Here is a 72,089-nt window from a genome sequence, read left to right as displayed (position 1 = left end):
AGTAGAAACATCATAGTGTAGTACTGAAAAGTGATGCCCTAAAAAAAATTACTCATAACTTGAAAATGTAATGTGAAAGATATGTACCTATGTATCAATGTCTGGCTGTGGCTATGTGCTCATATTTCTAATTCACTTCACAACTTCATAAAACTTGCTAAAATATGTAACAGTCAGTCAACTCCAAAAATTGTGGGCTAAGGGATCATTGAGAATACTAAACACAAAGTAGACCTAGCTCGAATTTAATATTTGGTCTAGGAATTAATTCGTGCGGGTAGACAAGAGATGGCGCAACGAACGGAGCGTCCCACAGTTCCGTGTATCCACACATGTGTTGCAAACCCCTGTCATCGCGTATCGTTCGTAGTATAGGGCAGTGGATTAAAGCGTCAACAACACCAGTTTGTAGTTAAGTGAACATGGCGCAATTTGTGCCTGATAAAGTGTTTTTGCGGGGTGTCCTGCTGCATTACTTTAACATGCAGAAAAGTGCGACTGAAAGTCATCGTATTTTGGTGGAAGTATATGGTGACCATGCTCTAGCTGAGCGAACGTGTCAGAAGTGGTTTGCACGGTTTAGAAGTGGTGATTTCGGCTTGGCAGACCAAGAGCGAGCTGGACAGCCAAAAAAATTTCAAGACGAAGAATTGACAGCATTGCTCGAGCAGGATTCGTGTCAAACGCAGGAACAACTTGCAGCAGCATTAGGCGTTGATCAAACAACAGTCTCCAAATGCTTGAAAGCCATGGGAATGATTCAAAAGATGTCACATTGGGTTCCACATGAATTGAAAGACAGAGACGTTGAAAGACGAAAAACCATTTGCGAATTGCTGCCTCAACGACAGAGCAGAAAGGGGTTTCTGCATCGAATTATTACGGGTGATGAGAAGTGGATCCATTACGAGAACCCTATACGAAAAAAGGCCTGGGTGAAACCAGGTGAACCAGGTCCATCACAACCAAAACGAGATATTCACTGTGCAAAGGTTATGCTGTGCATATGGTGGGATATGAAAGGTGTGGTGTACTATGAGCTGCTGCAACCGGGTGAAACTATGAATGGAGAACGTTATCGACGACAATTAATGCGTTTGAAGCAAGCTCTGGCCAGAACACAACCAGAATGGGAGAACAGACATGATAAACTTATTGTTCAACATGATAACGCTCGCCCACATGTCGCAAAACCGGTCAAAACCTATTTAGAAAATGTCGGATGGGAAGTTTTACCCCACCCGCCGTATTCACCAGACGTTGCTCCTTCGGACTACTACTTGTTCGATTGCATGAACAACGATTTGATTGGACAGCGGTTTACTTCTTCAGAAGATATCGAAACATGGGTCTCTGACTGGATCGCTTCCAAGGATGAGGACTTCTTTCGCCACGGAATCCGTACATTGCCTGACAGATGGGCGAAAGTGGTGGCTAGCGATGGACAATATTTTTCTTAAGGTATTTATGTATTTTGTGTTTGTACTACAGCTTCAATGTGTGCGTACCAACCGCACGAATTAATTCCTAGACCAAATATAATTTCATTTACAAGAGCGTATATTCCTTAATTCATAAAGGACCAATTTAAAAGTATAAAATTATAAAAATTATTATTGGATAACAAAAATTATAAAAATTATTATTGGGCCGGTTCGTGGAGTTGTTCCACAGTGAAAGTTTCATCTCAGTCCGCCCCTGGACATACTCTGCAATATACTAGATTAACAGTGCTGCGAACCGAATATAAAGTTTTATTTGTTCAAATGGCATAACGTCAGGTTATTACAAATTTCAAACCTATATATTAAACGAAAATATACAATATAATACTTATTGTCCAGTGTTGCAAACTAAGGACTTAACAATATCATAAATTTCCGAAGTTTGTGCCCCTCTACAATAATAGTAACACAAACGAGAAGGATGGAGCAATTAATATTCAAAGTACCTTAATATCAAATACTATAATCTTTATATGGTGGATTTCGGAGTGAAACAATAATGTAACGACTTTGATCGTGATGATTGCGTCCAATTTATGCCGAAAGAAATACTCAATTTTTCACTATAACTTCTTGTAATAGTTTTCAGGTAAACCTCTCAATGTAGTATAACTATGTAAAATTTTGGTTGTTGTAATTGGCCTTTAGGAGACAAAACAGATGTTACAACTTCGAGAAGATGAATACTAAGCAGCAAGACTTGTGTTTGAGAAGATGAATACTAAGCAGCAATACTTTTGTTCTACATGCAATGGCAGTGACCACACAGCTCTAGACCTACCGATGTGTGGCTACTGCGGTGTACCACACAAGTTTTAATAGAATCGAACGATGCAAATAAATGTAATAAATAAAGAGTTTCTATCATTACCTGCCAACTTAACTCTGATTCGTGGATTAAGTACTGCTGCGACCTCGTTGGGCAAGCTGAACGAGTCAGGTGATATAAGATACATGCGCTTTTATTATGTGTAGTGAGAAGAATTATATTCTTTAATGAAAATTAGAGCTAATTCGATAGTACATTACTTCCAGAAGGGTCATTAATCCGATTAATTTAAATGCGGATGATTTGGTTTATAAGAATTTAGCGTCCCTTTCAGCAGCTAGGCTATGTGAGACGTGGACCTATGGTTTAACGTGGGATCCGAGCCACATCAGATCTAACCAGGAATGGAACCTGGAACTCCGGTGCCAAATAGTTGTCGGATAAAAACATTATTACAGTTTTTCCTCGAGTAGTAAAGCTGATTTAAATCATAATTTGTTTAACATCAATTCTAAGTGTGGTCACTCAAAAAGATTGGAATACTTCAAGTGAAATGAACTGATAAAATATCACGCTGTTTTCACATAGCCTGCCAAATGGAAAGAAAATAGACAGTGGCAATGTTCTTGGAACGGAAATATAGCTGAAGAAAAAGAGACAAAAGTTAAAATTAAAATAGGAACTTTCAAACCTATGTATCATTTTACAGTGAGAAAAATAGAAAATGTCAAAGAAAAGATGAAACGAAATAGTTTGGTTTTGACATCAATTTGTAAAGTTAGGTTGAACAGTCGTGGAAAATTTCTATTCGAAGGCTACAGGAGAATTGATTCATATAATAAGGCTGTCGTAAAAGTGTAAGAGTAATTTGGTGTAAGGACTTGAAAGAGGAAGGGCCAATAAAAAGTTTGACTTTAGGAAAAAGGTAGGAATGTAGCATTATACAGACATACGCTTCAACTAAAGAAGTGTAAAAAGTTATGAGGATATGTTAGAAGTCAAAGCCAAAGAGAAAAATTGTGTTTGTGTAATCGTAATGGGAGTGTGGGAGAACGACAGAAGTAGAAAGCACGTATAACTTGGGTGAACAAACCAGAGAGGGTTAGAATTAAGATATTTGCAGATAGCAGACAGTTGTAATTGTTAGCACTTACTGCAGCTATCACAAAATGAAAACCGGGAACATACATTTCCTTGTTATTGTAGAAGACGAAATGATTAAGTATATTGATTGTTTGTTTTAAGACAGACGCATACAGGAAGCAGGGACGCTAGCCATTTGGCCACAGATGAGCACTATTAGGTATATACTGTTTACGGCAGTTTATCTCTCCATCTCTATCTTGTTGCGGAATCTGAACCTAAAACGAACATATTGGAAACCTTGATGTAAAGTTATAAATAAATGAAAATAACAGTTAACAATACAAAAATAATCGAACAGAGCGGTATCAGCTGTAGAATAGGAGGAAAGAAGGCAGATGTCAGTATCTATGCATTATTATTACTGAAGTGCAAACGTAACTTAAGGAAGAGTAGGAATGTCAGAAGCAGCTTTTAAGAGATAGAAAAGTACATTTTGTTGGTGTTTGAATAAAGGATGAAGAAAAGAGTTCTTGAATTCTAAGCGGAATATTGTATTTTTTTAAATTTAACAATCACCAGATACAGCTCAGAGGAAATTTTACTGGATATATAACAACAATAACAATGGAAATGATTTTAAGAAGGATCCGGCCAGTGCCTGCTTAGTAGGTACCATCCCAGCATTTGAATGGTAGGACTGAGGAAAACCCTGGAAAACCCAAGTCAGGATGGTCAGCAGCGGGAATCGAACTGATAATCTCCCGAATGCTAAGCCAACGCTCTACCACTTGAGCTAAAGACAGTGCTGGCAGTAGGGTAACCTGTGCATTCACATATTTCTAAGGGAAATGTTAACTGCTATGATTCCGTTTCGAACAGCAACAGCAGTGTTTCCCCAATGTTTCTTACCCACTTCGAAGAATGATACATGGCAGGAATATAAGTGATGTAAAACATTTGAAGAAACTCGAAATATGGATATAAAGAAGAATAACAGACTTTATTACGTTGAACGGAAAACCAACCAGGAGTTGCTTGGAGTAGTAGGAAGAAGAGATCAATACAAGCGTTGTAAGGGATAGGGTAAAAACAGAAAATTTTGAAATACAAAAACTTATCCTTTTTCTTCTTGGATACAGTTGCGTATCTACAGTTAACATTTAACAGGTTTATTCCGTATTTTCCACTAATTCCAGATCTCAATAGTGGTTGGTGAAATTTTTGCCAAAATTGAACTAATTCCAAAATCTCAACTTTGATAGTTAACAATTCGTAACCAAAAGGTTTACACAGTAAAATTAAACAAGTCACAGTCTACCTTATGCAAAGTTTGGTCTAGATCAAATGAGTTCTGTAGATCATGTACGAGATATACCTATTATTGAGATCGATTTTTTTTAAAGAGAGAAACTAGAAGGGTTACAATTAGCGCGTATTGTCTGTCAAGGAAATAAATGCATGTTTTCTGCGGGATAGTATCTTGTCCCTTGCTGCTATGAAAATAAAATACTACACATTACCCCATATCATTTCACCAGTAGCTTCCTGTTTGCTGATCAGTTAAAACAGTATTCCTGGGCATCGTGGCGAAAAATGTATTTGCTTTTTCGTGCATTGTACGAAAAACACAAAGAGTCAACGTAATAAAAACGAAAATAGGAAAAAAATACAATGCGATGTAAAGTGCTTAGACTCTTTCGCCAAATCACTCAATGTAGCGCTTTCCTTGCAAGTAAGTCTTGATGGTGTAATCGTGGTAACACGGTGGGCTCAAGTTCACGGGATCCTCAGACAGATTCCCTCTGAAGACGTACGTTATTTTTTCTTTACAAAAATAAAAGTTGTTTTGAAATTATCCAGTCATCCGAGAAAAGGAAATTCTATAGAAACACAATATCTCACTTTTGTATTCACATTATCGCTAAGAAATATGATCATTTCCTGCAGTTCAAACCGTAGACAATAAGTTAGTAAATAATGTTTTTCGGTCTTTTATAAACAATGTCCAGTATGTTGTCGTCAGCAGAACTCTACACTGTAGACCTTAAAGTCACAAGTTTCTGAGGAAAACAGTGTCCATTTATTATTATTATTATTATTATTATTATTATTATTATTATTATTATTATTATTATTATTATTATTATTATTATTATTATTATTATTATTATTATTATTATTACTAGAATGACAAAAGAAGGAAAGAAAAGGACACATAGTCGAAGCTATTGTGTAATCGTTGTTTTGCGTCGTGGTTCGGATTAATTTCTCAGTCTCATACTGCGCCCTTTTCTTCTCTTATTTTCCAGCTACTTTACGACGTATACGATCACTTGCCCATGCCTACAGTTTCGTTATGCGGTAGCTGGAAACGCAATAAACGAAAAATGTAGACAACGTAAATAAATTTGTTAGGCTACAAGTACAATAGGATTTGATATTAACTATACAAATGATAAAATTACTTTTCGATAAAAGAAATATAATGTTACTATAAAAGCACAAATATTACATACGTTTGCATTTGCAATATATTCACCATGACCAATCTAACACTGTTTTTACGCTAGTGGCTTGATTTTAATAATAGACGACGAGGTGGCATTAAAGGTTAATTAACTCACGTGTTTCTTCGGCTAGCCTGTCGATGTCGCTTCTCCGCTGTCCTGTGTTCGATGATGTGTACTGGTTTTGGCGTTAAGGTCCCAAAATTAATTTACTGCTTCTTCAGTGATAGTTCCCCATAGGATCTACAAATGTAGGTTTTGCTCCAGGAGTTCGTTACCGCTGTATTGTCAAATAAGTGCACTTATAGAAAAATCACTATGAAAAATATGAACTGTCACTTTGTATATAGAAAACTAGGCAGCCTGAATGCTGCTTTTAGGTAAATGTAATTCGGGCGAGCGAACGTCAACACGTTCCTCTTGAACTGGTCCACGGCGACTGCCCCTTTGTCCAGTCAACTATTGTGTATATGTTCTCCGCGCTAGAGCACCCAGATGATGACGTATGCTACCAAGTTCGCACTCTTTGGCTAAAGAAGTGCGGGCATTTTAACTAGTCAAATCAGCGTTAAGCAATGACAAGGAGTATAGTATTTCTGCGACTTTCCCGTTACTTTCGGGACTGAGAGCGTTCACAAAGGAAATCACTGTCTCTGCAACGGATGCCCATATATGGTTACGAAATCTGACGGAAGTCTACTAACACAGATGAACAAGCATTCCAAAGCGATGACAACGAGTTTCTAGAACATTTGGGTTTATTCGAGGGTTGGTTAATAAAGTTCAGAATAAATCTATTTTCTCAATGTTTCTTTTAAATTGCAAAAAATGAGCTGTAGGACGGTGACAATTGATAGGAACAGAAGAGATATACTTTATATCAGATTCTTTTTAGGCTTACACATGAACGTAATAATATTATTACATTTATGTATTGACAGATAGAATTATTATTTTACGGAAACAAGAAATGGAATATAAATATTTGTTACCGGCGCATATGATTTTAGAGAGAGGGAAGGAAAAGCGGAATCCATACCGCAGCTCCCTCTATAAAATCCGTTGCACCGATACGTCTCAAGTCTGAAACATCGTTATTTAGATAGATAGCGTACTAGTTCCTCTAATATCTGTTTAATCGCCTTTGATATCTCTCATAGTTTTCGAGCTAAGCAGCCTCAAAGTTATAATTGTCTCCATTTCGGCATCCTGTAACTTTGAAACAACGCGTTTTTCGCTTTATGTTCATATGGACTTGCTTTTTATTATTTAGGTGTGAGGATTTCACAAGTGAATTTTTGCTACATCATAAATGAACACCTTGTATTCGCATAGAATTGTATTTTGAATTTTGAATTTCGCATAGAAATATCTCTGACAATTTGTTCAAAATTGTCCAGATTGTAGTCTAATATGTATACTACAACACCACAAAGTTGTAGTACAGAACTTGTTACGAACGGAGGGATATATTTCCCTCCCTTTCACAATTTTTGTATCAAACGTGTTATGAAACACAGTGACACTGTTCCCAAAACTTCACACACTTTCAGCACAAACAATTAGTCAATAAATTCTTTTTCCTATTTCAATTATGCACTTCCACATGTCTGTGACAGCAATCCTGAAACAAAGGAATGAAAATAACTTGTATCAATGTAGTCAATATAAATTTAGAAACATTCATACTGAGTAAGAATAATAATGACCTGTTTTGAGTACTGTCCGGAAACGTAATCTATATTATAAAATTGAAAGTGACTATGTGTGTGACTCTTAATCTCTTGAACCGCCCTATCGACCTCGATCAAATTTCCAACGTAGATGAAGTTCTGGCCTGGAAGTGTTTCTAACTATTTACTTTGACAGTAGAGCTTAGGGAAGGGGGAGGAGGGGGACAGAAAAAATAAATGAATCTTAATAACTCTTGAACCACCAGACCGATCTTGATCTAATTTTCAACATATATAAGGTTTGGGTCTGGGAGGCTTTCCTCATTTCACTTTTACAGTACACCGAAGGGGAGGGGGAGATATATGTGAAAAAAGTAAAAATAAAAGTGACCGTCTTTGTGACTTCATCACGCTTAAACCACTCAACCGATCTTTACCAAATTTTCAACATAGATGAAGTTCAGACCTGAGGTGTTTTTTTATCATATCACTTTAACTGTAGAGCTTAGGATAGGGGCCAGATATATAAAAATAAATAAAACTTAATAACTCTTGAACCACCGAACCGATCTCGATCAAACTTTCAAAATAGATAAAGTTCTGAAGTGGGATGTTTTCGTCATTTCACTTTTACGGTGCAACCTAGGGGAGGGGGAGGGAGGAGATATATAAAAATCAATTTATATAAGACTGAAAGGGACTATTTTTGTAACTTAATAACTCTTGAACTATACGACCGATCTCAATCAAATTTTCCACATACATGAGGTTCGGATCTGAAAACATATTTGAAATTTCATTTTAACGGTAGATCCTAGGGGAGGGGGAAATGAGGGAGACGTATAAATAAATCTAATAAAACCTAATAACTTTTGAACCACCCAACCAATCTTGATCAAATTTTCAAAATGTATTAGGGACGGGTCTTGGGAGTTTTTTATCGTTTCACTTTGACGAGCCGACTTAGCGGAGGGGGAGGGGGAGATATATGTAAAAAAAATATATATAATAAAAATGACTGCCTTTGTGACTTCATCGCTCTTGAACCACCCGATCGATCTGAATCAAATTTTCAACATACATGAGTTTAGAGGCTGGGATTGCTTTAGGCTATTCAGTTTGACGATGCAACGTAGGGGAGGGGGGAAAGAAATTTCAAAATGATAAAAAAATGACCAATATTAGTGTTTAATCCATAGTTTTCGGGGTCGATGAGTGAAACAATGACACTTCTGATGCTGTTTTGAATCCAAGTTCAGCCCTGATATTTGGGGACGGTACAACGTAGGAGAGGGGGATAAATATTTTAAAATGATCGAAAATGACTAATATTAGTGTCGAAACCATAGTTTTAGGAGTAGCTGAGAATAACAGTGAAAATTATGATGCCGTCTGTCGCAGCAAGGAGGAGGGGGAGGGGGAGCTATATATGATAATGATCGAAAATGACCAATATTAGTGTCTAATCCATAGTGTTCGGGATCATTCAGATGAACAGTGACATTTCCGATCCGGTTTAAATCTAAAATCAACCCGCCACTTGGGGGAGGGGAAGAAATAGATATATAAAAATGATCAAAAATGGCCATTATCAGTGTCGAATTTATAGTTTTCTGGATCCCTTAGATGAACAGTGGTACTTTCGATCCCGTTTATATCCAAATTCAACCCCACAACTTGAGGGAGGGAGAGGAAGAGATGTTTAAAAAATCATCGAAAATAACCGATATTAGTGCTGAATCCACATTTTTTGAGGTCGCTGAGATGAACGGTGACACTTTCGATGCCATGGCCCACAACATGGGTGTGGGGAAAATATACATATGTAGGCTTATATATATATAGATGGTCAAAAATGGTAGATACTACTGTTGAATCTAGAGTTCTTGTAGTCGACGAAATGAACAGTGACACTTCTGATGCTGTTTAAGTCATTTTCAGCCCTGACACTTGGGGGATGAGGAGGGATGACATACATTAAAATGATCCAAAATGAGCAATATTAGTGTGCATTTAAATTATTTATTTCAACCCAGCGAAGCGGGTAATATATGCTAGTACCTCTCCAAATAACTCGAAAGGTGAATAATTGTGTAAATTCAAATGAATACATCAAGAAACAAATGAAATTGAATATAAATTCCTTTGATGCTGCAGGTAAATAACTACAGGCAAGTGGTTATCAATCTGAATCCAGATATTCACATGGTGAATATCGTGCAATGTTTCGTTTATTTTGAATATTGAATCGGATCCCATTGAGTGCCCAAAATGCAACTTTGTGGTATTTTAGTACACATATGAGACTACAATCTGGACAATTTTGAACAAATTCGCAGGGACACTTCTATGTGAAATTCAAAATTCAAATTCAAATTTGAATTTTTAAAGTGTTATTTTTTGTTTTATAGTTTTTTTAGTACAGTGTAACTTGTAGAGCAGTCTTTGAGCTTTCCAATGGTATTTGGTTCATATCTCTAGTGCACATATTAACCATTTTATGACAATTTTTAATAATCACTGTAACTGAAAAAATGCCCCTTTTGGACATTTTTGAACACCCTGTATGGGGACACTTTCAGGAGGAGAGAGGTAATATTTGGGATTTTTTATCCCCCAATGTAATAAAGCTGTGCACCAATTTTTACAAAAATCTCAGATGGTCAAGTCTGATGACTTGGTGATTTGACATGGAATGTCCCTCCTCCTTCATGTCTTTATCATTGCCCCCTTAGTATTAATTTGTCCTCTCCCTGCCTAAGATGTTGTTTCCTTCACTCCAAACCATTATTATTGACTAGGAGCAGGAATGCCCGCAGATTTTTTTCCCAAGGTGGAAGGACACAAAAGATCGACACACAAGAGAAGTCGCGAATATACGTACCTTGGTGCACATAAATTCTCATGTAAAATAATTATTATTGACGCACATTGCATAGCATTATTAACTACACTAAATATATTAAATACTGTAATGAATGAATATGCAAATCTAAAATGTTTGACATCTATTTCGAAGAACCGAACCCGAAATTGCCCTCTCTTGCTTCCTGTTGCGGGCTCCATGACTAGGAATATTGTAGGACTTATAGCAGTAAATATTACGTTATAAAGCTCACTAAAGGTAATATATATTGCACTGGCGTCTCTGTCATGTAAAATTGGGGGGGGGGGCATCTAAGAAAGTGATTTAAATGGTACTACCTAGCCCAACCTGTTTATTATCTTCGATTGCATTTGTTACCTTTCTGCTTACTTTCACTTACTACCTGAGATATATTAAGAGCTCTCGTTATAATCGTTTCACAGCCTGAATATTATATTTCGAATAAATATAATAATTATTATTTATATATTATTATTCTTCCGCTAGTAAATAAATTAAATTAGAATAAAATATTGAATATTTTGTACTTCAAAATATTGGGGGAACGCGTTCCCCCGTCAGAGACGCCCGTGGTATATTGAGTGAAATTATATACACAAATGAAATGTTTTTTCCTTAAATTTTCCTTTCTTTTTGAAAAATAATCAAAACAGAATCTTCGAAAATTTACATCACTAATCACGACTAAAATGGAAAAGAAAATGATTACGACATGGTTTGAAACGAGATTCTACTCTGATAAACAAAAAAGAAGTCATTTTGCAAGGGAAATGATGAGAAAAATACTATACTTAATAAACGGTGTTAAACCATACAGTTTAGTACTGTTGTGCATGAATGCTTTCAATTTACACGAAGTGATCTTCAGTGATACCAGAATACAACAATTAATATCTGGATTATTTACTGTTACTGACATCTCTCGGTGGAAACCAAGCAATCACAATTGATGTAGTTCTAGAACTGTGCCACAGATAGCAGCATCAGTCGGCCTCAGTCAGTACTTGTAAAAGTCTTCGAATTAACTTTTTCACACAGAACCAAGGACCGAAGTCGGTGTTCAGACATCACTGGCGGATCCAAGGGGGTGGGGGGAAGAGGCCCCCCAAAAGGTCTGTTTTTTCTTCCAGCATTTATCATCGGAAAATACAAATATGTGTGACAAGCCTAGCAGAGTTTAATCAAAATGTGTGGTACTTAATAGCACTTAATACAGACATATTTGAAGTGTAAATACTTCTGTCCCTAGTTCCTTGAGGCAGTCACCATAAGTCTCAAAGGAGCGAGAATATGATTCATTCGTTGGACGAACATCTGTAGGAAGGAGGGTAAGACGGCTCACTCTTTGATCTAAAAAGGTATATTTTAAAATTGTGTCGTAGAAACAGGATATAGAAATGGAATTCACGTCCCGAAACTCCAAATATAACCTTGAATAAAGAGAAATATAAAATTTTTAGCGCTCCTTACTGAAGAGCTTTTTGAATCTGAGACTTTTCGGTTGGTTGACTGATTGATATGTTGCGTCGATTGTTAAATGCGATGCTTTACAGAACGAGAACTAGAGTTTAAAGTTGGATTTGAACCACTGTAGTGTGTTCGATGCTCAGTCACCGGGAATCAAACCACAGAACCTCATGCATCAAGGATATGTTCGCTAGCTACTAGATCAACAGAGAGAGCCGTGACTTTTGGAGTTCAATACGGCAACACTGGGAAGGGACCAGGGATTCATTGTGACTTTTAATGGCATTTCATGTTTTCTTGGGAAATAACAAAAGTGTGAGTGAATACTGATCGCACAGGCCAAACCACTCAAGCTAGAAACTTGGAATTCGGACAGTAGATAAGTTTCGTGACGTAGCGTATCACTAAGGAAGGATTTCTTGGAAATTCGAAGAAGGGAAGGACTGACCATCTCTCCGAATCCCTTAAGGATGGAGACTTGAAATTTGGTATTTGGATTTCTCATTTTAAAAGATACATGGAAAGAAAAGGGATAATAATGTTTAAATGTTTAAATGTTTATTAGGGACAAACAGGTACAGCCACAAAGTGCCCCCAAGAAAGATTATACAAATATAGGGCGCTTACATTTAAACATAACATAAAAATGAAACATAAAAAAATGCAATGGGTATTACAGATGAACATACAATAAAAATCATAATGAAAAAACAAACGTAATTATCATCTCAAGTACATCTCAAACAAAGTACACCTAGTCATGAGACTAAAATAATAACATATTGGTATGAGTATACAAGAGGGAAAAAAGTATATAACATATTGAAAAGGAACATACATATAGTCATAAAGTTACAAATGAAAATACATGAAAATCAAAAAAGAATATAAGCGCAATTTTCAAATCAATTGACACCTTAATTAAAGTACACTCATTCAAAAGACAGAAATGAAAATAATAAAATAAGTATACCAAAGAATACAAAATAAGCATATGGCATGTAAAACTCACAACCAAGATAAAAAAAAAGAAAAAGGAAAAGTGTAGTATCCAAAAAAGGAAACAAGGATAAAAGAGAAAAAGATGATAAGAAAAGAGAAAGTTAAAAAGACAGAACAAGAAAACCACCTAAAAACCTAAAAACAAAAAAAAATATCAAATAATAATAATAATAATAATAATAATAATAATAATAATAATAATAATAATAATAATAATAATAATAATAATAATTATTATTATTATTATTATTATTATTATTATTATTATTATTATTATTATTATTATTATTATTATTATTATTATTATTTGGTCTAGGAATTAATTCGTGCGGTTTTTAATAAAAATTGAAGCTTTATTTCAAAAACAAAGTAAATGAATACGTTAACAAAAATATTGTCCATCGCTAGCCACTACTTTCTCCCATCTTTCAGGCAATTTACGGATTCCGTGTAGAAAGAATTCCTCATCTTTTGACGCAATCTAATCAAAGATCCATTTTTCGATATTTTCTGAAGAAGTGAACCAGGGGCGTCATTTCAGACTTCGCTTGGGGGGGGGGCAAGAACACCACCGACATAAGACTTTCACGTTTTGTACTAGTATATTAGTAGGCAATCTATTAAAGTATATGTATTCCTCAAACTCTTGGGGGGGGCAATTGCCCCCTCCTGCCCCCCCTAAATGACGCCCCTGAAGTGAACCGCTGTCCAATCAAATCGTTATTCATGCAATCGATCAAGTAGTAGTCAGACGGAGCAGTGTCTGGTGAATATCGCGGGTGGAGTAACACTTTCCATCCGACATTTTCCAAATAGGTTTTGACCGGTTTTGCGACATGTGGTCGAGCGTTATCATCTTGATAAATAAGGTTATTATGCCTGTTATTCCATTCTGGTCGTTTTCAGGCCAGAGCTTGCTTCAAACGCATTAATTGTTGTCGATAGCGGTGTCCATTAATAGTTTCACCAAGTTTCAGAAGTTCATAGTACACCACACGTTTCAAATCCCACCATATATACAGCATAACCTTTGCACAATGAATATCTCGTTTCGGTTGTGAAGGACCTGGTTCACCTTGCTTCACCCAGGCCTTTTTTCGTTTAGGATTCTCGTAATGAATCCACTTCTCATCACCAGTTACAATTCGATGCAAAAATCCCTTCCTTTTCTGTCTTTGAAGCAGCAATTCGCAAACGGTTTTTCTTTTTTCAACGTCTTTCTTTTCAATTCATGTGAAACCCAATAAGACATCTTTTGAATCATTCCTATGGCTTTGAGACGTTTGGAAACTGTTGTTTGCTCAACTCCAAATGCTTCTGCAAGTTCGTCCTGCGTTTGACACGTATCCTGATCAAGCAATGCTCTCAATTCTTCATCTTCAAATTCTTTTGGCTGTCCAAATTGCTTTTGGTCTTCCAAGCTGAAATCACCACCTTTAAACCGTGCAAACTACTTCTGACACGTTCGCTCAGCTAGAGCATGGTCACCAAACACTTCCACTAAAATATGATGACTTGCGGTAGCACTTTTCTTCATGTTAAAGCAATGAAGAATAACTCCCCGCAAAAACACTTTATCAGGCACAAAATGCGCCATTTTCAGTTGAAGAAAAAATGTTGTTGTTTCCGCTTCAAGCAACTGACATATACTAAACAAGATGCTCAATGACAGTAGTTTTCAACGCATGTTTGGATCAACGAAACTATGGGACAATAAGCTAGTTACGCCATCTTTTGTAAAACCGCACGAATTAATTCCTAGACCAAATATTATTATAAGATGCCAATATCTCGGGATTCCTTACGGTTAGGGATATGAAAATTGGTAGTTTAATCTTTCATTTAAAGTAATTAAACATGTATTTGAGCGTTTTTTGTCACTTAACATAGAAGGGAAGGAAAAGAGGTTGGGGGTGGTTCACTAAAATGCCTTTCGAGGTGTTTGAATTTCATGACGGAGTTTTAGCTCAGTCCAATTCTATATGAAAGGCACAGAAAGAAAAACGCGAAATATTGTACCACAATAGCACGTAGGATCATTTGCTATATCATGCGAGACCGTATGCAGAGCAAATTGGGGGTCTGGGGCGAAGCCCTACCTAGGCGAAGGTTAGTATAATATAATTTTATTGTTGTTGTAAGCATAGCTATAATAGGCTGCTGAAGTCGTCTGCTGTGAATTTTACTGGGTGCAACCATATTGGTTACAAACAAACTATTGCTAAGGTGGTTGCTAAGGCAGTTTCAATGGCGTTGTATGTGACAGCTGTGAGTCTTGTGAAAGTCGAACTTAAAATTAAAAAAAAAAAAAAAAAGCCTACATGTTCACGAATAGCAGTGAATATATTTACTTTATACGTATAGGAAGGCTATATTTATCATAATATGAAATAAAATTACTCTTACATTTTAATTCCTTCAATCACCAATAACTTGATGGACAACAAGTGAGTGAGAATCCCAAGCATATACATGAGCGCCCCTTAATAATAATTTTAGCTTGAGTTTAATTAAAATTATTGAAAATTGTTATGCTATATACTTCTGTCATATTGTTTGTTTAGCTTCAGTGAAAATGTTTAATATGAAAGAGAGTTGTTTATAAAATAGTGATCAGATATTCGGAACAAAGGAGTACAGCGCTAGAATAACCAATGCATTTTAAAGCACACAATTACAAATACATAATCTCAGAAACTTAGCATCTTCGTGGAAATAATTTCCTAATTTATTCTTCACTCTTTTCTTAGCGGGTGTCCATTCTTTGCTTGGCACTGGTAAAGTTGAAATTCGTCACCAGAAATAATAATTTAAATATAAAAGGTAATTAATTTAATAATTTAAAAGGTATTAAATAATTTAAAAGGTATAACTCTCTAACTATCCTATATAATGTTCTAATGTTATCTGAATTATTTTCTTTGCGTCTACTACAAAAGACGTACAGATTTGTAACATGCCAGCATATACATGTATTAAAATTCATAAAGAGAACACGTACCAACTTACGCTGCGTGGTCACTTCACGTAACACTACATCTATGATGATTAAGAGCAGCTTGAAGCTCAAGTGCATGTAAGCTTGCATCTGTAGGGAGCAGGCGGATCAGTGAAGCTGGGTATGCGTGAAAGAAAGACAGGTACGGAAAGCGTACACTAGTCAGGGCTAGTAATCACTACAAGTGGATTTGCATTTCAATTTCTTAGTAACCATGGCACATTTTTAACGCTGTTTCTATGTTCTCCCTGGGAGACCCGGGTTCGATTCCTGGCGGGAGCTCATGTGGTTCGGATTCCACGTTAATCAGTCGGTCCACGTCTCACACAACCTCGCTGCTGAAAGGGACGCTAAACTGAAATTCAACTCAACTCTATGTTCTCCCTCTACATAAATAATTTTTTTGCACAGAAGTATTTTCGTAGATTAGACAAATTTTACACATAAATTTTCAAATAATGATCCCGTATTTTTCATGCGTACTTAGCGTAGATCAATAGGATGGAGCAATTATATTTTATGTCAAATGGGATTAGACAAATTAACAAATCCAGTTTAAACTTTACTACATTGCCTATACTATACTCTTACCAAAATTCATATGCGGTAAGGTACGGTTAGGTAAAGTTGTGATTATTTAAAGGCGGTTGTCTTACATATATGTGTAATGCCGATTTACCAATTTTAAAATCATCCATTGCCTGCAAATCTCAATTGCATCAAGAGTTTCAAATTTTTACACATATATGTAATCACAAAGGTAAAATTGTTATCGAACTTACGCTGGTGAGGATCGAAAAGAGCGGAGGCAGGCGAGTATCACACTCCATGCTGGTTGTTCGAAGATTATAGTATGCCTTTAAAACGTGTGATTCAATTATAAGTTTACTAATAAACGATTTTACAGTGTTCTGAGTATTAATATATATTAAACAGGGAAATTAGCCTAAAAATGTCACAAACAAACAAACAAACAAAAAATGTGTATTTTAATTTCTTTCTGGCAGAATATGCAAGGAGAGAAAGTGTTCTTCAAAAAGATTGAGATATACAGGTATCTGTTCGCCCAATAAGTAATTAATCATTAAATTACTTGTTGTACAGTGTGGCTTTGTTTTTGTTTCTCTTTAATATGTTATATAGTACAATATTTCTAATTGCATTCTTGGGAAAACAAACAAACAAACAAACAAAAAAGAAAGAAAAGAAATGCATATACCTCTTAAACTGTTATAGTTATATCCGAAAACGAAACAAATAATTTTCATAGGTTACAGATCGTTGCAGATCGACTAAGCGGCCCTCAATTACTATATACGCACCGAGACAAACGTAGATTACGATCGTGTCATCGACAAATTTGCCAGAAACAAGAAATGACGTAGATTTTGCTGTAATTTTTACAGAGATGGACCGCAAGGTGACTAAGGCCGTTGTGTGGTTTCCGCCCGTCGTGGTTCTTGCCCGTAATTATTTTCAACTCATGAGTATTCCCCAAAAGTCGAGTCTGAGTCTAAAGTTTAACTCCTTGGGTGTATCTGTATCTTAAACAAAATCAAGATGAAAGGACCCGAAAAAGTTTTGAAATTGCTTTTTTCAAAACTTTAACTGAAACAAAAGGGCTTACCTACAAGCGTAAAAAATGTGTACCAGTACATAGGCTATATTATATTTTTAATAAACAGTTATATATTATACATATGATATTTGTTCGTTTAATGTCCCACGGTTGTGCCAGAAGGACAAAAGGGGATGTGGACCTACTGATGATAGTGATATCCGAAGCACTATTTTCGTTCAACTGTACCCCACCGGGAATCGAACTCCGGATCACGCGCACCGAAGGCACGTGTGTTAGGCATTAGACCAAACGGGGTCCATATTATATCTGAGATGAAAGAAAAACAACAAGTTATACGTACTTTATTCTCCATTGGTAAGTTCGTTTAAAAGTGAGAATTTTTCAAAATTAAATTTTAATTTGCATTTTTTTTTTTCAAATATCTGATACTGTCAAATAATATGGCCAGTCGGTATGTTAAAGGAAATATAGTTTGTGTGCTGCAATGAACGGAAACATCACTTTGGTTTTTACATTTCTGATTTTCCTTCCTTCATTTTATTGAAGACTTTGCTAATCTTACAGACGGTTTCATTTTTTTTACTATTTAAGCATTATACGCAGAGAAAAATCCGTTCTTCGGACAGCGGTATATTGTACAAATATACGGTATCCTCTTGCTTACTATAGAAATCAGTACGGAGCATACGTTATCCGTATGCTACATAGGCACTGCCCTTAGATGTTACATCATGCCGTTGCAGAATGTCTGACATCTAACAGTTTTCCGTATATCACATGCATATACTTATGTTACCTTCGTCAGCTATATGTTATATACGTCCAATTTGTATGGGAGATTCTGACCGCCTACATTTTTTCATACGGAAAGTACGTATAGATGGAACACTTATACAGAAAGTATTATAAAACATGGGTTTTCAGTTATACGTCTGCTGTACGTTGTCCAAAAACTACAGGAATTACGCATGTAACCTATCTTTACGCATGTAAGTACGCCACCTACATTTTTTTACTCAGTGTAATGGCTTATATTGTGATTCTATACAATTTTAATTCATATTTTAATTCATGTAAAATTTATACGCATTTTGTGCTAGATCTGCAAAATTTCTGTTGAGTTTGTGTAAGAGAAAGCTTAGTATTGATATTTTTGTTATTACATTATTTGCAGTGTTTTATTAAATAAATTGTGCATTTACCTTCGTAGTGATTTATATAGTTAAGGAGTAATGCAATATATTATATTTATATAGGATTTATATATTTACAATTCATTTCTTTACAAGTTACTGCTGTAGTTCAAACCGTCGATCTGGGTTGCTGTTAGTAGTACAGTACAATGTTTAAATGCAGTGAGGATTAGTATTATGTATTAGGAAGTGTATCTGTTTCATTCTCCTGTACTTGATCTGTGAGCAGGCCAGTTCTTTTAAGGCAAAAAGAAAATATAACGTTCTTATTTCGGCCGAAAGCAACAAATTCATGTTCGGGCAATCACTACCACGGGGAATAGTTACGGAGACTCTAAACATCCTTGGAGTTCAGTTTGAATATTATATATATATATATATATATATATATATATATATACAGTGGCGGATCCAGGATATGATCAAGGGAGGGGCTAAACTATAATTAGCCGTTTTATCCAGTGTAAAGCAGAATTGAAACACATTTTATCCAATGTAAACCTGAGCGTCAAGGGGGGGACTATAGCCCCTTAGCCCCCCTTGGATCCGCCTTTATGTATATATATATTTCAATTCACAATCTGCTGAATTATATCTGATATAAACAGAAATGAAAGTAATGTGTAAAGATGGTCCCCTATATTTTGGCCCATTTGGAACATTGTGTGCGATATACTATTAAACATCACTTTATAGTTAATTATTGTATTATTTTTTAGCTACCAAGAAATGTACATAGAAATATCATAATGTCTTTTGCTATTTGTAGGACATTTTGTATTATTCTCAATGCATGCAGAGCGTTCAGTGGTAGAGCGTTCACCTCTGGTGCTTGGGGTCCTGGGTTCAAATCCTGCTCCCGCCAAGTGAGCTTTGTGGTGGACAAACACCGTGTGCGTGGGTTTTCTCGGGGTATTCCCGTTTCCTCCTTCATTCCACCATTTTATTCATCTCTCATCACCACCGTCTCCTTTAGCCTAACCGGCATAACCGTGGGACGGAAAACTCAAAAATTTCATTTCATTTTTTTCAATGCATTCATACTTTTGTTATCTATTTTTGCGTATACTGAGTCTGTCGGTTTTTTTTTTCATCTGTTGTCCTGCAATTGTTATTCAAAATATAAATGATTAGAGATTGTACACCCTCTTGTTAAAATGTATGTCATCATCAATACAGTATTTTCTTTTGTGCAGGTACTGTGCAAGACAGCACATCTGATATATTGCGGTCACTAGTGAATGATGACACCGCCATACCTCCGAAATGAAAGTTCGTATTTAATTTAAATTTACAGAGAGAATATACTTTCATTTTTAAAAAAATTGGGTCCCAAAATGAAATCGGGAAATCAAATTTACACCCTCCCTCTAATTCCGCATTCATATGCGTCCCATTCTTGCAAAGTAAAATTCTGGTCACCTTGAGGCTACACTCATCTTCCAGGAAGCGAGCCTCTCCCCCCCTCAAAACGATCCTTCTGGATCCGCTAGTATCAGTCATCGAATATAAGCTACAAAAATATATCTTGAATGGAAATATAGAGAATATAGAGATACCATTAAAAAAGAAGAAAGGAAGAAAGAAGTTGATAGAGAAACACATTAATAACACTACTTACTTTTCTCTATATAACATTTCTTAGTCATAAGTTCAATGCATTTCTCATGGCTCACTTTGATCCATTCTCTTTTCTCAGAATCATTATGATGGATTATACAAGTACAATGAAAATGTTTTTTGTCAGGAGCATAGTCCTTAATTGTATTTATTTAGTGTTTAATACAATATCAATATATCATAATCATCATCAGGTATTCTGCCATTATTGGCAGGTCACTTGCTACAACTGAGAAGCTTCCATGCTTTACGGCTTCCATGCTTCCGCTAACATCTTCGTCTTTACGTACGACGTTTCTGTTATAATCTCCTTCGCCCCTCCCTCTCTTTCCTGTGACCATACCCCCTAAAACGTCACTCATGATACGGTTCTTTCTCATCCAATGTCCCAACCAATTTCTCTTTCTCTTCTTAATAATATCTAAAATTGTTCTTTTTTCCTCTACCATTTCTAACATCCACTCATTCGTTTCTCGGTCGACGTAGGTAATTCGCTTCACTCTTTTCCATACCCACATTTTGAAAGCTTCTAGTTGTTTCTGATCATTTTTGCGCAATGTCCATGCTTCTGACCCATACACTACAATATTCTACACGAAATATTTGATGAGTCTTTTTCTTAACTCTCTATTCAAGGCTTCACAAATTAGTACTTTCTTCCTCTTAAAAGCTTCTTTAGCCATTCTTATCATTGCTTTTATTACACGTTCACATTTCATATCATTACTAATAATCCTACCCAGATATTGAAAACTGGAACAATCGAGATAGTCATCATACATCTCGAGAAAAAATATGTCTAATCAACAACGGGTGGAAAATGTTTTCTTACCGAGTTAAAAGCTGCAGCTTAAATGAACTTTAAAGCTACATAGCTCCAGAATTATGGGACCTATCGTATTCGTCTCATTTTTTTAAAAGGAAAAGGTATGGAAGTATCCATGTTTCAGAATCTTGCGGTTCGTGAACAATAACTCTTATATGCCTAAAGGAATTAGGGATGGAAGAGAAGAGGAGAACAGAAGAAGCTATCCATGTAGAGCTTATGGCCCACTCCTCTCAATTTCCCTGCTAGTTTGTGTACTATGGCTTTAGTCACTGTTCTTTCTGAAGTATCCTGGTCATGCGTCTGACCTAAATAGACAAGTATATTCCAAGTATTTCCGTTGTCACAACAGATTTCGAATGCTTTTGTTCCATTTTTTTTTTCGCTTTTTCGGAATATATTGGTTGAAGCCGATACGACCTTTGAATGATACAATAGCTTCATCAAGTGAAAGATGTTCAATTGGATTGAACACTTTTTGAACGAAGTATTGAAAATTCAAAGATTCTCCGGAACTTCCACAGATTTTCTATGTTTGGGCTGTTGCGATCTGGAGCATTATGATTGCTGTTGATATGAAGGAAATGGTGAATGTGAAGAAATCTGTCACTCATCATGGGTTGCCCGAACCATGGCGTGTGTTATAATGCATCAGTAGACCAATAATGTTTGAAAGTAGGCCTTATTAGATGTCCCATGTGATGTAAAACAGGTGGCATTGGATGTCCAATGTGATGTAAAACAGGTGGCATTAGATGTCCCATGTGATGTAAAACAGGTGGCACCTTCACGTGTATCGATATTGATATTGGACATGTCGCAGAAGCCTGTATAATATCGGTTTATCTCCTGTACCGTAAGTTATATATACAACCTGCTTCCTAAGAAACAGCAAGAAACCTCAAGTGAACTATTGTCTGCCAGATTTCTGACAGACAATCTAGGCACCCTTCCTAAGAGATTTTCCACCGCCTCACTGCTTCCACCAGTCCACCCTCTGGGATATAGTTCTCCTAACCCTCATCCAACCCCTTATATTATTACTTTAGAAAAGAATAAGAAAATATCTAACAGAATGACACCATATATAAAACTCTAATACTACAAGTAATGACTGTTCCTTCGACGAAAGGAAAAAAGTAAATACTACAAATCATGACTGTTCCTTCGACGAAAAGAAAAAAAGGTGCACTTCACGAAGATTCAAACATGGATCAGCTGATGTTTGTAGGTTAGGACGTTATCCACTACGCCACATACTCAGATGGTCATTTTTTCTCCTATACACTTTAAACATTCAGCTTGTGACTTTTGCTTCTGTCGTCTTACCATATAACAGTTTCTCTGCTTTCCATACTAGTCACACTGTTCATGTTATTTATTGTGTAAATTGCATTTGGCAACGTAATATATTTTCCTGTTTTACCAGGATTTGTTATTTAGGAAGGGCAGGAGGGGGCTATTTGCCCCCCCAAGAGTTTGAAGTGTACGTATCCTTTAATAGATTGTTTACTAATAATTAGTACAAAACGTGAAAGTCTTACGTCAGTGGTGCTCTTGCCCCCCTCAAGCGAAGTCTGAAATAATGCACCTGTGTGACAGATAATACGACTGAGTTTGCGGTCAATATTTGGGCGTTACAGATCTTGCAATGTATAAAACTATTTTCCGAATAAAGCACATTCGATTTTACTTCCTAATAACTTAGCCTATATAGAACAGTTTGAATCATTGAAATGATTGTGGTTGGAGTGTCGTAAATGTTTTCATAGTTATGAGTCTGGATACGCAAACCCGCTTAACTTGGGGATTTATTTCTACTTATGTGAAATATGGTACTATATAGATTCTTCAACTCATAGACCCTGGTGCCTTCAAAAGGTTAAATAAATACGCAATTTGAGGTGCTTCCTGTAAAATATATCCCATCGAAAAGAGTGAACCTGTCAAAGTATGCCAAGTACCTTAAAGGATAACCTATAAGGGTGAAATTACGTTATTTGGAAAGTACAGTTTTCTACTACCCCATCTGAGGTTTGCCAAGTGTTTATGATTTCACTTCACAAAAGAACAAAAGCACTTGGCCGACTTATTTGATTTCAGTACTTTTCGTGGCGGTCGCTTGGCCAAAGTTTTGACAGGTCCACTGTTTTTAATGGGATATCACTCTTTTTTGTAAGCTTGCATCGGTATTTTGTTGATTTTCATGTTTATTTAAAGCCTTTTTCCAAACCGAAAGGCAGTGAATATTTAGATCGCTTCTAGAGAAGCAAGATGATCTACCGTGTGTATCGTTTTAGAATACTTCGTACTTCAGTTGAAAATTAGCTCAGTGGTAGAATGGTCAGCTGTCGTTCCAGGGTCTCTGGTTCTATTCCCGGTCAGATCTCTTACTTCTTTTCTGTACGAGTATAATAAACACGCCGTATTTCATTCACAAAAAAGAAGTTCTGTATCTTGTTTTTAAAAAATCTGTAATGTTGATAATTTAGTGAATACCCTCCGAATCCTCAATTACATATTCCTGTTGTTTGCAAATCAGTGTGACTATTAACAAGCAACTCTTTTGAACGAACTGAAAAGGCTCTCTATATAGGCAAGCCAGAATAAGTAATGCTTTAGATGAAAGGTTAGAGTTGTACTTTTCTAATCCCGCAGTTCGGGTTCGATTCTCGTCCTTCCCCTTTTCCAGTTGGATGCTGCTAAATGAAAGATAATCTCCAGTGGAGAAATTTAGTGAAAATGTAATCCTGAAAATAAAGGAAGAAATATGAATGGAGAAAACCAACAGAGTTAATTCTGTTAATCGTTCTATATTTGATATTATCCGTTAATTTCGTGCATTTTTAAGTTGTTGTTTATTGACACTATATTCTCCTTCTTTCTCTCTGTGTCTCAATGTGTAAATTTTCACAAATATTAAACAAATCATGAACCCTCAGTTATATTTGCAACCTAACGGGAAATACGTCAATACGAATAAGTTCTCCAACTCGTTTGAGTGTTATCGAATTTTGCATTTTTAATATTTAAAAATAAATTACCAATAGTTAGCATTTTCAAAAATTAATTAACCAATAATGAAATCAACAATTTCTTCTTTCGAAGTATCAATCAATGGCGCCGGAACCTAGGAGCTCACGCCCTGTTAGACTTCCAAAATTTTCATTGGGGGTTGGATTCTTTCCCCTAAATGATCTATCAATACTTTTTATTGATTTGCAGGTAGGATTACTGTCAATAATTTCAAAACTTAGCGCAAACTTTGAGTTAGTTAAAATATAACCTACTACATATACCGCATAATCCATCCGTATATTATTTGATTCGCACATATGTATAGTCATTTGAAGTTAGTTAACTTGTTTATATAGTCCCTCATTATAGTTAATTATAAGATTAACTAAGTCCCCCGACTGTTATCTACTCATCGGTGCCTCTGGTGTCTGCATATTTTTTCAAGTGCCTGTATATAATTTTACGTGTGTATTATACAAACAAGAAGTACTGTGAGTACAAGTATCCAAGGATTCCCTTTTGTCATTTCGACAGTCAACATTTCACCCCACTCCTACACAACAACCAGCTTTCCGATTTGTGCTTTCAACAGTTGGGGGCAACTTCATGCTGCTGTTCTAGCTACTACCAGGCGTAATTAATCTAGGTGTGGGCGTTAGTTGGGTTGCCTAACTCATGGACTTTGTACCTCAAGAGTTTCTGTGGCCCGCTGTGCACCATATTGTATAAAATCACACAATTTTTACAAAAAATATATAGTGCAGTGCAATTAAGTTTGAATCCGGACATTCAAAAAAAAAAAAAAAAAACCTTCTAAAATGATCATGATACTCTACTCGGTAACTCAGAGAAAGTCCCCAAAAAATCCCGCGTCGTTTTTGGTCACAATGGCCGCCATATTGGATAGGCTATTTCCAACGCCAAAAGTTTTCGTGGAAACCATACCATTCAATTTAACTGACTATAATACAGGTTGTAAACACAGTAAAGATATAAATCATACCTCATTGAAAAGATACTTAATTAGTTTTTCTTATTCTGTAAAAATTGAGGAAATTTACATTTTCCCGAAAGGGAACAAAAGAGAAATTCTACGAAATTTCTCAGAACGGAAGTGAAAAATTGAGTTTTGGGATTTTTATTACAACATTGTAGGGAGAAGAAGCAAGCAAACAAACAAAAAAAAAAAAATCCGAAACCTTTTCTCAAATGATCATGATGCTCTGCTCGATAACTCAAAGAAAGTCCGAAAAAATCCTGCAACGGGTTTGGTCACTATGGCTGACATATTGGAAAGCTGTTTCCAACGTCAAAAGTTTTCGTGGAAACCATAGCATACACTTTAACTGACTATAATACAGGTTCTAAACACAGCAGACATATAAATCGTATCTTATTGAAAATATACTTAATTAGTTGTTCTTATTCTGTAAAAATTGAGGAAATTTACATTTTCCCGAAAGGATAAAAAGGGAAATTCTACAGAATTTCTCAAAACAGAAGTGAAAAATTGAGTTTTGAGATTTTTATTACAACATTGTTGGGAGGGGAAAAAATCCGAAACCTTTTCTAAAATGATCATGATACTCTACTCGATAACTCTGAAAAAGTCCCAAAAAATCCCACAACGGGCTTGGTCACTATGGCCGCCATATTAGATAGCCTATTTCCAACGCTAAAGTTTTCTTGGAAACCATAGCATTCACTTTAACTGACTGTAATACAGGCTGTAAACACAGCAGAGATATAAACTATACCTCATTGAAAATATATTTAACTAGTTGTTCTTATTGTTGAAAATTGAGGAAATTTTCACTTTCCCTAGAGGGAGAAAAGGAAATTCCACATACCTTCTGAGAACAGAAGTGAAAAATTTTGTTTTGTGATATTTATTACAATATTGTAGGGAGAAGAAACAAAAAATATCTGCAAATTGTTGGCTAAACCTTTTTCAGTAAAACGTTAAAAATACATATTAACACCTCCTAAAGCTGGGATTTTAAAACTTAGATTCACGTAATGCATTAAATTCCCTCTTGTCCAAGTATTGTAAAATTTTCACCTGTACTCCATAAGTTTTGAGTGAAGTTATCAATAGATAGGCATTTGAAAAGGCTTCAATGTCTCTTACAAACTCCGATGTTAACTACTTTTTTGGGAAGGGAAAGAGGGAAAATACCAAAATTTGAGGGATTTTTATAAAAATGCTTTGTTCTTAGCAAGCCTGATTAATCGGAGGAATTTGACATGTATACAAAATTGTTGAAAAAATTCATGTTTAGTAACATAAAAATTCGTAATGTTTGAGCTAGGAAAAGGCCTAGAAACTAATTTTTTATTTTGTAAAGATAGATTTTTGATTTGCAAGTCTCCTTTACTTGAATCTATTCCAGACGAGGATGTTGGTATCTTGGAATGTCTCTTCTTCGATATCCTTTTCGGGAACTAGCAAATCTCCATCCATTTTCACTTCATCTTCTATGTTCCTGTTGGTACGTGCATGCGATACTCAGTACATACACATGATTGAGTATTCTTTTAACATTCTAAACGGTTAGCGTCATTTTCAAAGATGTACCTGGTGGAGCAAAGGGCAACTAGAAGAACTAATAAATCTTTGTCTTCACCAATCAAAATAACTCTAAATCCTTTCTTGGCCTCTGTAATAGCCGTGGTTACAATCAGCATATCAACATCTGCCTTGGCCTGGAGTACCTTGCATCCTGATTTGTGGAGATGTTACTCCAAAGATGTCTGAATCGTATTTTGTTGCTGTGATTTAGGAGAAATTCAGTCTGTCCTACAGTAGCAGTAATCTTCTAATTCTATGTTTTTCCTGCACGTCGCAGATGCTCCTTATCTTTTCTCCTTATACCTTCGTTGTTTCCATCAAAAATGACCAGAGTTTTTCCGTACTGTATAACAACGTATGCAGTATATTGCTGATATATTTCTTTGAATATGGCTGGACGCTGCCGTACAACTCGATGAAGAGATGCCCACCATCAACTATGTAGGATACACCCTGTTTTGTGGCACTACTTGCTGTTTTCTGGGTCGAAGTTCAGGACAACACGGATATTGTCGATGATTTGTACCTTTCCTCATTAGACCTCCTTCATCAAACAAGGAGGAAGGATACGCAGATAGTTCATATTTGAAGATCTCAGACAAATGTTCTTCAGAGCTAACTGTGCATACCATGCAGTGCAGAAGCTACTTTGAGTTTACACAGAATGATTCATTACGCACAGTCACTGATCTTGCTAAACTGCCCAAAGACTTCACACTTAACTTGGGTCTCAGATGAATTTCACAGAATTGCTTGCCCTCAAATCTTCTTCATCACAGCAAGTCGAACTTCTAATAATGCTTTATCACAATTTACATTTTCATCAGCTAGCAAATCAGTAGATATTGATGTAAGTTGGGATGATCCCTCGAATGGTTTATATTCTTGGGGCCAGTTGATGAAACAGAGACATCTTCGGCGTCACGAGTTTGATGAGACTCTCGCAAGTCAACATGTTGTTCGGAGGAGGCGTAGATAACATCAGTGGATTTCTCCATAGCTTCCACTACTCTTAAATACGCAGGCATGGAATGAACACATGTAATAATAGTTGAAGTAAAATTCCTGTCCCCAGGTGAGACTACCACTGCATTTCATAGCTCTCAATAAATCCTGTTCAATTGTCAGGTCACTCCAAATTTCGCACCAACACTTCTCATTTTGTCTATCTATGAAGTAGCTTTGTTTTACAAACTTCGGGAATTCTTGTTTTAGTAAAATAGATTATAGTTGCACAGGACCATTAGCTGAATTGATGATAATGAAGATGTAGTGTTCTGCCTGTATGCAGGTTTTAACCCGAAGGTCCTAGGGCAAAGTAAACCCATGGTGGTTTGCCATTGCTTTCCATAGGATGAGGATGACTTATTGAATGAATAAGTATATGCTATTTAAAAATTTAATCAATATTACAACCAGTAAGAAAAATTTCTCAATCTGGAAATTGGATTGACTTTCTGACTAAAGAAGAATCAATCAATACTTGCGGGTACATGTTAATTTCTTCCGACTATTCCGACTAGGAAGGACTATATATATTAAAATTTCCCTCAAATTATCGGAAATTTCCCGTTCTTCCTTTCTCCAAAGAAGCCAATATTTAGGTTTGCAGAGGTTATTGAAGCCTCTGCAAACACCTACCCACTGATAACTTCACTCAAAACTTGTGGATGCAGAGGTGAAAATCTTACAATATGGATCAAGAGGGAATTTAATGCACAACATGACTCTCCAAAATCTCAGATTTTAGAAGATATTAACACTTTAAACGCCATGTGCATATATTTTATGCACACTTGGTCTGTTCCTGGGGGCCATTGCATATATCTTATGCACACTTTGGTTTTCTCCTGGGGGCCAAGGCATATATTTCATTTTTTCCTGTTTCGAGTCAGTTTATTTTCTTCTTTGTTTCTTAAAAAATATTAATTTTGTTGTTGTTCGATACACTTGACTATAGTTTATGATGATTTTTTGCGAAAATACGAGTGTGGATAAATTATATGCACATGGCCCCTGGGATAAAATTGCGAAGTAAATTTTCATGTTATTGAAATTTACGATAAATTTATTTCAACAGTTTTGCTAAATAACTTCTTATACTGCTCGAAATTACAAAGTGTTTGGAGATAACATTTCGAAATTATATTTTTTTTTCTAAATGTTCATTCTTATTTTTTTATAAACGAAGAGATAACGAAGATTTTCTCTTAAGAAAATATAAGAACAGGTCACAGTTTATCTCAGAGTTAGCAGGAAATATCACCATTGCTTTCAATTTTTCAGTTACAATGTGTTTTAAAAAAATCTTGTCTAGTCGCTTTGCCTTCTGAACATCCGCGACACACAGTTAAAACTTGCTTAGTGCTTCGCTGCATCCGCTCTTCCATAGCGCTGAGACAGCTTGGTGTATAGCACTCTGTAGAATGTCTTTTCTTACCTGATGTTTGGAGAATGTGTTTTCTTCGAGTAAGTTGCCCATCGGAACAACGGCGCCGACTTTCCAAAATTTATGAGGATGTATATCAATGCCAGGACGTGTTATGTGTTTTCAGGGAAGTCTCTATATCTGATTTGATTTATTTTTAGTTAAATCTTATAGCCCTTATCTCATAAAGGACTATTCTGTGATAAAGTAAAATATACCGGTAATATAAATGTAATTTGAGGCTCGCCCTAGCGCCACGGTAAAAAGGCTGACAGCTCTGTGGTAAAAAGCCTGACATAAACGCAATAGAAACGGATTCAAACCCGGGTCCAAACTAAAAATCTTGTGGGTCCGGCGCTCCCACAAGATTATTTGTGTGAGTGTCTGAGCCCCGGAGCACCAAGGTAGTCCACGCGCATGCATCTGAATGAACTGTGTCTTCACTCCCTTCTGGGTTGTTGTTCCATAAGAAGCCATCTGGTCGGATACATCAATATATGATTTTTGCTTCATTCTATTCCAAAATCGTAGATGGTATTTTTGTTGTGCTTGTTTGTAACTTCTGTCATGCTTAGCACGTATTTGGTGGAAACAAATAAAACATCACGCTAATCCCTCCACTTCCCAACGATCACATTGATATTGCTTTGCAGAGTGATCATTTCACCTTTTTGGAGTTTCGCTGAAACTACAGGTTTTGGATTACCTTTCTGTTTCTTCCTAAGGTTCTTATCAAACGTGTTTGATTGTCATTGAGTTCGTTAGTCAAAACAACACTTTTGTAAAAATTGTCTGTGAACAACGTTCTACCGGCATTCAATAATGGACTCATCATTTCCATTACTATCTTCGTTGGCATAGCTTGCTTTGATGATTTGGCATCCTTTCCTCCGTAGAGCTTTACGTACCAAGTGGATCCACCCTTGACGCAAAGATTGAATAATTTCAGCCCGTATTTGTCTCTTACCTCGCATGTACTGCTTGAAACTAAGTCTTCCTCAAAACTGTCCATTATCTCGTACACAGTCTTGAATTTTTCATTCAGCATGGCAACAAGGGGATTGATCTTATGCATTCGGTTAGATTTGTTTTCCACTGATTCGTTATCAGAGAAATGAAACATACTAAGAAGCAGTTCAAACCGGTTTCGAGGCATACACTTACTAATATTGTTTTCATATAGTGGACTTTTAGATAAATATTTCCTAATATTTACTTTTATATCCAACCCCATCCACAAAATCAAACCTAAAATCTGGAGTATTACACTCACATCTGTATCATACCACATGGACAATCGTACATGATCAGTTGACGTTTCGTTTTCAATGTGAGAAGTAATACATTGATCTGCGTATCTGTTCGTTTCAGTTATAATTAAGTCCAATACTGAGTCATCAACAAATAGCTCATAGTACTATAGCACGTCTTTTGTACCTTGCAAAATATCAATAACCTCGCCCGTCACACCACCATCAAAATCACATTCGAACTCGTGCAAGTTTCCAAATACCGGATACCACACAATTTCTTTTGTGCAACTAGTCCCAGATTCGGTCTCCTCTGGGTCTATTTCGGAATCACTCAATTGATGGCCACTAAATAACGATTCACCATTCCCTGACTTATGTCTTCTTTTCCTGCATGCCTTAGGGGTATCTTCATATTCATCACCCTAGAAGAATCATGCACAGTTTTGGGTGGTGAAAAAGGAGGATCATCTGAATTAGTGAAATAAATCTTTGCTCAAATCACTCATACCACTTTCCATTCCTTCTAAAATATCTCTTACTGCGTCCTCGTTTGCCATATTGAGGTAAAAAATATTTACTACACGAAGCAGGTGTTTCTCACAACAGTGTAATTTTAACAGAAATTCACTACAATTCAGCTTCTAAAGACAATGAATTTTGATTGCCTGCTGTGGTACCAACTTTTGAGTAATTATTGGTCTATTGCTATATGCTGTTCCCAGGGGCCAGTACTAAATATTTGTACATTTGTTTCAACGATAATTGTATAGAAAATCTCTACACAAGCCTATAATCTGTACACTGAATCGTGTAGAAAATATATGCACATGGCCCACAGGTAAAAACTTTTTGTGCATACAATTTATGCACATGGCCAAATAAGGGAAAACAGGAAATACGTAGTTGGTCCCAAGAGGAAAATTCTGATTTTGACCCTTGGCGCTCAAAGTGTTAATATTAGGGTGTAGCCAATAATTTAATTTGGGTATAGCTAATAATTTTGTACATATTTTATATTTCTTCTCCCTACAATCTTCTAATAAAAATCACAAAACTCAATTTCTCACTTCTGTTTTGAAAAATTTTGTAGAATTTCCCTTTTATCCTTTCGGAAAAATAAAAATTTCTTGAATTTTCACACAATAAGAACACCTGATTAAATATCTTTTCAACGAGGCATGATTCATATCTCTGCTGTGTTTACAACCTGTATTATAGTCAATTAAAGTGAATGCTATGGTTTCCAAGAAAAAAATTGGCTTTGGGAATAGGCCATAGTGACCAAACCCGACGGGGGATTTTTTTTTGACTTTTTCTGAGTTACTGAATAGAGTATCATGATCATTTCACAAAAGGTTTCGGCTTGTTTTTTTGAATGTCCGGGTTTTGTCCTTTTTTGGTCTAATTGCACTGAACTATATAGTGAAACACATTTTTAAATGACAGAGAGATAATTAAACCTTCATTAGGAGTCAATTCAACCCTTGTTCTTCAGTAATTTTAACTCGAAACAATGGGGAATATGGGAAAGCCTCAGTGAAAACACGCACCGCATTGTGTCAAATTCAAATTCAAATAAACTTATCGTGAAAAATTTTTCTTAAATCGTAGAGATAGAATAAATTTATGTTTTCATTCTTAGCAAATTTCAACTTCAAGTAATGGAAATGATTGATAAGTCCTAAAGCGATATAGACTGTGATGGATTTCTGTACCTTATTTACCGGGTGTGTGCCCTACTATTTTGTTACTTTCATACGTATAATCATAATGTTGAACTAAACGTGCATCCAATATATTTTATACAGCAATATTGCATGAATTTATGCACCTTTTTGCGTAGGAAGTTGTCTAATTTTGATGGATCTAATTTAGCATTAGTTATATCGACGTTGGAATAACCAATAGGCGTATCTCTAAAATTAATATTTTGAATTGACACCGATTGCGTATATGATTTCATGAGATCTACCGATCCCTGTCAGAATCTGTAAGAATGATAGGCGATGGAGGTTTCATTCCTGAGGTATCGAGTTGAGAATGCGGAGCGATCGGTAGAATCGTTAATTCGCGGTAGTGATGTTAATTCAAAATAGCAATTTTTGAGATATTCTAATAATGATATGTCAAAATTACAACTGGAGAATGCGTTTTTTTTTTCAGTTCGTTTGACACGACATTTGGTACTCTTTACTGTGTATAACCATCCTTCATTGTAACTATGTTAATCTAACTCATGAAATTTAGCAACACTTGTTATATCACGTGTGATCGCAGAGCAGGAAGAAATTACAGAACATTCTGAATAATTACAAGAGTGTATGATCAATGACACGTGATGCTTGGAAACAGTAACGATTTCCTCCTGGTAGACTTTCAATACAAAGGGCGTGAAAGTAGTACAGCAAAAATACTGGTAGCTTATGTTGAGCAAGATCGGAAATGTCATTAGAGAAATTATTTTTAGACTACCCCTTAACTTACCACTGCCTGGGAATAATTTTTAAAATGTTATTTTTAAAAAACTGATTTTCACGATGTAACAAGCAGTTATTTCGTGATACTGAATTATAAGAGGAAAATGAAATGTGGGTTCATCGTTGAGGAAGAATATTTCTTTTTCTATTTTTCCACTTTTTATTTATTTTTTTTTTCGTTGCAGTACAAACAATATAATAGACCTAGTACCGTTCATCAAAATCATTTCGATGTTCTGACCAACTTTGAGACAATGCAAAGTTGTTTGTATACATAAATGTTTGCAGTCTTTTAGTCATATACACAAAATTCGTTGGTTTTACGTCCCCTTTCTGGAAACCATTTAATAAGCATGTAGGAACGTTATTTTGAAATAAATCAAAACATTTTCTATTTAGCCAGTTGTATGATGTTGCTTATTCCAAGAGAGTTGATAGCATAAGGTGCAGCCAATGGAATAGTAAGAGGAGAAGCAATGGCTGTTGTGAGGACTTCCTGTTCGGACTCCTTCAATTCGATTTTCTGTGTATCAGCAGGGGTTGGAGCATCAACGGGTTCGAACTGCTGTACTCTGATCTTTGCCTTAGTGGCCAATGGGAGAGGAGCGATAGCAGAGACCAATACTTGGCGTTTCTTTCTGCGGGTGTCTGGTGCAGCTTCGGCAGCGGCAGCTGCTTCGTTGAACAGCCGCTGGAATTCAGCTCTAGCAGCTACAACCTAAACGATGCAGAAAACGTAATTGGTAAACAAGATTGTTCAAAAATACATAAAAAATAAATCAATAATATGTTAAATATACCATATATTATTGTATTTTATACATTGGCTATTAAACAGTATTTTAGTTCGCCAACGCCGTAGCTGCCTTGGTCTTCCGGTACCAGTAAGATCACAGAAGTAAATCAAGCAGTATTTGTTATGGTAGGTCTATTATTCAGAAAACCCAAACGGCGTTGGTAGATCACACTTGCCCAGTGTCGTAAATACATTTGAAAATCAAAAGATAGCGAATTCCAATCAAGGAAAATCATTGGCTGGTCAGCTTAAATCTCTTGAGTTTTTGTGCCAGAGAGTTTAGCTTAGTTTACAGTATCCTAACTCACGAATAATGAGTGAATTAAAATCTGTAGCTATAAGATCTGCACTGAATATGACTACCAAGCAATTTCAGTTCACTAGAACAAAGCCAAGGAAACAGAAGTTAAAAGTATAAAACACACTCAGTTCCTAGACAGTGGATTATCGGTATCATTCAGTGTGATAATTTGAATTTGATTAACCTGATTAAAAAAATATAATAACTTGTTTACATTAAGAAATGATAATAGATGATTTAAAAATGTAACTAACTCAAAACCGAAAGATAATAACAAAATTTTGAGTGAAACTGCCCAACGAGAATACTATATATTATTTCAAACAATCCACATTTAAGGAGTGAATTATAATAACAAAGATCTACTGTTTGGGATTCATGTCTGTGTAAGATACGAAATTCGGAGTGGTGGAAATGTAGGTTCACCACTCAGTATCCTATTATTATGTGCATAGTATCTTAGTATTATGTGCGCTATTATACATAATAATTTCTGGGAATTTCCGTTGCTGCTAACTTCGACGTTATTGCAGCCTTTAAAATTGATACTTTCTATCGTTACCGTGGCAACGAAAGTTGCTTAGTTACCAACTATTCTATGAATGATATACAATTCGCACCTTTGGTAGTGGCACATTCCACTTGTTTTAGTATGAGTTAAATATCATTTAACGTATTTTAAAATATGCTATCAATAAAATATAAAATACTACAAGCATTAAAATTCTTAATGAAGATCGTAGTAACGTAAAGCTTACTAATATACAGACTCATTTATGGAAAATTGTTTTAAGAAACTTTTTAATGGATTTAGATGTAAGAGATAATTAAATATAATATTACAATATATTTATATTGGATAAGAATGATATTATTTTGAACTATGCTCAAAGAAATCAGAATGACACAACGAGGCAAAACAATGTAAGTAGTAAAGAAATTTCTGTAGGACTCAAAATCTGTATGCTTACTAGCAGTGGCGCAACTAAGGGCTCGGGGGCCACCCCGCAGACTACGTGGAGTGGGGCCACTTCTCTACGTCCTACTTCAAGATTTGGGGCCCCATGGTGGCTTCAGGCCTCCCCGCAATGCGGGGTCTGCGGGGCCCTTATTTACGCCCCTGCTTACTAGTATTATTGTGTTCCTTGATTTTACTTCTGCCTGTTGTAATTCTTATTGTGTCATCATTATGTGAGATTTGAATTTATTTCTTTTTAAAATAACAACACATCAGATTTACTGTAACATTGCTAAATATAATAAATATAACCATTCCTAAGACATTCTTCAATACTTAAAAAGAGGAACTAGAATGATACCTTTCAATGCTAGAAGACATTAGCAATTCCCTTGTAACACTCCCACAAATGCAATTCGATATTAGAAATATAAGAATTATGCATAGGTGGAAAAGAAAGAAAGGAAAGAACAACTATGATTACAGAGAAAGTTTTGCATTAACATTACTTGTATGTATATTGCAGATGGAAGTTTCTTCCTGTTGGATACTTAACTGATGTAACTTCGTTATCCTACAATTGCATAATGGAATCATGTTCTGTATTCTAATATAAAGTTAGCATATGCATAGTTTTTGAACAAAGTTTTAATGCTTTCATCAATTTAGTTTGAACACACAGAAAAATAATATCTATATTTAAAATTATCTTACCTCTGGGGTATCCTGTACTGGTTCTGGGCCTCTCAGATTATTAACAGGGGCCTCCAAGTTGGCTTCTGGAAGATTATTGGCTCCTGTCACTCTGAAACCATTACTGTCTGCGAGGTAGTTAACGTTAATCAATTTGCCATTGGGATCTACGTAGCTGTAGGCTCCACGGACAGCGCCGTCGATAGTCTTTACTTCAGAACGAGCCTGCCCAGCGCCTGCGTATCCGAAACTGAACTGGCCGAGTTCATCCTGAGCGTGATACTGCGAGGCAGTGACAACTGGGAATGCTGGGGCATAAGAAGTTACTAAAGGTGCGCTATATAAAGTCTGGGGAAGGAGAGTGCTTACAGGAGATATGATAATCTGAGCGGAAGTGGATGCCACCAAAAGCGAAGTCAGCACCTGCAAAACAGAAAAGCACAAAATAGATAAACAATAAAATGGAAATCAAAACATCTTAAAATCAACGTCTCTCAAGAAATTGTCCCATGAAACCTCACACACCTTTCTCACTCAGAAAAAGTTTCAAGAAAAAAAGTTTGAAGTTTAGTGTGTGTGTGTATGTTTATTTTATGTCTATATGGAACACCAAGGCTATGAAGGACAGGAGTCATTACTAATGTAAAAACCAGACCAAGATTGATACATGAATCAGCTAACAAGTGAACAATCATAAAATATCATAGGTCGTTCCCCACGACAATATCTCCCCTCCAAGAGAGCTGGGTTACAGGACCACGCCACCAGTCCCATTGATGAGGAAAACAAAATAATCGCTCAATAACCAGTGCCGTGCCGTGGAAAATCAGCACCCGGGGCGAGAGTATAGGACTGCGTCCCCATACATATATTCCAAGTAATTTTTCTTCTCCTTTTTCCTTTCCCTCTCTCTCTCTTCCTCGAATGTTGCACTCCCCTTACTTCGGCGCCCGGAGCATTCGCCCCGCTCGCCAGCCCCCCTTCCACGGCACGGTACTGTCAATAACTAAGCCAACGGTGAAAGAAAAATTTCATTTTCGCTCTTTCCATGCGTACTGTTTAAAAATATTAAATACATATCACTATAACAGAATGGAAAATAATAACAATAGTTTTTGATGCTCCAATACAACGATTAGCAGATCTTGTCATTCTTGTGTGTGGTCCTGCTCTCGATTCACAGAGAGTAACAATCTTCACGAGGCCACTGGCTGGTACTTGAATTAAAAAGTTACAAGTTGCGACCTTCAAAGTTAAAATCTACAGTGAAAAAAGAAAAAAAAAAGCTAAATATTACCCAAGATATGTTGTAAATTGTAGGCGCTACGTAGCTAATTAGTTAATAATATGAATATTTTTTCTGACATCCTTAATGTATTCCTCGAGCACATAATTTCTTAACCATATTTCGATCAAGGAATAAAAAGACAATTCAATAATAATAATAATAATAATAATAATAATAATAATAATAATAATAATAATAATAATAATAATAATAATAATAATAATAATAATAATAATAATCTTTATGATTGTAAGTACAATAAATCCAAAGCGTAGTGTGTCAATTATAAAAGAAATAATTTTCTACTTTCTCATAGTATTATCTGTAAATTTGGTTGCAAGATATCACGAAGATTTCTTTTAATGATCGCTATTCTTCTCTTCCAATAATATTTGTGAGGTACTTACAAAACATTTGCCGATGAATTACTTATAATATTGATTAATTGTTTGTTTTGTTTTTTTAATATCCCTTTTTCAGCATCGACACTATATGAAACGTGGGCCTACAAGTTAACGTGGAATTGGAACCACATGAGCTTCTATCAGGAAACAATCTCAAATCTTCCAATGTTATAGTAAATCTTCCAATGCAGCCAATATTATAGTAAATATATTGAAAAAAAAAAGCAATTTCCACAAAGCCTCGAGGGAGTTCAATTGCTTATAGCAATTGAAACTGTATTCTATTTCCTATAATTTGAACAGATTCAATTTGCTCTCACAATAGAAGTTTTAATTTCAATATTTTAATGTATTAGGCTGTTATTACTGTAATATATTAATTTAGCTTTTAATAATAATAATAATAATAATAATAATAATAATAATAATAATAATAATAATAATAATAATAATAATAATACAGGATGTTTCAAAACAACACCGACAACGTTTGAGAGGTGACTCCTGAGACCAAGATAAGACAAAAAGTATAGACCAACCTGGGTGCACAAATGCTTCCTTTCGGAGTTATAGGCTGCCGAAAACATGGAAAAACGAAATTTAAAGGTCCATAGCTCCAAAACTATGGGACCTACCATAGTCTGGTCAAGACTTCACTTAGGAACTAATATGTGCCCTATCCAAAAATCCATGTTTCAGAATCCTAAGGTACTCACACAACAATTTTATCAAGGTAGTTGGTGAGTACTTCAAATAATATGCCCGTACCCAAACTACCTCTATAAAAATTGTTGTGTGAGTACCGCAGGATTCTGAAACACAGGTATTTGGATAAGGCCCATACTAGTTCCTAAGTGAAGTCTTAACCCGTCCATGGTAGGTCCCATAGTATTGGAGCTATAGACCTTTAAAGTTCATTTTTTCATGTTTTAAGCAGCCTATAACTCCGAAAGGAAGCATTTGTGCACCCAGGTTGGTCTATACTTTTCGTGTTACCTTGGTGTCAGTAATCCCCTTCGAAACGTTATCGGTGTTGTTTTGAAACACCCTGTATAAGTATTTAGTTTGACATCTGATGGTTAAAGGGGACGAATGCAAAAGCAAATCAGTATTTTACTGATTTCGTTATCAAATAATTAGTAGAATATGTAAATGAGAAGGAACAGGATAAATCTAGAAAATGCATGAACACACTATTTTACACCACTAGCTCATAAACTTAGAACTCAACTAGTACCTTTCGCTGCAAAGGTGAGCATTCTACCCTTGACTCAATGTGTTCCGCTCCGCTTTTCCTTCTTTCTTCCCATAGTTTTTCAGATCGTCAGAAAATACCACGTAATAACTTGTGCACTCCGGTAAAAGAGTAAATTCTTTCCTTAAGACCTCCCATTTCCAAGTGCATTGTAACTATAGACATTATGCTTCTTTGTCTGAAATGCTAGATACGTAACCTTTGGTACGTAGTTCTATTACCGGTAGGGGTAAAATTTTCATTAATGACTCAGCTTCGCAAAGCATAGAAGGAGTTACTAAACTGCAATAAAGAGCGAAGTTGAAAACTATGTTTTGATTACCATACAGACGCATACTACCGAACTAACAAATTAACAAGCTCGCAAAATGCCCTTCATAGACTATGTCATATAATTTATTTTTAATAGTAAAATATATCGAAAGACCATTTTAACAACAGAAAATATTTTGTATTTTATATTTTGATATTTCATATTCGAAGATATATAGATTTTGGTATTTTTGTAGAATTTCTGATTGTTTCTCTGATATTTTAGGAAATAAAAATCTTATTCTCATAATACTGAGGAACAAGCCTGTGGATTTTTTTTTTTTTTTTTTTTTTTGTACGTACGTAATGGGAGAACTTCTAAGCAGTACTGGAATATAGCGAGCCAAGAAGAGATAGTTTTCAATCTAGTTTGTTGCTTTGCTACGGCGGCGTTGCTACCAAAGTTTAGTATTGTTAAATTAAATTCACATTTCTGAGCTTGCTATAATTTTTGTCTATTCTTCAATGCCACCCCATATTTAATTTCCCAACGGCTTCACTGTTGACAAAGTTTCTGTAAAACCGAGTCTATTTTTCCTCGATTAGACGAACCCAGTAATTGAAGTATATTAATTGAAGTAAGCGAAGGCTAATTCTTGCCATGCCTATCAATAAAATAGGTAATATTTACTTAGCTAGTGGAATAACTGAAATTTAAAAAGCGCACAATCAATACTTCTTTCTAAAACTATAATTATATACAATAATAAAAGTTGTTTTTCTTTTCCATGACATAATATATAGAAACAAAAGTGTTAAACTTGATTCCCTTTTGTTGAAAATTACCCCACAACTTACTTCTCTCGATTCAGTATTTTGATTAAGTTTTTAAAATTTACCAAAATATAAAGCAACTTTGCAAAGCTTTTTAAAATTTTAATTTTGGATCAAAAGATCCAATATATTTCAATCAAAAATATTTTAGGCCTTATATCTGGAGAACTACATATAGTGTAGCCAAATCCAAACTATCAGTTAACTCAATATGATGTGCTTATTCCGTAGAAAATAGGAAAACTCGATTTGGGGGCCGTTCAAAAATTTTGTGGCCTCTGATCCAAAAACTAATTATTGTCCAAGATAGCAATTTTTTGATCCATTTTTGGTTTTCCTAATTTTCTTATTTAGTTTAACTATTCTTTCCAACATCAAAGCTATGTGAGAAGTTATTCTACAGTTTAACGTGAGATCCAAGCCACATGTATACCTACCGGGAATTGAATCTTAGTCTTTTGCATCAAAAATGAACTCTAACCATTTAAGCATAAGAGAACTTTCGTTTGCTTCTGAGCCACATGTTGATATATGATATGGGAATTAAGCAGACCTAATAAGCAGTCGATGTCGCTTCTAATCAACTCTATATAGCTTACAAGTTCCGTAAACTATATCCAGAATGATTATTTCTGCTATTTTAAACTAGACTTACCAGAAACCTCATGTTGAAAAGACAGGAGCTATACCGTACACTGAGGTGCGAGAAGTTATGCATGATAATGCAAGCTGGGAGGAACTTTTTATATCTGCGCCTTCTCCCAGACCTACGCCTCTTAGTTCGTACCCCACGTGATCCCACTACTACTAATCGACCTTGAGAAAGTGTGGAGAGGGGGATTCTTCCTTATCTCCTCCTGAATTCTGAGCAAGGACGATCCATCGTTTTTGGCAGCAGGATCGAGAATCAGCAAAACAAAAAAAGGCGTGGTTGTGTTGTGTACGGGACACTAAAACATTTTCTGCGTCTTTCATAGTTAAATCGACCTTGTAGTAAGTCGATGAACGTCCTTTACCCTACCAAACCTGTACTGAATTGGTCCGTGTTATGTTTTGGTAGACTGATTTACGCATTCCTCCCGAATAGGAAGTCCTTTACCCTTGCATTGTTTTCGCGGTAACAAGTTGCGTTTGAATAGTCGGGCGTGTCCCATCCTTCTCCTTTTTCTTTTTCACGCATTATCTGATGAATTCAGAAGAGAAATTAAGAGAAGTGTGAAATCGAAAGTGCTTCTGCAACTTTACACGTTGAAATAATATAAATCAATATACTTAATATATGATTTTATCATTACAAGTATAATAATAGCGATACAGATTACATGGTGAAGTGCTAATTCATTACCTTTTGTTACAAGCCCTTAGTAAGAATGAGAAATGCGAAGAAATTCTCACCACAATGAAGAAGCGTTTCTTTACGATCTGTGAGATAATTGAGTCGTTCAACGAAAGAAGGGGCACGAAATTTCAAAAACTGAGGTAACATTAAGAAATAACAACAAACTTTATGTATTCTTCCATGCAGTATGGTGTTCATGAATAAAAATTGAATTCGAGATTTCAAGGGATTTACACGATTCATGGACCCTACATAACGATTTTTTTTTTAAAGTACATTGTTAATCCGTCTTTTCGTCTTAATGTATGTACACTCGCCTAGAGCCATACCGTTCAACGTATGAGCACCGAATTTTAAACTTAAGTTCTTTTCATAAGATTTACTAGGGGAATCTAAATTTTCTTCCCAACCTTAAATATAAGGGTTATTTACTGAAGGCTAAAGCTTTAAAAATGTGATTTTCTCTAAAACGGCTCTACTTTATTTATATTTCATAGATCAATATTTCCTTAGCAATTCTATAGGCCTACTATAAAACAGGGTGGATTGATTTAAATCAGTCTGATTTAAATCACTTGATTTTTTAAATAAAAATCGTTGATTTAAATCGAATTCCGAAATAAATGAATTTAAAGTGAATATAAGTAAAATCCCGTTTCTGTTCTGTTATTTCGATTATGGAAGTTAATAATCATAATACAATGAGACTCAAATGTACAGTATAGTATGAAAACAAGCAGGCACGTAGCCAAGGGGGGGGTCCGGGGGGTCCGGACCCCCCCCTTCGAAACCGGAAATGAAAAAAATAAGGAAGGATGAAGCAAAAAGAAACGAGAAAAAAGAATAAGCGTTGAAAATAAAAAGCTACAGCAAGCATTTAGCTACTCTTTCTTATGAGGAGCTTCGTGTGGAGGAAACAAACGGGGGGGGGGTCAATTAAAAATGGATTTTACTGTAACGGAGTATTCCGAATTCCATCTAGCTCCATGCTAATCCTATGGATTACAAATAACGATCGATAAGCCAGTTCTATCAGATAGATTCTCAGGTACAACTTAAGAAACGCTCACAATCACCAATAATATGAGTCTGGCAACGTAGGTTCCTGTTAGACTTGTTATATATATATATATATATATATATATATATATATATATATATATATATATATAAATTTCGCGGCAACACTAATCCATTTTATAGGATGTCTATACTGCTGAACGAGATGTCGTTGCTTTCCTTGACGGCATTAAACGAAGATATGAAAAAGAAGAAAGAAGACAAGAGTATCTTTTCAAACAGAAGTGATAAGTATAGGGGATAGGGGAGCTTTGATAAGTATAGGGAGCTTTACTCTCAGGTTTTATTATCTTTTTACAATTTATTACTTTAAACAATTTAGCGTTTATTACAATCTTAAATATATGTTTTGCAATTTAAAAATATTTGGCGCCGCTTCTCCTCCTTAATTACATTAACAGTGTGACAAACAAATCTACTTATAACAGACTAATTGTCCATCTTGGAACGGGCCATTTTGTTCATATCGTAACTTATAACAATTTTAGTGATATAGCCGACTTGGCTTTTGAGCAGCGACGTATCATTTATAATAATCCTTCCAAGCGGTTCCAGACAATTTATTGAGAAAGATTGGTTTTAAATAAGTATTGTGTATACGTGCTACCATATATTTAGACATTTGTCTGAATTATCTTAATATGGCCGGCAAATTTATGGAAAATTGGTTGTTGAAGGCTAAAAGAAAGGAGGATTTTAGTAGTGATAAACCACCAAAGAAAGCAAAAGAGGACCTTGAAATACATAAGGTATGTACGCAAGTGAAAATGTTTTTGATTTCGTTGATGTATGAATTAATTTTGTTTCATGAAGTTCATATTTTATTAGCAAGGGTTAGGTAAATGATCCATCATATAAGCCATATTAAAAATTTGGCTTAAGTTTAGAGTTGCCCCTCCAGTCTGAAGTTGCCCTTGGACTTTGTAACATACAAAAAACAGTGCTTAAAGTATTAAACATTGTTACATTTCACTTAATTTCAGTACTCCGTGTGTTGCACAAAAATTTTAAAGGTTTTCTTCATTATTTTTGCGCATCCGTTACACCTGTTCGCCATATTTTACAACTACCATGATGCTAAAACCTTCCGCATCCGGCAAATAGTACTAACTTCCACATATCTTTTCTCGTATTAAACATAACTCTCCTGCCGAACTTACATTCCTAAAAATCAAATAAAAATTTACAAATTATCATTTCTTATCTCATTTCTCCTGTAAATTTTCCTGATTTTTATGAAAAGCGGAGGGGTAACTCTAAACTTAACCCAAAAATTTAATATTTTGTAAAGTACAAGGGACAATATGACGCTAAGTTATAGCTACTCTTCATGTATAGCAGAATACGTCCAAAAGTAGGTACTCCGTACCAACATTTGGCAAGAAGAAGGAGCGCATGTATGGTTATTTGTTATAGTATCGTATTTATTCAAATATGAAATGTAGAAGACGAGATTGTCATACAAAATTTTTCAAATGCAGTGTTGTATTTATACAAACCGTAATAAATAGATAGTGTTTTTATTGAACATTCATGGACTAGGCTGGTAGGAGCAGATGGAATCAGTAATTTGTAAGTGTAAGCACTATTTCAGTGGTGACCAGGCTCCACATTTGGTGGAAAGACCAGCCATGACCAACTTAACTTTACCTTCTAGCTACTTAAGTACAATGGTCATATTATTGAAAAGGACCATCCATTTAATAAGAAAAAACCGAATGTCGTATTAATGAAGAGAGGTAAACGAACCTAACCTAAAATAAAGTTGCCATTTACCTAAGAAAAACAGCAATATTACAAAAGATTATCTATCAAATCATGAAGTTTAATTTCGTGTTAATAAACAAAATTAACAATATATTTCAAAGTTTTTCTGGCTTAAACGTTTGAATCTTCTCTACTATACATTTTCCAATAATATTTCTAATACTATAAGTAAGTTATTTTCACATTTATAAACCGAAATAACCTCACTTTATCTACCTAGTGTTAGTAATGTGTACAATGTGTTAGTTTTCTACAACTGCCCCTTTTTTTGTTTGTTTTTCATCTTTGCGTCGTATGTATATACGTCGAGTTTCGCAGCCAAAACGGGAATTGGCATGATCCAGTTCCGAGCTGGCAGGTTAAGAGGGATTCTACTATAGACAGAAAATAAGTACTTAGTTATTCTAATTAACTTTGTGGAACAAAGGGCAGTGCTAAACCATTTTCCAAACTTTTGGTTACCACTATATAAATCTGTTCTGATTTTTCATATACGATATGTCCAAATAATAGAAAATGATCTTATACACCTCTACTACCAGGAAAGTATGTTATCTTTAGAAAAAGAATATCATGTTACATAAATTTACCATACGAAGTGTATTACTTACTTTAAAATTGTTAAATGAGTAAAAGAATCAAGGATTATTTTAACTACATAATTTTCTTTCTTCCAGTCTCCAGATCCCAAATTGGCCTCACCAACTGAGTCTATGTCAGAACAACGTCATGAGTCTTCTGAAGACATTCCTTCTCCCACGACAAGTTCTTCAGGTAGTTCATCATCTGTACATTTTGAACCGAAGACTGCGTCTGTAAGTTTGTGTGAAGTTGATATAGGTTTAGTGTCTGAGAACATTTTTCGATCATCTGCAAATGCAGGAATCACGTTTGAAAAGAGACATACTGTGTTGAAGGAACTCTTCATACCAGAACCTGCTTTTAGGTTTCCTGTAACTACATTTCACAAGAAAAATCTAAAATTTCAGCACAGCTGGCTTGGGAGATGGCCTTGGCTTTCTTACTCAAAACTAAAGGATGGGGCATATTGCAAGTTTTGTGTTCTTTTTGCATCAGAATGTGTTGGTAAAAGTGATTTGTCAGTGCGAAATACTTCATTGGTAGGCAAACCATTTAGGAAATGGAAGGATGCAGTCGAAAAGTTTGATGAGCATTCAACTGCAAAATACCATAAGTCTGCAGTAGTTTCTGCCGAAAACTTTACGAAGGTGGCTGATGGTGTTACTGAGGATGTTGTAACACCCTTTGATACTAAGGCAAAGAAAGAACGAGAAGAGAACAGGGCTGCCATTCTACCTATTATAGAATCAGTTATATTCTGTGGCGAGAATGAGCTGCCTCTCCGGGGAGATGATGATAGTGGACCTGTAACTCTTGAGAAACCTGTAAAAAAGGATGGGAAATTCAGAGCTCTTTTAAGGTATAGAGCAAGATTTGATGAAAATCTCAAGAAACACCTAACTGAGGGATCCAAAAATGCCACATACGTAAGTCCAGACATTCAAAACGAAATTATAGAAGTTTGTGGGCAGTTGATTCAGGAAAACATAGTTAAAAAAATCAACAAAGCAGAATGTTTTTCTATTATTGGAGACGAAACCCTTGATGCATCTGGACAAGAGCAATTTTCACTATGTGTCAGATATGTATCAGATGAGAACCGTTCTGTACTAAGAGAGGATTTTCTTACATTTTTTCCACTGACAGATTTATCAGCACAAAATGTGGCTGATAATATTCTGAGCACCTGCCATGCTTTAGGCATTAACTTGGACAAATTAGTGGGTCAAGGATATGATGGGGCTTCCACAATGAGTGGGTGCAAAAGTGGTGTTCAGAAGAGAATACTGGAACTTTATCCAAGGGCAATGTATGTCCATTGTTCGAGTCATCGCTTAAACTTAGTCCTCTCTCAGTCACTCGCCGTCCCTTTAGTTTCAAATAGTCTTGGAATTTTAAAGCAGACAATACAGTTTTTTAGACATAATGCTGAAGCTGGGAATCTTTTAAAGGTTAATGTGTCGAATTTACTTCCACACTCAAAAAAGTCCAGGCTGATTGATATTTGTGAAACAAGGTTTGCTGAACGACAGGACTGTGTCAATACATTTGTGGAACTCCTTCCTGCTGTAATCCCAAGCCTCCAAAAGCTTTCAGAAATGAACAAATCATTTTCAACTACTGCCTCAACACTTCTAGCAGCAATGGAGAAAGGAAGTTTCATTGTGTCAATATTTGTGTGTGAATATCTTTTCAGTTTTACTTTGCCCCTATCTTTATTTCTCCAAAATCCACATAACGAACTGGCTTCTGCAGTGAAATTCAGTGACGACATCTTGAACACATTGAAACGTCTTCGAGCTGCTAATGAAGATGAAAGTCAGTTCCATAAGATCTTTCAAAAAGCTGTAGGCGTTGCTGAGACAGTCTTTGAAACGGATATTGATGTTCCAAGACAAGCGAAGAAACAGACAAACAGGGACAACCAGCCTCACGACTCCCCCGAAGAATTTTACAGAAGATCAGTGTTCTTACCCTGTGTTGATGGACTCATTGTGCATCTGGAACGGAGGTTTAGCCAAAATAAAGAGTTTTTATCAAACATTGAGATGCTACTTCCAAAACATTGTAAACCGGAATGTGCGGAAGCCATCACAAAGCTAAAACCGTATTATGAAGACAGGGTTTCCCAAGCAGCCATTGAAGCAGAATATATGTTATGGTGCCAAAAATGGAATTCTGTTGAGAAATCTGTTTTACCGGATAGAATTATGACGACTTTGGATGCATGTGATAAGAACTTCTACCCGAACATCCGCTATTTACTGTGTGTTCTGGCATCGTTACCAGTGTCGACATGTGAAGCAGAGAGATCGTTCTCAACTTTGAAAAGAATAAAGACTTACCTACGAAACCGAATGGGGAAAGAACGTCTAACCGGCTTGGCTCTGATGTCTGCACACTACCCTGTGCCTTTCACCCCTGACGAGGTGTTAAACGTGATGGCACGAAGAGGGAAAAGGAGGTTGCTTTTGTAAATACATGTAGAGACAGAATGATAAAGTGTGAAAGTTATTGAAGTGTGTTTTACTGTCTGTTCCAAGTGACGAGTTAAATATGCAGTAGTCAATGATAATTTGAGCACAGCGTTGGCGGCATGTGTCCTTCTCATTGTTTCCTCTCCACTCCAGCCTTACGAGGAACACATTAGCCGAATTACTTGCAATACGTGTGGCAATTGAGCGGGATATCCTGGAAAAGTCAGGGAATTTGAAATTTCTAGAAAAGTCACGGAACTTTCAGAATTTATGTTATTAGTCGGGGAAATTTCAAGCTTTCGAAAACATAGTGCCGTTCTTTAATAGTGTGGACATTTTTATCATAATTTTGCGTCATCGCATCTCTGCAGTATCAAACATGTTATTTCAGAAACAGTTTTCTACTGCTGGTTTAACTTGGCATTTGGAACAAACAGTAATTGACGCAATAATAAAAATAAATAGTTATATGGAAAAAAAAGTTCTGTTAGTATATGGTTCAACAGAGAAAGGAACGCAGATATTGCGAAATATTTTATAAAACATTATTAGATATGTACTTTTTATAACAGTAGATATGTACTTTTCATAATAGTTGAGGTCATAATGAAAGGAAAATTGTTAAATTTGAATGTACAGAAGAAGGTACATAGATATTGTAAAATCTTTTTCAATATTTTTTTTTATATTTTTTTAACAGTATAAAATAGTATTGAAACGATTTCTTCATAGTTTGTTATTAAAATACTCACTAACATATTTTCATTTTATTCTCCTAACAGACTAATATATGTTGCCAGTAAAATAGTTTAGATTGTTCCAGCCACTGGTGTAATAACCACAATATTTCTTGTCACGCTTCCCTCCCCCCCCCATTACGAAATCCTGGCTGAACGAACCAATATATGTTGCCAGTAAAGTACTTTAGAATAATCGAGTTCCTAATGTAATAACCACAGTATTTCATGTCACGGACCCCCCCCATTACGAAATCCTGGCTACGTGCCTGAAACAAGTGTCATGCAGAGGATGATTAGGGAAAATCCCGTTTTGAACAGGTAACGGAGCAATCCTGCTTTCTTCTTTTCGTAACATTGGGTTTGGGTTTTAAAATCGTTAACTATTCCAACGAAGAAATCACCATCGACATTTAAAACGAAAATTCTTTTTTGTGCGTGTCTGTTTGTTTGTTCCCAGATAATAGGACGTATTGAGAGGAGTCCTATCCCCTCTCTATTTTTTTTTTTTTGGTTAATTTTATAACTTTAGACGAAATTTATGTATTTCATGACGCAAGCTAGTTCTGGGTTTTTAAAATAGGCCCCTGCCAAATATCAGTAACTTTTGTGAAAAATAATGTCATTTTGATAAACGTTGCTGTACTTTTTCCTTAATGCTTATCACCTATTTTTAGGTGATAGGGTAGAATCTTCATTATTCGATTAAAAAAGTACCAATAAGGCTTTTTACTTCGTTTTCTTCAAGACTGGAGGCATTTTAGAACACGTTACATATGCTTTCACGCCTTTCTGCGTTGAGGCATAGTGTGTGATGACGTCATAAATTTAAAAAAGATATTTTTGTTATGCGTATTATTATTATTTGGTGGGTTATGTCTTGCATTCAGAAGACTGAAATTTTGCACACTCGTTCAGTGCATCCCTTAATAATTTTCAGATGTTTTCAGATCTCTGCATGGTATCAGCGGGGTCCAGAGGGGCAAAAATGTTTAAAAAAGGATATTTTTAACAAAAAGGATATTTTTCGTGATTTTCCCGCCTCACATGGAGACATATGAATGGTACCGTTTGAAAGGCTGTTCTATTCTGAAGAAAATCATGTACGTACTATGCTCCTAGGATACATAGGGATGTTTCAGGAAACTATTACCTGAGATCCTGTTTTATACGGGAATCTGGGGTATTTGGGGAATATTATATTTCGCGGGCTTACTTTTGCGCCTACAAGATTGAAATTTTGCATATTTACTCAGTGGACCCCTCAGTATTTTTCAGATTTGTTTCAGATCTCTGCCTTAAAACAGGGGAGGGGTCCACAGAGGTAAAAATAAAAAACAACAACATATTTTTAACAGAAAATTCCTTTTTTCGTGATTTATCCGCCCCAGACACATGATGGAGACATTTGAAGGGTATCGTTTGAAAATTTGTTTTATTCTGAAGAGAATAATGTACAAATCATGATCCTAGGTTAAATAGGGATGTCTGAGGAAATTTTTATATTACATCCGGGTCATCTGGAGCATTCTGGGAATGTTCTTAGCTCATTGTTAAATAGTTTCCTCACCCTTACTACTCAAGACAGAAGCTTGAAATTTTGTACACACATTTAGTACACCCGTCAGTATTTCCCAGTTGATTTTGAGATCTGTGCGTTAACACAGGGGAATCCAGAGGGGATCATTTTTTTTAAAGTGAAAAAATTGCCGATTACTCTCAAAATTTCCCGCTTCAGGGACATGATAGGGAAATTTGAATGTTACCGTTTGAAAAGCTGTGCTATTCTAAAGAGAGTGATGTATGTACTATGATCCTAGGATAAATAGGGATGATGCTGTAGCTGCTTGACTTAAAGTCTATAATACCGTTAAAAATAGCCATAATTTAAAAGGGTTAAGAAACATTGTTTGGGATTGATATAGGTTAACGATTTGGGATAATTCAAAATTCAACCCCAATACTTTAACTTAAATGGCATAATTAGCATTTAATACTAATTCCTAATGCTTTTTCTTCAGTTCGCGACTTGTATTATACGAGGAGAAAGATTTGTTTTAAATAAATAAATAAAAAAAAAATCATGATTTTTCCACCCTGCTATAAAATGAGTCATATATCGGGTGTTGCAAAATAAGTGTTACAACTCTTGGGAGGTGAATCCTGCCACTGAGACAAGAAAAAAAGTTCTCTTGAACTTTCGGCTATCGGACATAGTTTCAGATCTACACGGTGCCGAAAGCGTGGGAAAATGACTTTCGGACGCCAATAGTTCGGAAACTATCCAACGTAAAGAGGGCGGGTAAAAAATTCACTGAAGAAATCATACCTGCTCTATTGAATTTTGCATGTTTCACAATCCTACCATGCACGCGCAAGGGATTCCCCAAAGAACGTATGGAGTCCCGGATAATCTGCTAAATCAAAGTAGGTCTAAATGGATATGAATTGATGGGGTTTCTACCAGGTAACAATAATTCGTTTGTATTAAGTCGATATCTGGAACAAATACAAAATGGCGGACACTTTCATGTTCGTTGTGTGTGGTTGCATAATCGCCAGGTACGCATGCTGGCCAACAGTGAAGTTCTGAGTATTAAGTGTAGCGAATTTGTACTCAGATGCTCTAGAAAGACATCTGGAGTGTCGGTAGAGCACAACAGATGGAGCAGGGTGATTCACATGTGTGGAAACACATAACAAAAATGCCTAGAAATGCACTCACACTCAGTAAACGTGAATTCAAAGCGTCGGAAATGTAAGGATTAGCGTCAAGAATGAAAGTCAATTCACCAATAATATTCCCTCAAACCGACGCAATATGATGTGCACGGTTGCATACCAATAAGGATACAACAACTGAGGCCAAGTTGAAATTGTGCAAAGGACTCACTAAGAAACTGGGTAAAATAAATGAATGTCTCTAGTTGGATAACATGATCGATTTTGAAATGCGGACAATTTGTATGTTGATATCGATAGTGGAGAAATGTCAACATGTGCCACTACTGCTGGGACACCGTCTCACGTGGGAAAAATAGGAAAATAACTACTCGGGTCTTGAATCTGAGGCCGTGGGCTCCCAGTAGGATTGGAAACTGCGACCACGCGAGCGAAACCGAGCTCTCTAGCCCTGAGGCTCGAGGGAGCCTGACTTTTCTGTATACATTTCTTTGAAGAGTACCCACTTTGTTTGGCAAGCGGTCTTGTACAGCCTCCCGACATGCTTGTGTGTTACATTTTGTTACTCCTACTGCACAGCTGTAAACAATCAGAGCTTTAAGACGTTTCTTCCTATTTCTCATGCCGTTTTATCTTCCATATGTATTGTGTTCCAGCTGTAGTGTTACATATGTCAAATTGGTTCATTTTCATCTTTGTCTTGGCATGTACTGTGTGTAAGATACATATTTCTGGAGGTATTTTGATATCGATTACGTCATATGTCCCAGAAGACGTGAGACATGATACAAGTTTGTTATTTTCACGCTTTATCACAATTTGAACCATGGATTAAGAGATTTCTTTTTATATGTGTCGACTGTTGGACAATGTTCCAAAGTGGGACATTGATACAATCTTGTTCTAGTTACGTTCTACCAAAAAGTGCACCAGATGTAATAGCAGAATGTACAACGTTATCTTCCTAGTTTTCGCATGTGAGACGGTGTCCCAGCAGCAGTGGGACATGTTGACATTTGTCCATTAGCTACATGTCGACATCAACACACACATTGGCCACATTTCAATATCGATCATGCGATCCCACTAGAGACATTCATTTAGTTTACCCAGTTTCTTAGTGAGTCCCTTTGCACAATTTCAACTTGGTCTCAGTTGTTGTATCCTTATTGGTATGCAACCGTGCACATCATATTGCGTCGGTTTGAGGGAATATTATTGGTGAATTGACTTTCATGTTCTTGACGCTAATCCTTACATTTCCGACGCTTTGAATTCCCGTTTACTGAGTGTGAGTGCATTTCTAGGCATTTTTTGTTATGTGTTTCCACACATGTGAATCATCCTGCTCCATCTGTTGTGCTCTACCGACACTCCAGATGTCTTTCTAGAGCATCTGAGTACAAATTCGCTACACTTAATACTCAGAACTTCACTGTTGGCCAGCATGCGTACCTGGCGATTATGCAACCACACATAACGAACATGAAAGTGTCCGCCATTTTGTATTTGTTCCAGATATCGACTTAATACAAACGAATTATTGTTACCTGGTAGAAACCCCATCAATTCATATCCATTTAGACCTACTTTGATTTAGCAGATTATCCGAGACTCCATACGTTCTTTGGGGAATCCCTTGCGCGTGCATGGTAGGATTGTGAAACATGCAAAATTCAATAGAGCAGGTATGATTTCTTCAGTGAATTTTTTACCCGCCCTCTTTACGTTGGATAGTTTCCGAACTATTGACGTCCGAAAGTCATTTTCCCACGCTTTCGGCACCGTGTAGATCTGAAACTATGTCCGATAGCCGAAAGTTCAAGAGAACTTTTTTTCTTGTCTCAGTGGCAGGATTCACCTCCCAAGAGTTGTAACACTTATTTTGCAAGACCCGATATATATGGGGAAAATCTTCGAAGGGTAGTTTACTTTTGCAAGCAGACATGTACATACGAATAAGGGTCCAAATCTTTTGAGGGAAGTGCAAATTCAATATCAAGATAAATAATATTAGTAGGCCTATACGTAAAATCATTCCTAAAATTGGACTAAATTTATAGAAAAGTCGGAATTTCCAGAACCCACTCCTACGCATGTCCCTACTTGGAAGTGAGTTTTTTTCCGCATGATTTTCGCAGAAACGATTCAGATGACTTCGTTCATATTTCATAAATAAATATTTCGTTAATAACATGACAATACGGTATATTCAATTGTCCTGAAAAAGAATCTAAGAGAGGTAATTTATTCTTGGGAACGAGATTTCTTTTTTTAAAGATTTACTCAACAACGACTCAAGCGATGTTGTTCATATTTAATTAGTAAATATTTCTAGTCGAACGATATGACATAGGTTATTAGTCCTGAAAAAGTCACGAGAGGTAGTTTATTCTAGGGGTGAGTACTTATAAACGATTTTCTCAAAAATGACTTGGTATGATTTTGTTCTCCTTCTTCTAATAGCCTTTCCTCCAGTTAGATGAGGTTGGCTTTTCGGATCACTTACATGCACCTGTTTATATCTTGTCATATCCACTCTGACATCACAATGCATTATATCATTCTTTTCACAATCTCCCTACTTCTTTGGTTCGCCTCACCTTTGTTTCCATATTTAGTTCTATGATATCCACTTGGTGAGCTACGCATTCTCAAGATTTTTATATGTATTGTATATATTTTTATGTTTGCTTGTTTGCGTCTAGGATAAAAAAAAAAAAAAAAAAAACAGATGCAAGGATGTCGCAAAGCTTGAAACTAACTTTGGTGTGCCCCAAAGAAAAAAAATATTGAGAAACGCTGAACAAGACATATCACCTTCATTGTTATGGTGGATCACTAGGTGTTCTCGGTGCTATGCTAAACGCTGCTTGAATAGTGCAGCGTTGCCAGATAGTGTCGAGTATATACTGATGCCACATAATAAAGGAAGTAATGATGGAATTCTGCTTGCATATTTACTGGAGAAATTAATTTTCGACCTTTCCCGCAATTCACATCTAAGTTCCGCTTCTCAAACTGCAACGCTAGAATCCAGGAATTTTCTTATTATTACTACCGCACTAAACGTTCAAATTTGCCAACAACGCATTATGGCGTTCTGCGCAAGTTTCTTATCAAAATCTATTTCCTTAAATGTAAATTAATATTTAAATAAAATGTGAAACAAAACACAAAAAACGGTCAAACAATATATCTATTTCGAAATAAGATCGTTACTTTAAAATACTTTACACATACAAATAAACATTTCATAAAACGGAGCACTTCTAGTAAGATCTAACAGCAACTGCCATCTTGTGTGCTCGTTGTAAAACTAATGAAATATTTTCTTTTATTTGTTATCTTTTTCGATATCGTAAGACGCAACCAAATGAATCAGTATCTTTTGTTGTAGCTGAAACATAACTCTATCTTACAGTACAATATTTATAATATGTAACGTTTCATTGCGCAGCAATTAAGGGAATGAGCTAAAATATGTACTGACTTCCGGGTGGTGATCCACCTTATACTTACGACGTAGAAACAGAAGTAGTGATAAAAGCTTTGGGTTCATTCTGTGTCACGTGGGAGGCGCTTTTTACACACTATATGAGAAACTACGCGAAGAAGATGTGACTTTTTTTTTTAAAAAAAAAAAAAAAAATACTATCGGATATCCACAGAAACTTTTGATTTTTTAAGAGGAAGAATTGGAAATCATACTCAGCGCCATAATACAGAAAATACAGAAATGATACCCTATATTCCTTCAATAGAAATGTTGGCAGTTGCAATAAGTCTATTATTATTAAATTACTGACTGACTGGTCACTTCTAAATTGTAAACCACTTCCATTACAGGGAGCGATCATGCGCTTTTCTTTATTCGCTTCCTCGTGGTCGGTTTTAGTAACAGAAGTTCAAATATCGAGTTCTAAACCCTGCGAAAAAGTCGCAAACAATTCCCTGAATTTAGAATTTTATTTTAGCTTATTTATTTATTATTATTATTATTATTATTATTATTATTATTATTATTATTATTACAAAGATGCTGGGGGAACATTTTTAGTCATCATCGATTTCTTTTTTAAATTCATACCTTCAAGTAGAGATGTGTTTATTTCTCAATCGTCGTTTATGGCCATTTTCAGTCGCTCCTGAGGGTAAAAGTAACTCCCCAATCAAGAAAGACTTGAATGAAGAACGATTTTGATGCTATTTTTTTTATTTGATCATATTGTACTGTACTCCTCATAGAACCATGAAACTTTCCTGACCCTTTATCTCTCTCGTCTTGATTACGAAGGAGGGATTCGACTTTGTAAGATTGCCAGATTGCCAATGGCAAGAAGAAGTGAACTGAAGTGAATGAAATTGTGCACAGATATTGTAGACGTAAAATGAGGGAATACGTGTTTCGTATTTTCCTAGAAAAAACGGTTGGGTGGGGCACGGACCCCTCCAAACCTTTGGTTACGAAATATCAAAAATGCTAATAACAGTATGTCAGAAGTGCCTAAAGGACATGAAGAACTGCAACGAAACTTTGTGTAGGGACACTATGCAAAAAATAAACTAACACGGGTTTTTAATTTTCTTCGGAAAAGCGGTTTTAGGGGCAAAAGCACCCATTCAAAATTTTGAAAGCTGACGCCCGAAAGGCAAGAAGAATAAGACTGAAGTGATTGGAACTGTACACAGATATTGTAGACGTAAGATTAGGGAATACGTGATTCGTATTTTCCTGAAAAAAGAGAAAAGAAAGAAACTGTTGGGTGGCGGAAAGAGTGGACCGAAATGAAGGAAATTGTAAGTAGATATTATAAATAAAATAAGACCTTTCGTGTTCAATAAGTGTCCCCATCCGATTTCTTCAAATTTGGCACATCAACAGTAAGCACAAACAGTATACCATATTTTATAGTATTTCGGGAGGCTCTTTTCATCTTACAATGTTTTCCCGTATAAACAAAAACACGTGTTGATTTATTTTCTGTTTACTGTTGATGTGCCAAATTTGAAGCAAATCGGATGCGGACACTTGTGAAATCCGAGAGGCCTTACTTTACATCTACACACACACACACACTTTCATTTGCTTCGGTCCACCCCTTCCTCCGCTACTACGGTAATATTTACTTTTTCCGGAGGGGGCCATATCCCCAAAACCGTTTTTCCGCACAAACTAAAACACGTGTTCCTTTTTTTTTTTTTTTCACAGTTTCGTTGCAGTTCTTCAGATCTTTTAGGAACTTCTAACGTACACTTATTTGTACGTTTCATATTTCGCAATCAGCAGTTTAGAAGATCAGTGCCCCACCCAATATTCTTTTTTCTTTTTTAGGAAATCGTGAAACACGTATTCCCTCATTTTACGTCTACAATATTTGTGCACAGTTTCATTCACTTCGGTCCACTTCTTCTTTCCTTTCATGCGCCAACTTTCAAAACTTTCGGTGGGGACTTTTGCTTCCTAAAACAGTTTTTCGCATAAAATAAAAAAGAAAGAACTCATATTCGTTTATTTTTTGCGTATTGTCACTACACAAAGCTTCGTTGCAATTCTTCATGTTCTCTAGGCACTTCTGACATACTGTTATTAGCACTTCTGATATTTCGTAATCAAAGGTTTGGAAGGCCCATGCGCCACTCTATCCTTTTTTCCAGGAAAATACGAAACATGTGTTCCCTGATTTTACGTCTACAATATCTGTGCACAGTTTCATTCACTTCGGTCCACTTCTTTTTGCCTTTCGGGTGTCAACTTTCAAAATTTTGGGTGGGGACTTTTGCCTTCCAAAACCGTTTTTTTTTTTTTTTTCGCAAAAAGTAAAAAACACGGATTCGTTTATTTTATGTGTAGTATCTACCTGCCAAATTTTATCAAAATCGGAATGTTACCTTTGGGAAGTGTTACATGTTGCATGTTGGTATTACAAGTAAGTGAATTACAAAGAAAGTCTTCTGTAGGAAGAGGGTGAAGCTTTTACTTGAAACAGTACTCCCTACTTGTGTAGTTACTAGCGCGTGTGACTTGTACATAGGGTCTCAAGTTCGATCCCTATTGAGAGTTTATTATGCAAATTTATTCCTCAAATTTACGAGTTCCGTATATATTTGGTACATCTTTAAAAATTTAAAATTTCAAGTGTTCTGGAAGTTATTAATGTAGAGAAAAAGGACTGTTTTATATAAACACGTCTCCATATTAGAAATTTTAGCTTGGAGTTCATGATTCATTCCCGTTCTGCCTAAAGCCCCTCCAGCACTTTGTACAAAATATTTTAAATGATCTTATCTTTATGCAGAACCGGAATTCCTGTTCTGCATAATCTTCGGAGATAAAGAATTTTATGCTGGAAGGATTTTTAAGGGAAATGTAGCACCGAAATGCTTGACTCCTAGCGTGTTTTTATGCACATCGGAAGTCATGTAGGTGCATATAATGGTTATAGTAACCAGAGCGGGGATAAAACCCAAGCGATAAAAATCCAAGAAAAATTCTGACAAGGTGGACAAAATCCTATGGACAGCATTATATGAGTATATCTTTGATTTACCAGTGCTCGCCCTATATGATTATTTCTTTCCTTCAATTGTCACATTTTCTTTCTTTTAAAATACGGAAAATCCAATAAAACTTATTCCTAAAAATGTTATAATAAAAGGATAGATTATTTATTTAAATAATAAAGAAAGGCTTTAATTACTTTCACACACACACACACATGAAAAGTTCTGGGTATTCCTATAAATTATACATTTAATACATTTGAAATACGTTCAGCATGTTATTGTTAGGCCATTGATTTTAATTGTGAAAACAAACTATGATGTTATTCATCTTCATGACGTAGCATATAGGAGTTTTATTTTGAGCGTTGTATAAATATTTATTTATTTTAATTCTGAAATACTGATCGAGATATATAGATCGAGATATCGATCGAGAAATACTGATCGAGATATATATATTTTGCAAAGATCAAAATGTAAAATATAGTCTATACTTACTACAGACGTGTTCAAATTATTAGACTCAACATTTAGTTTCTGAATATTTTACAGTTATTACAATATTGCATCAGAAAACGCCTTTCAACTTAGTAAAAATTACTGTTCTGTAACTCTGTTCTAATTCCTTTTGGTCATGGCACATGCTTTTCAATATCAATTAAACAAATGCATGTGTGACATTTAAATGTAAATACTATACAGTGTATGTATCTAAATTGGAAACAAAAAATGAAATGGAACACTTGTAAGAAAATGATCTCTCCCACAAAGATTACTATTTCGTATGAAATCCGTTATTCTTTATTAAGTCTTTTATCCTTTGTGGCATGTTATATACGAGTTTTAACACTTTTTGACTTCAATTCAGCTTCATGACACCACAAATTGTTGATCTCCTGGATCAATTAGTGCTTGGTTGTAATATGCTTTTTCTTTAGCTTTTCTTCATAAAGCTCCAGGGGTTTTCAATCGGGTTCATATCAGGATTATTGCCCGGCCACGGAAGAACACTAGTTTCGTTGTTCTCGAAGAATTTTTTCACAGTTTTGACCCGGTGGCATGTGGCTTCATCACGCATAAAGATGAAGTGTGCGTCATCAAACCAGATTGCAGTCTGGGGAAGCAGTTCTTCTTGAAGAACTGGAAGGACCTTAAGATTTGTCTTCTATACATAATTCTATACTATATGCGATAACATACTTCTGTTCTTATATTTATATTGTCAATGTAGAAGCTTGTAAATAGCACCAATACAAAATATCAATATCACACATTCAAATACTTGTATGTTTTTACAGAGTTCAAACCAAACCAGGTCAGATAACCAGGGATAAGGGCCGTCTTATGCTCCCTCTTGAATTATTTGTTAAATGTATGGCCAAACATGTCTTGGGGATGTGAAATATGATACCTTTTATTTACTGCTAACCTTAGCATGTTGGACATGAAATAGATGTGAATAATACTGCCAATGACAAAACTGTATTTACTCATTTTTTCGAGAAGAACAAGTAGGATAGCATTTAAAATTTATGATGAAACCTGAAGAAATAGTTATTCTTCTTATAGTATCTCTTACAATCAAGAAGAAAAAAAATCCTAGAAGAAATCCCTCCCTGTACAGAATTTCCCACCTCCAAAGATTATGCAGAACGGGAATTATTGAAGTTACGTAATCTGGAAACTTTTGGTTTGCCTTTAATATATAAAATCCCTGACCCTAGAAAAATTTGCAGTCTACCCCCCTAAATGACTATGTACTGGTTTCTGCAAACGCATTGTATTGCATATTATATTAGTAATTTAGCGTTATTTGTTGATTTTTTTTTTTTTTTTTGCTTATACATATCAACTCTATCAAAACACACTGTGAAATATAGTAACTGTATTGCATAATAAATGTTCTTTCTCTTTGTTCAATTTTAAATTTACTGTGTTCTTAATGTATACAGTTGGTATTTAATGTTCACTCGTGAAATGCACAGTGAGCTTTTGTCCTAATTAAGTAAACTTTCGTGGATGTTTGTCCCACTCTTAATAAAATACACTCCACACAGTATATATTTTAAATCTGAATGTTTGCTTGGTTTTAGAAGTCTGGTAAAATATGCTTTTTAAACATTTTTATTTATTTATTTTAGGAATTTGTCTTGGGATTCTCGTATCTCCATTTGAAAGAAATTAATTTCTTAACCAATTATATAATTAATTCTTAGAACGAAATATGTTATATAATGTAATTCATGTATAACTGCAGAACAGATAATGATAATAATAATTTTAGTAGTACAAATATGGGTGTTGCCGTTGGAATTAGCTACGTTCGTAACATTATCACCTACTAGTTGCTGCATCGTCGCAATTTCGTGTGGTGGTGGCGAGTTTCAGAACTAAAGCACCTGAATTAAAACGGCACAAGACCTAAAAATCATTTCGCGGCACAAGTCCTAAACGGCAGAAATCCTAAACGGAACAAGACCTAAAATTTAGGTCTAGTGCCTATATTTTAAGGACTTATGCCGTTTAGGACTTATGAATGTCACACGGAACATCGGCCTATAATGTCGGTGTGTGTGAAAACTATGATTTGAGTACATTGAATTCGATTCCATCGCCGACATTATCGGCGCTTCCACCGATATTATCGTTGCCGTGTTCAAACGACCTTACTGTTTCCTGGACCACTTCATTCTTAATTCTGTCTTTCCGCGTCACTCCACTTTCCATTTTCTCAAACCGTTGCTAATTCTGATGTCTATATCTCATTTTCCTGCAATATTGATCCCAATTTCCTCGTCATTAGCACCTTTCCTACGTCCAGTCGTATTCTTGTATTGCCAATTACATTTTTTTTTCTGAAAGGACTATGTAAATATTCAGTCTTGGTTTCAATTCTACCTCTTTGCTCTCCAATGCGTCTTTCTAGGTATCTGATTTCTCTTGCAGTGATGCCTTGGTTTCATTCACCAGCGCGATGTCGTCCGCAAATAGCATTTTCCAAGGTGCTTACTCTTGGATATCCTTTGTAAGGCCGTTCATCACAACTGCGAAAAAGGATGGGCTAAGGCTAGAACCCTGAGCCCCACTTTAACTGTGAACTCTTGTTATTCTACAGGTGTTTTTCACTCCTGTCCTATATCCATCCTACATATTTTGAATTATACAGATGTATATCTTCGAATACACTTCTTCAGTGCTCACCCATGTCACTCTATCATACGCTTTCTCTAGGTCGATGAAATCCATATGGAGGCCTTCTGGTATTCTCTGTACTTTTCTATTAGCATTCTAAGTGGAAATGCTGTATCCATTGTCGACTGTCTTGGCATGAAACCATATTGATTCTGTGTTATCTCAGTCTCTTTCCTCAATCTTGCTTCTCTCATTCTCTTCCAGAGCTTCATTGCAAGTCTCTTCAATTTTATTCTCCTGTACTTGCCACGTTTCTCCACATCTCCTTTGCTTTTAAAAAGCGTTACAATCTAGCTGCTTCTGCATTCTCTTGGCATATTTCCTGTTTCTGGTATCCTACTAAGAAGTCGAGTAAACCACTGCACTTTTTCCTTACCTAAACTTTTCATGCTTCGATAAGGAAATTATCCGCTCCTGGTGCTTTACCACTTTTCATTTTTCCATGGCATTTTCTATCTCTACCATGGTCACAGACAAAAGCCCCAGAACCTGATTCGTGGGTAGATTTTCACAAGTTTCCTTCGTGTTTTCTTCATTGAGAAGTTTCTGGAAATACTCCTTCTACCTCTTTATCTTTTCTTCACTAGTCAGAACATCGTTATTTTTATCCTTGATACAGCGTATATACGAAATATCTTTCTTTTGCCTCTCTTACCATTGGGAACTTGTAAGTCATGTTTTCTCCCTCATTTGTTTTAAGATTATTGTACAACTCATGATAAGTTTGGTCATTTGCTACACTATTTTCCTTCGTGGTGGTTTCTCTTCACTTCCTTGTAACTTGAGGTCTTTTCGATAGACAGAGTCCTGCCACTTTTTCTGTCGTTCCATTTTCTTCTTCACAACTGCTTAAACTTCTTTACTCCACACCACGTTTCCTTATGAGTGAGGCCTCTTCATTTTGTTTCTCCCACAACTTTTCTTCCTGTTTCCCTGAGTGCTACTGATACACTGGTCCACTCTTCTCCCACGTGCATCTCTTCTTTCTTCATTTGCAATATTTGCAATTTGGTAATGTCCTTTCAAATCTTTTCAGCACTTGTTCCATCTAATTCCTACCACTTTATTCGAAAAGGAACATTTTGTCGTTTTCTTCTACTTTTCCCTTGATGCGGATATGGGCTACTCTCTGTTACTCTTACCTGGTATTACTTTACGAGAGTTTAACGGAAGCAGCAAGAAAAGGTGTAAGAGAAATAAAAGAAAGAGGCCTCGTTGATAAGCAAACGCAGTATTGATATCTCATAAATAAATATTTGATTAGTAATACTTCGCTATAGGACATTTAAGTAATTTCTTAATAAAAAATCCATAATCGACAATTCATTCTTAAGGGCGAGTTTCTGTTCGATCGACTTTTTAAAAGAACAACTCAGGTGACTATTCATATTTCATAAGTAAATATTTCATTAATAATTTCATTAAGTTGGGTAAATTATTTCTCATGAGCAAATCTACAATGAGTGATTTCTTTTGGGAGGGAGTTTCTTTTAGATTTTTGTTTTTCAAAACGACTCAGGTGATTATGTTCTTATTTGATGAATAAATATTTCATTAATTATCCAATGAAGATACGTAAATCACTTCCATTAAAATATCCGCGGGGGTAACTCAGTCATGGGGGTGAGTTTTTGTTAGTAATTTTCTGAAATACATCTCATGCGATTTTGTTTATATTTTATAAAGCAACATTTCATTAATACGAAAAAATGTACAAGAAATAGTTTATTTTTGGAGCTGAGTTCTTTCGGACGAAGTTTATGAAAAAGCCTTATATTTGGTAATATTTCATAAGAAAAAAAGTTTTCACTAAAAACTGCAACATAACATGATTTAGATTAAGGAATTGGAGAGTGAAAGTTCAGCGTAGTGACCCGTACCTTATACTAGGTAGAAAATTCAGTTTCTAATCTAAATGAGATTTAATATCCTCCAGATATGGAAGTGAGTAGAGAAAAGTACAAAGGAAGCTTAATTTTAATTCAATAGCATGTTAAAATTTTCAAATTAAGGGGAAAAATTTTGAAAGCGTTTTATAAGAAATTAACAAACCATTAAAATAACTAAAAAATTGTAACTTCCCTATTGGCACTTTGTGTTGCTTTTTCTTAAATAGCTTTCGTTAAATAGAAACATTTAGTTTAATTTATTAACGACTTATTTATTTCATTTATATAGTAGAGGCTTTATTCAAATGAGCATTGTTGTTTGAGTCTATACTATTATATATTCAGCACACTAACTTTTATTCCTCTCGTCACTAAGTTTCATAGACAGTTGTATCAAATAGCAAAATGATTCGTGCTATGAGATGTTTTGCGAAACAAAAAGTTTCTTTCTATTATTAATTTCTTTTTCTTTAGTGTAGTATGAGTCGTAATTTTCGTGTGCCTGTGATTTTTAAATTAATGGAATATATTTGCTTGTGTCACTGAGAAAGTATTTAATTTACTTATACCAACGTACAACGTATACTTATACTTTACCAACGTACAAATTCACAGAAATTGTTATTTTCTTATTTGCAAGTATATCTTTAACATGGCAATTTTGGGAATCGTCTGCCGTACATAATTGGCAGAAAGAATCAAGTTTGGCGATTCCAGTATAAACATCTGATACTTATTCGTCTGTTCGTTCGTCTATCCTGAAGCAACTGGGTATTAATATGCATAACTTTCTATGAGTGATGATACAAAATGAGCCAGTGTTCGTCGACAATTGCTCTTCTGGCTGCAGTAGACAGTCTAGACCCTGTACCTAGGTATAACGCTCTCTTCGGGATCTTTAGTTTGGTTGGTATTCCGGGACGGACTAGATTAAGTTAAATACAAATGCAGCCGTCACTCGCTTCCATTTCTCCCTTAGATAAGATGGTATAGACACAAATACAGAAGATGAAAATAGATTACATTAGGTGGGGTTTCCGGTAAGTACAGAGTTAACTAGAGTTCAAGGTAAGTATCCAATTAGCTAGATAGTGTAGTGTAAGATGTAAGTCTAGTGTATGGATTTTTGTGATAGCATCTTTTCTCTATAAGTATAAGCTATAAACAGCTTCTTTTGAAGGTAATAAGCCGTAAAGTTATTAATATAAGTGAGTTTATACAGTATGTATTATATTAACTTTCTTATTATAATGTCGCTTATCTTAATGTTGCTAGTAGGTGTCGTCAGCATTTGCACTACCGTATACAATCAATACATTTGGGATATTGGCACATATATATTTAATATCGACACAGAGCTGTCTCGTTTGTTGAATTGGTTTTTAGTGTATCTGTTACCACACTATATGAGAAGTGAATGTACATCCTAACTTGAAATCCGAACCATATGAGCCTCCATCAGGGATCAAACCCGGATATCTCGCGCCAAAGACGCGAATGCTACCCATATGTCTACGAGGGACGGGCTGAGATTGATTCCCAGTGGAAGCTCATGTGGCTCGGGTACCACGTAGGTTACCTCATTTAGTGTTAGTGTTGAGAGGGATATTAAAAAATCGAAACCAATCAACCAATATTTAAATATCACATATAAACGAAACAGCATCAAATTACTTAATCCAGAGGTTATTCACTTGTAAGAAGATATTAACTTACATAAAAACACATCAGCCGATTCCAAATAACAAACTTATAAACAAAACTTGTCAGCTTTGCTGTTACTATATACATATTACACTGTAACTATATACCAGTCACCTACACAGAATTTCAAGTGTGTGTTCAAACACTTAAATTCATATCGATAAAATTTGAATAGTAATATCATTTAAACGTGTATTATTGTGAATATAACCTTTATAATATATACACACGAGCAGCGGCGTGCCGTCAAGGGGACTAGGCTAGTCCCCTGTAATTTTAATTAAAGTGTTTGTGATAAATATATACCAAAGAAAACGAAAACATTTCTCTATTTTTGTAAAATAACACTATTTCAATTGTTCTGACACAACTATAGTCAGCGCCCGTGTGCTGGGTGCGATAGCGAAGTGGAGATCGAAAACGCTCGGGTTTTAATCGGCTTTTCTCGGGGAAGGGAACAGGGTCCAGTCAGGTAGTCCTCATGTTATGTTGTCTAAGCTCTAAGCACGGGCGTTCTGCCGTAAGCGAATTTAATGTTCGTTTGCTTTTTACAGTTAATAGTTTTAACGCTATCAAATTTACAGTATTAATCTTGACACTTTAAGAAATCTAGTGAAGTGTGAACTTTTTAGATTATCAATATATTTTGAAAATGACTCAAAGAATAAAGTATGGAAGGGGACTCGTTTGAGAAACCGAGTCCCTTGCAGCAAAGCGATGGCGCAAGCAGTGATATTACTTCTATTGGTATGTTGGACAGTAGGGGTGGGGATCGGCTGTTTCAGTCTTTTATTCTGGACAATTGGATTCCTTAATTTTCAAGAAATGCAACAAATAATAACCAGTGGTAGGAACAACTTCAAGCATTTCCATTTAGACAAAAATGAAAGATTATATACATAATATCAATACGGATTATTTTGCTTCTTCAAAATAGCTAACTGCATGTAAGACAAGAAACAAACTATTGCTGGCCTTGTATTCTGTTCCACATAGAAAAGGACGTGTGGAATAATGATGGCTTTTGTGACATGAACAATTTTCACAAACCCAAGTTCCGCCAAGAAAAATGTTATTCACACCTGTCCACAATAACTAAATTGAAAACTTTCAGGAAACCAGAATTGATTTTTAATTGAGCAAGCAATGCAGAAGTTGATTCAAACCGAGAACTAATGAACCGATTGATTTATTCCTCTTGTTTTATGGCTAAACAAGAGCTATAACAAACAGGAAGATTCTGTCAATTAGGGAAATTATATTGAAGTAATTTAGTTACTTTCTAAGTACGACACTAAATGGACTTGCAGGGGTGCCTGAAGAAAATTTTCTAGGCAGGGGCCCATCTTCATGGTTGCTATGTTGCATCTGGTATTTCTGGTATTTAATATACGTGGTTTGCTATATTACGTATACATTTTCGTGAACCAGAGGAAGGTCCGGGCCCCACCCTGCCCTCTCGTTCGGGCGCCCATGTTGACTTGTCATCTTCACAGCATGGGAGTGTTTAAAGGAACGTCAAACAGAATTCAGAATTATATTATTAAATGTGTTGGTGAGTAATTCTGGGTAAAATTAAGTCAGAAATAAACAATACACTTCTTACAGCAATAATGTTGGACAAAACTACGGACATTGCAAAGATCTCTCAACATTCAATCGGTACGTGAAAGACGGCAATTCGTGAAAGATTTATTTGTTTTGCAGATGTTACTACTAAAAAAAGCAGTGATTGCACTGTGACTGCTCTAAGTGAGCATGCTTTCCAAATTCTCTCTCATTTTAATTGTGAGCAAAAGCTTGTAGCACTAGGCTATGGATGGAACTGCCACATTTTCTGGACATTTGAACGGTTTACAATCTTTTGTGAAAAAATGTTTGAGTGCACTCACCATACACTGCTATCATCACAGACTCAATCTCGTTATTCCACAGTCTGCCAATCACATCAAGGAATGTAAAATATATTTTAGAATAAGTGGCATTCCAAATTTCTTTTCATATTCATCGAAACGCTGTAACGCGCTTGCTGAATCAGAAGTAACTATGTGATTTCCAACGGTTGCCACTATAAGATGGAATTACAATTCCAAAATTGTGAATGCAGTAAATGAAAATCAAATAGAACTCTTACGGTGTTCTGAGAACATTGTAGAAGATTCAGATAATTGCGACACCGAAGCTTTCATGACTACAAAAAAGAAAAAAAGAAAAAATGTGAGAGTTATCATTGAAGGATTTCGATTTTGCATTTCTCCGCACGGATATACTATTCACCATTCTTTAAAGTAAAACCTTGGATGTGAAATATTGCATCCAAAAAGTACAAAAGATGGTATCTCAACTTAGAAATGCAAGAAACGATTTTGAAAACTTATAGAAAAGTAGAATTGGATGACAACGGGAACCTTCTAATAAAAGACGTAAAGTAGATGACTGAACAGATTCAGAAATTAAATATGTGCGTATCTCCAATGACATTATTGATACTGTGATTTCAAGATCTCAGTGAGTTACAATTTCTTGAGTTGTTAGATTTAAAGAATTTTCAGTGCTTGAAATCTCGATTTCCTGATTGCTTGTTTTTGACCCTTAAATCAATTTACGGGAGTTTTTATTTTTAATTTTAACAATTTGCGGAATGAATTAATATAGGTTTACAGACTCTTAGATTTTTCAAATAAAACTGTGACTGAAATTATCCATTTCTTAAAAGAAAGAGGCTTGGTAGAAGAAGCGTTTACAGAAACATATAAATTGTGTTATTTGGTGTCAACAATACTACTCAGGACCTCCACTCTACAGCACATTGGGGGCCGCGGTGGCTCAGTGGTAGAGCGTTCACCTCTGGTGCTTGGGGTCCCGGGTTCGATCCCAGCCCCCGCCAAGTGAACTTTGTGGTGGACAAACACCGTGTGCGTGGGTTTTCTCGGGGTTCTCCCGTTTCCTCCCACTTTCTTCATTCCACCATTTCATTCATTTCTCCTAATCACCGTCTCTTTTAGCCTAACCGGCATACCCGTGGGACGTAAAACTCAACGATTTCATTTTTTGTCTACAGCACACATTCTCTTCGAACCTAGTCCCCTGTGAGAAAAGTCACGGCACGCTACTGCACACGAGCAAAAGTGCATGTACACTTCCAATTTTCGTATCCTGCAATGTTAGACAACCAACAATTTTGTTAATGTTCGCTGGTTGAGAACTACATAAGGCGCTCTAAAAATGCACTAGTTTGTTTGAAACATGGCAGTGTAACAAACTTCAAAGAAATAGAAAAATATCCATACCTCTGAGACGAATAAAAAATCTTTTAGAATACACAGTATAGTATTTACAGTGCGATTAATATCATGAGACAGTTACAGAGAAATTTTATTTAGCCTTAGATATACCAAGGAAAAATCAATGTTGGTCAAACGTACATTTCATTTCAGAGGTTAAAGTATTTTGTAAAATCTCCGAATGTTTTAGATTATTCGTTTCAACGTTACCTTCAGTTTCGTTAGTTATCAGTTTTAGAATCTCTACTAAAACTTTATGAAAAACTGTCAGGTTGAGGCGTTTTGACTTCCATCATTGTTTTGTAAGAATATTTTTTTTATCAGTAAAACCATCCTAGTTTATATTTTCTAAAATGTATTATTATTATTTTCCATTTACATATTAAAGCTAACAAGAATATTTTTTGGTCTTGTATTACTGGTTTCCAGTGTGTTCGGTAAATGAAACAGGAAAGAAAAGTAAATACAAAGGAAAAAGAAAAAAAAGAAAGACAACCTAAGAAAGTAAACACAAGATGTAAACACGTCGTCTGTTACAGAAGTTTCTCTTTGTATTGTAGGGTGACTATATAACGTACTTGAACAATGAGATAATCATTAGGTGTATTGGGTTCGAATCTGCGCCACAGCTATCTTATGATTCCTTTTTTCTAATGCTCGTTAAAGAGAACCACAAATAGAAGGCAACAATTCGGTCATTTGAATCTGGAGGTGACCACGTACTCCTTGTGCTTCAATACTATGTCGAACAAACGTTTGTTTAGTGGCGGACATAAATCCTTGATTAGGTAATGGGGACTACTTTGAAACGAAATGCAGAGTATGAAAATTAAATCTGTCATATCTGTAGTTAGGTGTGAATAAGAAACAAATTAGAGTACCAAAGGCTTAAGAACAACTCAAGTTATTAATATAAACTATCCAAAGATTATTGATTTACACCATCATAAAAGTAATACGAAAGACCTTTCGAAAGTAAGAAAAAATGATCTTTGTAACCGGAGGCAAAGATACCTAATGTGAACACACTAAGGGCGAACCTTTTACTGTGTACTGATCGTGGTTCAGTGGTTGGATTCAGTGATTGGCTGTTGCCGGGAGTAGACCTTGACAGTTAAGGTCCGGGAACAGTGATTTTTTGCGAGATTCGACTTTTATTCGACATATTACTTATAACTGAGCAGGGTTTTCAAGTTGTGGTAGTGTTTTGTGGCCCCAGTGTTAGTGGTACTATGCAACAACTTCGCAAGAACAGTGTAAAATTTGGTTTTGACAAAACCACACGCACGATACACCCTAGCCCGGCTGAATTACATGCGTGGTTATGCCCACAATTTCCCAACAAATTTGAGGATATCCAAGCTTTACAGATTCATAACGAAGAGTATCGCATGTTGGTTCAATTTAAAAATAGTGATAGTTACGAAAAGTTTATGTCTAAGGCTCCAGACAAATTACCTTTTACCCATTTTGATCAATCTGTCAGTGATGTGTATATTATGGACGCACAAATTAATCTCGCGAGAGTTAAAATTGTGGGCTTGCCATTCGATTTTCCTAATGAACAAATGTCTTAGGTATTATGTAATTATGGTGAAATTGAAAGTGTCGAGTATGTAGTCTGGAAAACTGTGTTCCCTACATGCATTTATAGTGGTAACAGGATTTTTTCGATGACGTTAAAAAAGCATATCCGTACTCGATTACATTTCGACACTGTTAAAGGCAATGTCTCCTATCCAGGACACTTACAAACTTGCCACGCTTGTGGATCACTCGATTACCTAGTTTCCACGTGTAACTAGCGGCGCCGTCCTGCCCGGTCCATGCGGCTGGAAGGGGACACCCCTGTAAATACACCTCTACGTCAAGTTACAAAAGCTACACGTCATGGACCCGCACGACCTGTGCCCTTGACATCCTCTGTTAGTGCTACAAATTCCGACGCTACGTCCCAACAAGTGTCAACACCGCTGCCTACTTCAGAAACTGATTTCCCCCAATTGACATAAATTGACTCATCCGCTTCCACATTAACAGCTAAGCAACCCTCAGTTCCCACTGATTTGGATAACGGGGAGCCATGCTCCTCCGAGGCCCCCCAGGTACACCACCCTCATCTCTCGCTTCATATGCGGCAGTAGTACTCCATGATCCAGCGACAGGTCTTCCTTCTGCTAAGGATGGTATGACCCAAGATTTAGTGCTTTGTCCAGCTGTACCTCTGCCCGCTGACGTCTTTAGTGATGATACAAACTGCTTTTCGCCTATATTATCAGTAATACACCTGAAAAAACGTAAACCGGATATACGAGAAAGTGTGAGTGACCTCCAAACGCCTGAACTTGTGAAATAGCAACTGTGGTAGGACTTAACTGATTTCTTTGCTTCGCCTCGTCATCACCAGCTGTATGCTGTTCTGGTGTTTTGCTTCCTGCTTGTGTTACTTGTGTTATGTGGGAAAGCTACGTCAATTTGGAGTTTTCTTGCTCGTGTATAGCAACGCTATTAACCTATTTTCGAGAAGTTTATAGTTTTGTGTTTACAATCCAGTGCTTATTTTTTCTTTTTTCTGTGTGGTCAGCAATATGTATGATGTTTAGTAGATTTATTCAGTGTATGTATTGTGCTGCGGACGAGGTACTACCATGAGCAAAATAAATGACGCGTCTCTTTATTTTGAAGTTTTTTTGAAAATATCTCCGTTTTCTTTATATGTTCGAAATTTCGGAAGGTTTCCCCAGCAGGACAGGTTAATAACAAACCCGTTTTTAATATTTGTGTTAGATATTAGCTTAAAATAAAGAAATTAGAAGCAAAAAACATTAAATCGACAGAAATCTCGAGAATTACCAACTCTGCTAAAGTGGGAAATTTTCAAGAACACGAGGGAATTCTGCATTTCAACACGAAGCAGCGAAATCTATGTCATTGAGAGAAATGTGGATTAAATCTACAAACTAAACTTTTAACGAATATTTCTAGTATGTCTTATTATATGCATTATCTGCAAACTCCAAATATATGAATATATGCTAAGTATTAACATAAAGATAGAGCAAATAGTGGAAATTATCTATGAAAAAGGACGAATTGGTAGGACGATCGTAATGAAATATCTTCTTTACCGGAACAGGCTCAGTTCACGTAAAAAAACAAATAGCTCAGTTAGTTAAAGCAACGAGTCTGAAGGTAGCGGGTTCGATCCCGTAGAAGTGCCGTTATCATTTTTATCACTACACTACGGTTATTTTTTTTATTTTTTTTTTTATTTGGGAAAGAATCAAATTGTAACGTATGTGTAAAACTCATGACGATACCAAAAAAAAAAAAAATGCTGTTGTTGCACTTGCATTAGCGTCCCTAATTTTGTTTGCAAACAGTTTCGTAATTATTTCCCCTGTGCTCACTGCTCACCATATGCTCACTGGCGCATAACGAATGTTTCCCAGTAAATGTTAATTCTAATTTGGAGAATTTTATAAAGTTTCACAATATTTCTCACTAGATAGTCTTCTATCTACGTGTTTGGATATTTTGATAACAGATTTCCCTATTAAATGTTTAATTTTCCCTAGATGTTTAATTAGGGAAAAGTTTTACAATGTATTTGTATTGAATTGAATGTTTAATTTTCCCTAGATGTTTAATTACGGAAAAGTTTTACAATGTATTTGTATTGAATTGAAATTGTTTTGAATTTACTACATAAGGTAAGTAGACCGAAGGAGGAGAACTCAAGTAATATTGATATTCTACGTAAAAGCAACCTATTGTAGAATGATGATGCTTCTTACCTTCAGCACATAATCTTTACGTTAGAGAGTCAGAGAGAGAAAAATCCTGGTTTTTTCTCCTCTATGACCACCCATCTTAAACCTCTACATATCATTGTTCGTCTCACAAAATTTCGGTGCTCCAAAAACATTCAATAATAATAATAATAATAATAATAATAATAATAATAATAATAATCATCATCATCATCATCATCCTGAATATGCCATCCTTACATAATGTAGGATATCTTAGTTTCCTAGTTTAAATCTTAAATATCTTAGTTTAAAATGCTTTCTTTAGTACTTATTTGAGCAACCATGTAGGAGGGGGTACGACTTTTTATTTTGCCCCTCTCATTTCAGTAGACTTCCAACAGAAAGTAATTTTTGATAAGCAGGACAGACAAAATGAATAAGAAATATATTTACAGCATCCTCTCCCCTTTCATGATTGGAATATCACGTAATATTTTTTATTCTACGAAAGATGGCCCTGTGCGGTTAGGGGTAGGTAACTAAAAAAAATACCTAATATATAGCGCCCCTTGATTGTAATATTACCGCTTCTTTATTTGTACGAGGGAGCCCCTACACAATCAAGGGTGACAAAAAGAATAGGAAGAGTGTCTATTGATTCCAGTGGTGGATCAAGCACGAACTCCTGGGGGAGGGGAGGGGAAGTGAAACATTCTTTTGATGATGTGAAGCTGTCACAAATTACCACTTAACTAAACTAAACAATAGTGGGGGGAACCGGAACCCAGTCAGTTTAAATTGATGTAAAAGTTTAATTTTTGGCTTCATATTAAAGTTTTGGTTTCAAATGAGAATTTCAGTCCAAGTGGTCAATGATCAAATCTCGTGGGGCTCTTCAGTGTAGGCTAATACGGCACCCTTATGAGAAAAGGCAAAATTATTAACATGTTTATAACTTTCGAATTTTTCGTCTATGGTGCCTTCCATTTCAACTCAGGCAAAAAAATATAAAATTGTACCATCACCATCTCAGATATTGTTGAAACTTTTTTTATGGCAACTAGACATGTTTTTAAGAGACCCATATTTTTTTGTTTTGTCGAAAAAAATTTCCCGCCAAGTAATGGGCCATCAAAGACGGGGAGTACAATTTATGAATTGTAGAAGACATGGAAAATGGTCAATTTCGGAGCCTCACCATTCGGCTATGGAGACAGGTAGAGTTATAATTCTTGTTGTGGTATGTACATAGGGATATAAATAAACTATATTTTATTATAGTTTGGTTTGCGCATGCGTATCTTTTTGTACATAAATTAACAAATGAACGTCAATTTATCTGAAAAGTCGAAGTTTGCGAATTTTTTTCGAGCACTTCCGGTTCGAATTTTAAAATTCTGTTTTCACGGTTGGTAAGACCTAGTTACCCGCTTTCCAAAAAAAAAAAATT

The 72,089-nt window shown here is 35.7% G+C and overlaps 2 protein-coding genes across 2 annotated transcripts; one reads left to right on the top strand and one right to left on the bottom strand.

Moving 5' to 3' along the window:
• Nucleotides 1-33,019: 33,019 nt before the first annotated feature.
• Nucleotides 33,020-40,392, bottom strand: LOC145664491 (uncharacterized). The gene is made up of 3 exons (XM_081731213.1): nt 40,300-40,392; nt 35,633-36,034; nt 33,020-33,581 (listed from the first exon to the last, which is right to left on the bottom strand). Exons 1-3 carry the CDS (start codon nt 40,360-40,362, stop codon nt 33,255-33,257), a joined length of 792 nt encoding a protein of 263 aa, XP_081587339.1. The 5' UTR covers nt 40,363-40,392; the 3' UTR covers nt 33,020-33,254.
• Nucleotides 40,393-42,704: 2,312 nt separating this feature from the next.
• On the top strand, nt 42,705-46,889 carry LOC145665320 (52 kDa repressor of the inhibitor of the protein kinase-like). Its single transcript, XM_081732618.1, has 2 exons — nt 42,705-42,812; nt 44,508-46,889. The coding sequence occupies exons 1-2, from the start codon at nt 42,705-42,707 to the stop codon at nt 46,887-46,889; spliced, it is 2,490 nt and encodes an 829-aa protein (XP_081588744.1).
• Nucleotides 46,890-72,089: the final 25,200 nt, after the last annotated feature.

This window comes from Thermobia domestica, chromosome 11, assembly GCF_964235325.1.
Source record: "Thermobia domestica chromosome 11, izTheDome1.hap1.1, whole genome shotgun sequence".
In the NCBI taxonomy this organism is placed as follows: Eukaryota; Metazoa; Arthropoda; class Insecta; order Zygentoma; family Lepismatidae; genus Thermobia; species Thermobia domestica.
This window is presented reverse-complemented; position numbering and strand designations above follow the sequence as displayed.

Coding starts and splice junctions, on each gene's coding strand:
- LOC145664491 (XM_081731213.1), bottom strand. CDS start 40,362: ATGCATAACTTCTCGCACCTCAGTGTACGGTATAGCTCCTGTCTTTTC. Junction 36,035..40,299: donor TTTTCAACATGAGGTTTCTG/GTAAGTCTAGTT, acceptor TCTGTTTTGCAG/GTGCTGACTTCGCTTTTGGT. Junction 33,582..35,632: donor CAGTACAGGATACCCCAGAG/GTAAGATAATTT, acceptor TGCATCGTTTAG/GTTGTAGCTGCTAGAGCTGA.
- LOC145665320 (XM_081732618.1), top strand. CDS start 42,705: ATGGCCGGCAAATTTATGGAAAATTGGTTGTTGAAGGCTAAAAGAAAG. Junction 42,813..44,507: donor AGGACCTTGAAATACATAAG/GTATGTACGCAA, acceptor TCTTTCTTCCAG/TCTCCAGATCCCAAATTGGC.